At 33.7% G+C, this 67,493-nt stretch overlaps 5 protein-coding genes across 6 annotated transcripts in view; 1 reads left to right on the top strand and 4 right to left on the bottom strand.

Moving 5' to 3' along the window:
- Nucleotides 1-4,000: 4,000 nt before the first annotated feature.
- Nucleotides 4,001-13,804, bottom strand: LOC126725819 (protein-tyrosine sulfotransferase). Its single transcript, XM_050430789.1, has 13 exons — nucleotides 13,415-13,804; nucleotides 12,793-12,869; nucleotides 12,141-12,318; nucleotides 11,980-12,051; nucleotides 11,111-11,399; nucleotides 9,867-10,007; nucleotides 9,349-9,453; nucleotides 9,065-9,212; nucleotides 7,358-7,407; nucleotides 7,202-7,270; nucleotides 6,977-7,096; nucleotides 5,298-5,432; nucleotides 4,001-4,432 (listed from the first exon to the last, which is right to left on the bottom strand). The coding sequence occupies exons 2-13, from the start codon at nucleotides 12,854-12,856 to the stop codon at nucleotides 4,289-4,291; spliced, it is 1,515 nt and encodes a 504-aa protein (XP_050286746.1). The 5' UTR covers nucleotides 12,857-12,869; nucleotides 13,415-13,804; the 3' UTR covers nucleotides 4,001-4,288.
- Nucleotides 13,805-23,366: 9,562 nt separating this feature from the next.
- On the top strand, nucleotides 23,367-24,200 carry LOC126688624 (uncharacterized). Its single transcript, XM_050383423.1, has one exon. The coding sequence runs from the start codon at nucleotides 23,367-23,369 to the stop codon at nucleotides 24,198-24,200; it is 834 nt and encodes a 277-aa protein (XP_050239380.1).
- A 1,178-nt stretch (nucleotides 24,201-25,378) lies between these two features.
- Nucleotides 25,379-37,022, bottom strand: LOC126725814 (protein ENHANCED DISEASE RESISTANCE 2-like). Of its 2 annotated transcripts, XM_050430769.1 has the most exons (21): nucleotides 36,527-37,022; nucleotides 35,160-35,234; nucleotides 34,804-34,857; nucleotides 34,630-34,695; nucleotides 34,488-34,549; nucleotides 34,228-34,358; nucleotides 34,107-34,153; nucleotides 33,933-34,030; nucleotides 33,178-33,273; nucleotides 33,006-33,070; nucleotides 32,841-32,912; nucleotides 32,586-32,732; nucleotides 32,177-32,484; nucleotides 29,862-29,925; nucleotides 29,555-29,730; nucleotides 28,227-28,328; nucleotides 28,039-28,089; nucleotides 27,812-27,955; nucleotides 26,915-27,010; nucleotides 26,241-26,342; nucleotides 25,379-25,677 (listed from the first exon to the last, which is right to left on the bottom strand). In XM_050430769.1, the coding sequence occupies exons 1-21, from the start codon at nucleotides 36,677-36,679 to the stop codon at nucleotides 25,585-25,587; spliced, it is 2,202 nt and encodes a 733-aa protein (XP_050286726.1). In that variant the 5' UTR covers nucleotides 36,680-37,022; the 3' UTR covers nucleotides 25,379-25,584. The 2 variants fall into 2 exon arrangements, 1 of the variants encoding a protein (XP_050286726.1); XR_007655605.1 differs by lacking the exon at nucleotides 25,379-25,677 and having other exon boundaries at nucleotides 26,235-26,342; nucleotides 27,840-27,955.
- A 20,147-nt stretch (nucleotides 37,023-57,169) lies between these two features.
- Nucleotides 57,170-60,658, bottom strand: LOC126725812 (UDP-xylose transporter 1). Its single transcript, XM_050430759.1, has 9 exons — nucleotides 60,459-60,658; nucleotides 60,303-60,341; nucleotides 59,325-59,445; nucleotides 58,775-58,959; nucleotides 58,470-58,537; nucleotides 58,247-58,379; nucleotides 57,940-58,101; nucleotides 57,507-57,779; nucleotides 57,170-57,401 (listed from the first exon to the last, which is right to left on the bottom strand). Exons 3-9 carry the CDS (start codon nucleotides 59,443-59,445, stop codon nucleotides 57,312-57,314), a joined length of 1,032 nt encoding a protein of 343 aa, XP_050286716.1. The 5' UTR covers nucleotides 60,303-60,341; nucleotides 60,459-60,658; the 3' UTR covers nucleotides 57,170-57,311.
- Nucleotides 60,659-65,787: 5,129 nt separating this feature from the next.
- Nucleotides 65,788-67,493, bottom strand: part of LOC126725808 (uncharacterized) — a 6,762-nt gene continuing 5,056 nt past the window's right edge. The window contains exons 12-14 of the mRNA XM_050430744.1: nucleotides 66,673-66,747; nucleotides 66,367-66,402; nucleotides 65,788-66,135 (exon numbers count right to left, since the gene is read on the bottom strand). Coding sequence (XP_050286701.1) covers nucleotides 66,043-66,135; nucleotides 66,367-66,402; nucleotides 66,673-66,747 — 204 coding nt within the window. The 3' untranslated portion in view covers nucleotides 65,788-66,042. The remainder of the gene's footprint in view (nucleotides 66,136-66,366; nucleotides 66,403-66,672; nucleotides 66,748-67,493) is intronic.

Raw genomic sequence — 67,493 nt, 5'->3', positions numbered from 1 at the left:
ATACCCTAGGTGTGATTTTAATTTTTTTTTTTTAAATCTTTAGTTATTTTATAAAGAAAGTAAAAAAAAGAATACAATAGCAAATTATGATTAGTAGAGTATAAGGTAAAACACATAAGTAGTAAAGATAATACATCCCCACCCAAAAAAAGAAAAAGCATTAAAATCATACTTAAGATGGCTATATTGAAAGGAGATCATAGTTTTTGTTTTTTCCAAATATAAGATGTGAACATAATGATGTCAATGTGCAAAAAATCTTGATTTGATTTTCTAAAGTTTGTGAAAAAATCTATCATGCCTATTTTCCAAATTTGGATCATTAATTGCAAAAATATTTTCTACTTACATCACGTGGATAATAGAAATTCTATTGCTAAAGTTTTAATAAATTTAAAATGACATTTGAATTAAAATTTTAAACACCAAAAGAAAAACAAAAACAAAACAAAAAAAAAAACACCAAAAGTTTCTAAATTTTAAAAGAAATTTTATTAATTATTTCAAATTATTCCAATGTATACAATTACTTTTTTGTTTCACTACAAAAGTTTGAGTATCACATGTCCTGCTTATATTATGTGACTTAAAGTAAGTAGTGCACGTCATATGGCGTGCTTTCGTGATGCGGCACACTGTCAATATACTAAATTATTGAAAAGTTTACTCTAATTAAATCTTTATCTTCAATTAAAAAAAAAAAAAAAATCTCAACGCTATTTTGATTGAAACAAAATTTAAAAGTGTTGCATTATTTATTTTAATAATCTATGATAATTGTTTGTTTCGATAAAAACTATGTCTTACATGCACATAATTTAAAGTAATTTTTTTTTATTATCTATTTTATTTTTCAATTTTAATCATAGAATCAAATATATGTTATTTTCTTCTCAAAAAAAATGTTATTTAATTAATGTATGATTTTAAATTAACCCATATATCACACCGAACCAACAGTTTGAAAAGTTGTAAGATTTGTAGAAAAGGTGAACATGTGTTTTTCACATTATTTTTTCTTCTTATATAAATTCTTATAAATTCCTTTTATATAATGAGTGCATCATCAATAAATAATTAATATATGAAAATAAATGTATTTGCCCCATGAACACATGACAATTAATGGATAAGTTTGACATAAATGCAATGTTTTGATAAGATAGAAGGATGGGTTAAAAACAATGATAAAGATGGAAGGGTAAATGAAGACGATTCCCTTTCCTTTTCAAAAAAATGCGCTATATAACAAAAGCTTAAACTATTATTAATATATATAATAAATATCATACATGGACCTTGTAAAGGGTTCGACCATTCGAACTTATTAATTATAAGAAGTGGACAATAGTGGAAGAGGTGGGAGGTGGGGTTCAAACCATATACATTAAGTAATATTAAGAATGCTCATTACCACCGCACACCCTTGGTGCGATGGTCACTCTACAAGTATAAGTGCTTGTGGGGTGTGGGGGGCAAGGGCCGGGGTTCAAGTCTTCAGGAGGGAACTTCACACACATATACACTTAAATTAGGCTAGAGTAGAATTCTATCTTGTATAAAAAAAAAAATAATAAAAAAAAATAAAAAAGAAAAGAAAAAAAGAATGCTCATTGCCACTAAGCAGTCACTTAAAACCTCTAATCTTGTCAGGGTTGCTCTGCAAAGCACAAACACTCCACATGTAGTATTCCATATTCATTAATTGATTTGTGAATAAAAACTATTTAGAATTTAAAACACTAATTTCAAAAAATAAACAAATAAAAATTGAAGAATTATCCTTGAAGTTACCCGTATTTTGGAAAGAAATGGTGGCTGATTGAGTGGAGCTAGTTAGGCTTCATTCATGGGATGGGGGGGAAGTAGTCATAAATGGAGTGCACGAGTCAGAGGATGTGGGTCAGAATTGTTTTTAATGATCTTTAACGCGGCATGATTTGAGAGAGATCACCGACAATTGAGGAGGAGAGAGTTGATATCAAATAATTGTCTAAGACCGATCTAGTTGGACTTTCACATGTTCATACTAGTTTGCTTGGCCAGTATCTAATCTAATAATCAATCTTCCTTTCTTCCTTTTATTTAATTATAATTATTTGCGGGGACGAAAGAAAGATGCGACAACTGTGGATTGGATCCGGATTTACTCACAAAATATGAAGCTTACTCACTAAAAAAAAAAAATATATATATATATATATCTAAAATAAACACACACACACACCAATTGGTAGGAAAGTAGTGGACGTTTTGAATTTATCTTCTATTTCCTCTCTTTGTTCCATCTTCCATAGTAACTCTCTTTCCGAATATGGAGTACATGGCCTGCCTATTGATACTTGATTTAGTTATAAAATTGTAAAGAATTACCATTATTCATTAATATAAATTTTAAACTCTATTGAATTCAAGCGATAATACAGTAATAATGATAACTTTTGTAGTACTTATATTTGTGATTCAAATCTATATTATCCCCCCTTGCTATCTACTTAGGAAAAATAAAAATTTGTTTATACTAAAAACGTTTTTTTCCCCTGCAAAATTGACTTGTTTTGTTTGATTGTAATCTTGAAGTGATCCTAAAAACTTGTCATTAGGAATGCACTAAAAATCATTACAATGATGATGCTTATGATGGTGATGGCACTGGGTGGAGGTGGCCATGGTTGTGGTGGTAGTGGTCATGATGAAATATGGCATGCACAAGAAATTGTTACAAAGGTGATGCATAGGTGGTAAAATTAGTGGGTGGAATTGGCATTGGTTGTGGTGTGGTGGTGATGGCAATGGCGATGGTGGCATTACTGGTGGCAACAATGGTGGTGGTGGTGGCGATGATGATAATGGTAGCAACTATGAGGGCAACAATGATTGTGGCATAACAATAGTGACAATGATGGAGGGGAGGTGGAAAAAGATTTACATGTTTTTGAATTGTCATAATCACAAACATCATTAACGTAATTATCATAGTCTAAACCTTCGTTGATCATTAAAAAAAAAAAAAAAAAGGAGACATTTTATGTTGTTACTAAAACTAAAAATTATAAATAAAAAAATTATATTAAAAGAAATGTAGTATTGACATAGACCATAGTTAAAAGATTGTCTCATTTAAGAAAGTACCAATTTTCTAACAAGGGAAGGAGTGGCGTCAAAATTTGCTTTACTATTTCCGTTAAACACAAGAAAGCCAAACTATAGGCGCTAGATTTTAGTGCAAAGGCATTAGGTGACCCCTAGCAGTTACTAAAACATATCATAGTAATGCTATAGAGTATAGACCAAACAATCTTCAAAATGAATTTCAAAAAGTACCGAGTTGGTAGAATATTATCGATAGAATATTATTGATTCTCATATGGGCCAATTAATAACACTACTTCATTATCTACCATTAAAAACTTGTCATCTTAGACAATTGTGAAATTTGTTGCCAATTATGTTGTGACTCTAGATTTATTAAACAAGTAATGCTAAAGACAACACATTTCACATATACTTTTTTTTTCTTGAGAAAGATATTTCACATATACTGAATTGGTAATTTATTATTGTTGTAAGATTTGTTGCGAAATATATTGTGATTCTAGATTTATTGAAAACAAAAATGACAAACATAGCATCCTACGTGACTTGCACATTGGATAGGAAAGCAGGTGTCTTAAGAGTACAGAACTCCTCAATATACCTTGCTACTTGTCAAGCAGTTCATGAACCACGTCCTTCGACCTTACCTTGAGCAGTATTGTTAGGGGCATTTAGACTTTTGCTAGGTCCAATGGATGTGGCATCGATTAATTTGATCAGATTTCAAGATTTCAAAACTATAATAGGCATGTTGCCCCATATTAAAAGAACAAATAACAAGCTTATATTATGCTTTTAAGTCCAAGATGCTCGCATCAAAGCCTCATTTTAAAGATTAAAATATAGAAGTTAGTAACATTTGTAACATTCTAGCACGACCCTTAAAATAAAAAAGACACACATCTGCACAAAATTGATAATTAAAGACAAAAGTCCAACTGCACATGTGGCTTTTGGCCAATTTGATGTGAATGCAAATCTGATCAGTGCAATACATTTGCCATTGGTGAAAAACCATGTCATAAAACTTCAACCTTATGCAAAACAATTTGAGATCGATGGTTAAGCTTCCAACATGTGATGCATAAGCAATCAAACAGGGATAGACACTATTATGTTCACCATTATTCTATAAGATCCTCTCAATTTTTTTTAAAGCCTGCAATCCCTACAAATTGTCATTAAATAAGATTTATATCTTAACTTTTGATGTTCTTCTTCTTGCATTTACAAAAAGAACAAATAGACAAAAGAGTAAGATAATGGTCATGACTAACGGGAAGACTTTCCAAAACACACCGCCATATGAGTTGTTAAACATGCTCTCCCACATCTCCTGCAAGTAAAAATATTAAAGAATTAATTGACAAACATAAGCATGCCACTTAACAAAGGCAATGTGGCAGAAGTGGGTGAGTTTCTACTTGCGCCTCCCCCATTCACCACCACGGAGTTATCTAAATATTACCAGAGAAATAAAGTAAACAGATTCTTCAATCTGCAGCTGATTATAATGTCTATAAAAAGTACAAGGAAAATAGTTAAGGTACTCAAGATAAGGTTAGTACATGTGATTGGTGGTAACATTTTCTAGAATATTACAAGATCCACAAAATGGTTAGATCAACTAAGCATTCTTATTTCTCCCCCAATATAGAATAACAATCATCTTCTTTTTATCTTGTTTTATTTGGGCCTTCCTTTGTATACTGCTTTGTGTACTTGGGTTGCGCCACTTTGGGGCTTCTTCTTTTAATGAATTTTATTTCTTATAAAATAGATGGGACAATTATCAATCAGCCAAGGAAGAAGATTGACATAACATGACTCAAACTAAGGCGATGAGCTTGATAAGTAGAAACAACTACCATTTATCAGGTTGACATTGAAGACATCTGAACACTTCCAAACATGACTGACAAGAAGACTTCTACAATTAAATTCTTTTTGCTAATTAATTAATTAATTGATAAGTGGATGACAGGCCTTATAGGTGACGATGTGACCTCCACAATCTAAACCCTAATAAACTATTTCTCCAGACAATTATTCTTTCAGTTTCCATGCCCAATTTAACAGAGGATCAAATTGTGAAGGTGTGTAATTAACCAGTTGAAATAGGTACAAATGCCATAATATGGTATAACACACCCCACCAAGCAAAACATGGGTTCTAAGTGAAGCACTGGACAGAGACTTACAGCAGTAACAAGCTTCTCCATTGTATGTTTGTGTCGCTTTTCAAAAATTTCTTGAGCATACTTGTAGAGCTCCAAATCAAGGTGGTTAAGTGATCTTATCTGCTCCAGGAGCATTTCAGGAACCTGAAGACGTTCCTGTAAAATTTGAAGGGTAAAAAAGTTAGCAGTTTGAAAGGAGAGAAAAGTTTTAACTTTTAAACCCTGTGTAGAAAATAAAATCATTGTTTCATAGGGCACAGAGGCAATGCAAGGGGTAAGCCCTGAGACAGGGAGAGTACATACTAGCATTTAGAATTTGATATTCTCTCTCTCCAAATCAAATTTTTTGTAAATAGATTAATTGATTCATGAAATTCAATAAATAAATTTGCAAGCATATACAAATCTTACTACTTATTAAAAAAAAAGCATATATAAATCTTACTGATTTTAGAACACTAACACAGAGCAAGAAAGCAGATGTAACAAAACAGCAAAACCAACAAAAGTTTAGCATCACATAAATAGCTGGCATAAATCTAACTAATTAATGTAGAAGCACTGTAAAATTTGGATTGAGAAAGAGTAATGGGAAAAAGACCATTACATTTGAGCTGAAAAACTATCGAGAAAGAAGGATAGGAAAAAGACCATTATATTTGAGCTGAAAGTTTTTAAGAAAGAAGAATAGGACAAAGGCCATTGCATTTGAGCTGAAAACTAACATTAAACATAAAATCAACATAATGATTCTCTTCAAACAAAATTGATTACAAAATCACAAAATCATAGTGGCTGAAATTTGATTCCTGTTATATTGGCTTCTTGCCTGGTATGTATTAGTTTGTATCAGCCATTGGTTTAATACAATTCTTACTGATTCATAAAAAATAAATTAATTAATTAAAAAAAAAAAAGATTCCTGTTTAAGTTTGGGAACCTCTTATCTAATTTTTACTCTTAATTTGTTGCCGGGTAATTACATACCCCCCCCCCCCCCCCCCCAAAAACAACAAACACACACACAAAAGAAAAGGCAACATTTTGCCATCTCTCTTGAGCATAAAAATATGAACAAATAAATAAACACACATAAATTCAATAATATGAAATGGCATCTCACTTTTGCAAGGCAGACTCCATAACAGAAGTGATGCTTTTCTCTTATAAGCTCTATAACATTCTAGGACTAACAAAATGTTGTCAAGACCTTCATGATGTCACAAGAGGCGGGTTAAACCATCTAGTTGCATAATGCCCATGATATTAGAGCAAAATTCAACATAAAGTCCAAAGATAGTAAAGACTTGGTAGTGGTAGGAATTTACAACGACCATTGTGATCTACTTATAAGAGTAATTTCAGGGTTGGGTGGAGATTGGGGGGGAGGAGAAAGGGTGACCATCCAAACATAGTGTCCGTTTATTTATCTAATTATGTGTAAAAAGCAATCAGATCGAACAACACATAATGCAACCTAAATGACAAAAACTAAAAGATTAATAGTCCAAGTTCCAAGTCATTCAGTGATACAGAAACACTTCTCTTTTTTTTTGCTCTCAGCAATAAACAAGATCCCTTTTTCATAGTCTCAAACTAATCCAGTGTAGTAGCACAAAAATACAGAAATCTGAACAGAGTATTGTGTTGATGCTACATATAGTAGCATAGACACAGCATTGGTGAATTATCAAATATACCTCCTTCGAAAAGTTTGCAGGGGAAATTCTCTTCAAAGAAGAAGTGCGCCGAGCTGCTTGGGATTTCCTTAAACTAGAGATGCACCCTTCATAGGCTTCCATAAGGTCTTCCACAGTCATCTAATATGGTAAAGGAAAGGAAATAAGTAATATATAGGTATTTTCCCCCTAAAGAGGAGTCACCAATCACATCTTTATATGTGAATATTATGCAAAGTGGATTACATTTTCTTTCATTGCTTCACCATCTTCATTTGAAGCAAGGTGACCTGCATTTTGGTCAGAGCTGCTATTCTGTATGCAAGCAAAAATGGAGTAAGGAACCTACTTACAACAACCAAGATTTTCATTTATAAACAAGCAAGGTCTTCTGCTGCTAACCTGATGGTCATTGTTATCAGGATCAGAATCCAAGAACGAAGGGCTCTGTTCTGTAGCACAAGTAGATAAATTTTATTAAGGCTATACACACACACACACACACACTTGCAGAATAGCATATACATTTAAAAAAATAAAAAACGCAAAGTAATAATAATAATAATTAAAAAGAAAAAGAAGAACACTAGGGAGCCAGCCCATATCACTATCGGTCAACAAGCCATATGGGGAATGGAGGAAATGGGCTATACATAGTATCATTTAAATTTGATTAAGGCAGTACACATTATCATTCAAATCAACCAATCTAAGAAATGAACATACACATGTTGTCCTAAGTTTACTATATTACAATATACTCAACTTAGACATTTTTCATCCTAACTTTATAACTATATTAAAAGATAATAGCCACATTAATTGAAAAACAGAGAAGTTTTTAATTCAGACTGCACAAAAGCCCGAAACTTCCAATTTTCAAGGCTGAACTGGATTTTTGTAAAAGAATAAGAAAATCACTAATAGCATTAGCTTTTTATTCTCCTTTATTCTTTTTTCTTTGGTTCAGCAAGGTTGGTCGAAATAACAAAAATGCCCACCTGATCAGTGTAAAGTCTGCCTCAAGGTTCAAAATGAACGTAATGTATAAAAGAGACTAAAGACTACCATTACTAAACAAAAGTTAGTACAAGAATGAATCTCCCGATTTGTGCTAATCCAAAAGTGTTTGAATCCCATAGAAATTATTTACACTGGACAGAAGAAAACTGCAAGCAATGACTACTAGATATCTAAAGTTCCACAAACAAACTCCAAATTCAATGGACCAAGTGCATTGAATCCAAGAACATAGAGAAAATGTACTCTATATCATGTTAGAGCATCCAACCTAAATCTTAAGCTATTAGATGGAAAGTGGCATCCAACCAAAGAGAAAAGGGTCCCGCCAATAGTATCCAATCAGTGTGTGACGCTGCCAATCTCCATGTCTAAAATCATCAACAAGATTGAAAAAGATCTGTACATGTGTTGCAAGAGTTCTAATGGCAACAAACCAGAAGGCAAGTCAATCATCATGAAGGCATGACCAAAAGAAGAAAACAGAAGGTAATTTAAACCAAATAATACAAACTACTCAGCAGAAAATTAGTGCACACTCAACTACATAAATTTTTCAATACCAAAATATAACTCATAGCATACCACACAACAGGAATGACAGAACATGATAATGTCTGTAAAACCAACAAAAAATGGCAACTTGGATAAACTCATAATGCAGAACAAAAACACTAAATAAATACATTTTATTAAAAAATCCCAAACTATCCATAATGAAACTTCAAGGATTATAACAAGTAATTAAATTAAATGAGCTAAGGAAAGCACAATCATTGAACGAAATGCATGCAAGACTTTTAGTTAGGAAACATCTATGAGATTAATTTCAGCATCCTACTCTAACTTCTATTTATGTATATAAATAGAAGAATGGATCATTTGCGTCCAGACATCCAGCCTTCTTTCTCAAGCAGCACGATTAAAAAAACCATACTTTTCAAAATACCAACATCTTCAAAGAGACACAAATTAGCACTTCATTATGCTCCACAGAAAACAAACTGTGATACTCCAATTTGACTGTTTGAATTTGCCACTAAAAGCAGGAAAAAAGAAGATGTTATTCCACCGCATGACCACACTAACCTGATTTTTTGTTAGATACACTCTTCATACTGGTGTTTGATGCTCTCAGTTGGGAAATCACCTGTGCACCAACCACGTTTGCAAACATTGTAGCAGATTCTTTGTGTTCTTCAGTGAGACCAACATATAACATATTGTCCAATCTATTCTGCAAGATTTACAAGTATCTACCATGATGTGCAACCATTAAAGGGGGAGGGGGGGGGGGGGGGGTTGGGACAAAATCAGAGAAATAATATTATGACACGATATTATTCACAATTTTAAAATCCTATTTTTCTCACCTTCGCAACTTGAAGCACATGGTCACCAAGAATTTTATACTTTTGTACACAATGGCGCACCTCATGTGATTCTGCTAGATAAGAGTTGTTTGTCAATCCTGCAACCTGTTCGTTAAAACAGTCAGGCCAGATAAGCAAAGACACAGATATACAATTTTTTTAATTGATAATTACATATGCACCCATTGGTTCTTGAACCAATGACTTCAGCCTCCACCTTGCAAGGAGACAAACAAATTTCATAAATTCAGTTATTTATAGCCACAAGGGAGCCAACATCTACTGGGTACTTGACTAATTCCAGGCAGTTCACATCTATCGGTAGGAATGACATTTTTTCACACACAAAAACACCATACTTCATTACTTCTTCCTTTCATCTTCAGCATTCCCATTTTATTACATATCATAATTGGAAAACATCCCATCAATATATTATTCTTCCCACAACTTCAAAAAGAAGAAAAGAAAAAAGGAGAAGAGTTCCATGTTGTTTATAAGACCTTAGGCTGAAGTACCTGGAATGTGGCTCCATTGTGAATGATATCATGGGCTACAGGATCATTGATGTATTTATGTAATGGCATAACAATATCCTCAATGTCATATGAAAAATTGCTCTTAATGTCACGTGAGCCCTTTTGTATTCTAGCATCTCTCTGTGCAAAAGAATAAAACACGACACATATGTAAGAATAAGAAATACTACAAGCCATTCCAATATTGTAAGAATAATAAATAAATTGATAACTATGATGTAGTCCAATGGGACAATAGTACACTTATGAACATCTTGGATCACAACAGAAAATGTGTGCATGTCCAATCAATGTATTTAGAGAGAGAGAGAGAGAGAGAGAGAGAGAGAGAGAGAGAGAGGATTACCTTTGGTTGGTGGCAAAGTAAGTTAACACGGGAGTTTAATGTCAAATTAAACATCTATATACAAGGTATTTTTTATTTATAAGATCATTATACAAGGTAATTACTCAACAAAGTTTTTTCCTTTGCAATTTTGCTTTTTCATTAATATTAAAATATGAGCTAGGTATCATGGATTTACTAAGGCTTGTTTTGAGATTACGAATTCACATACCTTTGATCATCTAGATATTGTACAATGACTACGTTTAACTTACACTATGATACATGCATTGTGGGGATCCTCTTGTTATCAGACACCTCTTGAACTTATCTAGTCTAAAGAAGAGGCCCTTAACTATGCCACTTTGGCTCACACTACACTGTGAAGAGTATTCCAACTGCCTAACTCTCTCATCAGAAAAGCTTGCCCTGAAAAACCTATTACTTACATGCTCTAAATCATTATTGTCTACAGGTAAATCATTGCATGCTGCTTTCCTAAGAATGTGTTGGCATTCAAGGCAACAATATCTGTTTCCACTATCATTACAAGGGGCACAAACAAAAAGAAAAAGCCTTCACCTTGCTCTTACAAGGTTCTCAAGTTAAGTCATCTCACTCACATCAATAGAGGCCTTTAGGATGTAATAAGAATCATTAAATGGAAATAAAGAACATAAAGTAGTAAGAGTATAATTAGGGTAAAGAGAGATTTTTTAATTAAACACACAAATAGCTTTTGAACCCACGACCTCACCCTCCACCTTGCTCTTACAAGAGCAGAAGGTGCAGTTTGAGCTAGAGCTCATTGGAAAATTAAGTTAAGAGAGAAATCCAAGAATGGTGCTATCAGGAAAATAAAAGTAATGTGTATTAAGAAGAAGAAGAAAAAACTCGCCCGAGCAAAGAGGTCTTCTCTCATCCAGGGAACCAGATACTTCCATGGCCAAATATCCAGTGTGCTGACTCCCCTAGTCTCAGAACGCATGCGCGCAGACATTTGTATCAGGGAACTTAAGTTAGGATGCAACAAAAATCTAGCTGCCACCTCAATTGAAAATTCATAAGTACTGAAAACCCGATCAACTGGATTCCTAAGTATTGTCACCACAGAAGTTCTTTGATTTGGAAGCTTGGACATCATGCTATAGTCATCATGAGTAACCAAAAGCCTACATTTTGTCTTGCTGCACAGTACACATACACAGTAATACCAATTTGTAAGGATCTGTTTTTTTTTCACTTAAAATGCCAGCTTATGTATAGCTTTTAAAAACTTCACTTTTTTTAGGTACACGAAAATAAGCTCATCCATGCACACTCTGCACAAAATAGTTAATAACACTATTATAGTTTTATAGTACAGTTATTGGGTTGCTACTGTCAAGCTTATTTGTTTCCATTCCCATATATTTAGCACCAACATTAGTTAACTACATTTTGACCTACTCGAAGCACTTAAGCAATATGTTTAACGGCTCCATCTGCTAGCTAAAACAAAGAAAAATCATGTTCAATCAATTTATATTAAGATTTATTATATACTTAGTAAAGAGGCAGCCAAAAACTCTTTCTTGCCCATTAATTATCCTCTTCCACAGAGCCTCCACCACCTCTCTACAAGTCATTGTAAAAAAGAAAAAGAAAAAATCTTCCTCCACTTTTCTACATGTGACTGACCCCAATTAGTTTGTTAAGAATCCATAATTGACCTTAAAGTTTGGAACTAAGGCTTTGTTGCTGTATAGAGAGAGAGAGAGAGGGTACCTTGGATCAAACCGCAGCTTGTCGTAAGAACGGGGGCATTCAAGATTGTTAGAGTACAACTTTCTCAAGAAGCTGCAGATACAAAATACGGAAATTAATATACTTGTGAAAATGCTAGTGGGCAACCTTTAGGTAACAGTATCGTGCCTATCTGGAATTACCAATGGAAATATGTGCGGCCTCCTGTTCTTGGGACATGGAGAAAAAACAGCAAGTCCCGCAGTGTGTGCCGGTCTTCTTTGATTTCCTGATCAAGTGAGGAAAATGCCCACCTTTTTACAACTCTGTCACAGTGCCCAAAATCACTCTGGATAGAAGAGGCATTTACTAGTATTGAAACTGTGTAAATGTCAGGAAAACCAGTCACTAACAAGCAGAGCAGTGATGACCGAGTGAGAAAGAAAAACTATAGCATAAAAAAAGGGGAAAAAAATGAAATGGAAAGGATTCTAGTGATAAAAAGAAAAGCTTATAAATGGCACCCAGATTTTACAATCAAATTGAGTCCACTGATGCATAAACTTCATTTTCAAATTATAGTAATATAGCCACCTAAATCACCAATATCCACAAATTTAATTAAAAAAAAAAAAAAAAAAAAGAGAAGGAATCACAACTTGATTAATCTGCAATTCAAAACAGGGAAGAAAAGAAATCTAGGACCACCACAACAATAAGCACTTCTTAGTAGAAACATTATCAAGAGTAGCAAACACTATATGAAGAATATAAGGAGTTGGAATTAAAGAATGAAATAAGAAGCAAAATGTAAAAGAAAAGGAACAAGGGAATCGAATTGTAGGTGATACGTACCCAATCCAAGAAGCATCAACAGCAACAACATCAACTTTAGAGTAGGATGAACCATCCTCCTCATCCTACTCCAATCACTGCCAATCAAAACGCAAAAAGTCAAGCTAAAATCACACACTCCACAATGTCCACATAACAATAATCATTACAAACAGTTAATAAAAACCTTTGCACTTATAAATGAAAAAACTTGCATATAGGGAAAACTAAGGAGCAGTAACTTCAAAAATCAAAACTTCTCTTTAGACCCAACAAAAAAAGAACCATAATTATCTCATTTTGTTCCAATTTACACGCAAAGCACATTATAATAATCCTCAAAGTTGTTATTGAATTACATAAACAAAATGTTCCAACTTCCATTCAGTTCAGTTGAGTTCAGATAACTGATCAGAGCAAGATAGTACATTTTCTTAAAACAATCAAAAAGTCCCAACAATTAAAAAAAAGAAAAACACCAACCAGAAATGTTTGAATACATGAAATGGGAATTGGAAAGGTCAATATGAAGAAGTGGGTTCGATTAAATATAGTTGGAATTACAGAGTCCCAAAACAAAACAAAACAAAAAACAAAGACAAGGACAGAAATTCAAAGACATGGGATTGGACCTACGGCCTACCTGTACCGATAATCAGGATCTCGTGTTCATAAATAGCCCAAAACTATGTTGCCACTCCACCGTACACCCCTCGAGATCAATTGGACCCCACCCACCACTCCCTTTTTCGAAATTTTCTTTCTGGAAATTAGAGAAAGTATAAATTTTTTTCCATTTGAATTTTGCAAGGAAAAATTCCCGAGCTTTTTATTATTTTCTCGCTAGCCAAACAGTGAATATTGAGGTTGAAAATAGATTTTCTAGGCCTAGTTGTTTTCTGGGGAAGAGTGGGGTTTATATGGGGGTTGCTGTGTTGGTTATGGAAGTGGAAGCGGAATGGGATTTCCTCTTTGCTTTTCTAAGAAAATGCGCCATTATTAACATTAACAAACGGCACAGAGTTCAGACAAACATTGCTAATGTGGGTCCAACGCATTCGAAGAGACGAGGGGTAAATTAGTCAAACGAGAATCTTTATTCCTTATTTTTGGGTTTTCTTTTTCTTTTTTTGGGATTTTCTCCAAAATCTAATTCAAAATTGCTAATTAAGAGCACAGACGTCTAGGAGGAATTATTATTTACACAGGATGGATTGATGATTTGGACCATTTGGTCTTTGTTGATTAATGTAATGATTTTATTTATGTAAACGTACGTGTGAGCTTACTAATCAGCACAAAAAATAAAAAATAAAAATTATTAGATGATGTCACTTTTGAATAAATAAAGCATTTTATTGGTTGGAAAGTTAGGGAAGACCACGTTAGCAATCCTCTGGTGAACCTAATAATTTCTCCACATTTAGGGATGTTCAACAAACCACAAAAACAATAAAAATAGCATCAAAATCACCCGCAAAATAGCATAATTGCACCATACTGCAAGTAACAATGCACCGCACCGTATGGTGCAATGTAGACACAAACCGCACCGCACTCTTTCTATATATTAATATATTTATTTTTTTAATATTAAATATATTATTAATAGTTTAATAACCCTAATTTTCAAAAAAAAAAAAGTTTATTAACCCTAGCAAGTGTTGATTAGGAAAATCAACTCAAAATAAAAAAGAAAAACTAGCTCAATAGTTTAAAACTTGGCCTAAAACAAAGGGAAAAAAATTAGTTTTGGGTTGACTAGGAAAAACCCAAAATTTGAAAAATATACTAGTTTTAAATTGTTTAAATTGTATCTTATACACAACATCGCACATGTGACCGCAAAATGAGATGCAGTGCAGTTATGGTTTTGGCTAAACTCTTATCCGCATCGCACTGCACATGTCACCGTAAAAATGAGGTGTGATGCGGTTAAGGTTTTGACTAAATCGTACTACAAAGTGCAGTGCTAAAAATAGCCCAAAACTGCACCGCACTACAAACACCCCTACCCACATTTTTTATTGAAAAAAAAAAAAAAAAAAAAAAACTTACATAAGTTATTGTATAGGAGGAAAATAATCACATTTTAGCCTATTTTGTTCAAAATTCACCCACATCATATAAATTCATGATTGCTATATAGTGGAATTAAAGTGTTGTAAAAATATATGATTGCTACAATAACTGTATAAATCTATAGTGACACTATTCATTTTAGCATTTAGTGATAAAGGAAGAGAATGGGTGGGGGTGGTTGTGTGTAAAAAAAGATAAACAAAAAAAAAATTAAGAAAATTTGATATTTTAATGAAATGTAGTGTAAAATAAATAATCTAATCTGGGATGTTTTGAAAAGTTAATATGTAAATAGTAAAAGTAAGTTTTTGTACAAAAATAGACAGAAATTTTTACACGAGTTAATTCAAATGTTTTCAATGTATATCTCATAAAACTAAAATTTTTAACTTTTTGTTGACTTCTTCTAGTCTTGACAACTAAAACTTTTAAAAGCCTCCATTTTATATGTAATTGCTCTAATGTTTTTTAGTTTAATTTAAATTATAGATTTCCCATAAAATCTCTTACATGTACATTTTTCCATTGTCACGTCATTTATAATAAAAAAAATGTAGAATATATAATTCAAGAGAAGTGTTATGTCCATAATATTTTCACAAACACTTTAACAACGAATTGTAAGTCGTAGGGGGTAAGTTGTTATTGAATTTAATTTAAACCTACCACTAAAATTTTTTTCCCCACCAATAACAACTGTAACAACCTAACTCTTATGATTTATTGTGAAAGTGTTGTAAAATGTTGTGAACATAACATTTTTCATAGTTCATTATACAAATAAGAAAATACTAACAAATGCGTTTAGGAAAATGGTTAATAATTCATTTAAAGAATGTTTTTATAAAAAAAGAAAAAAAAAGGCAATTAATGTTAATTGTAATGATTCCATCATTAATGATACATAGCTTTTAATATCTATCATAATTATCAAATTTAGAGATAAAATAGAAATTATTGAAATTTATTGATCTTATCTGACCATTAAATACACTTCAATGATATTTAATGGACACTTCAATAAAATAGTACAATTTAAAGATATTGAAACCTTTTTATTTAATAATGGTTTGTTGATACCCAAAAATTTAAAAGGTAAGCCCAATGCAAAGAAACCAAATCATAATGGTTTGGTTTCTTTAAAAAATATACTAGTTTCAAACTATTTAAATCGTATCTTATACACAGTAATACACATGTGACTGTAAAAATGAGGTGCGGTGCGATTATGGTTTTTGTTAAACTCTAAACCGCACTGCACTGTACATGTGATCGCAAAAATGAGGTACGATGCAATTATGATTTTGGCTAAATTGCACCGCAAAGTGCAGTGCTAAAAATGGCCTAAAACCGCACCGTACTACAAACACCCCTACTCACATCTTTTATTCCAAAAAAAAAAAAAAAAAAATGAACTCACATAAGTTATTGTATAGTAGAAAAATAATCACATTTTAGCCTATTTAGTTTGAAATTCACCCACATCATATGATTGCTATATAGTGGAATTACAGTGTTGTAAAAATATATGATTGCTACAATAACTGTATAAATCTATAGTGACACTATTCATTTTAGCATTTACCCTATGTTCGGTTGGGGTGATTTTAGGGAGGGTGGAAAATAAAGGAGAGAAAAGTGGAGAGAAAATGATGTTTTTGGTTGTTTGGTTGAGAGTGGAAAAGAGAAAAGATTTTGGTGGGGTCCACAAGTTTTCTCTCCTCTCCCTTCAAAATACAATCTCTCCAAATTTGAGAGAAAATTAGAGTGAAAAGTGGGACAAAATTTCCCCCACCTCTTTTAACATTTCTAGCTCTTTTTTTTTTTTTTTTTTTTTGTTCTTTGGTTTTGTCAAGACGTGGTGGGCTCTTCTTCTTTTCCTTTTTTTTTTTTTTTTTAAAAAAAATTTTAATTATATTTTAAGAAAACACTTTTGGATGATTTCTTATGCTATTTTTTGAAATGTCCACTTTCATCTATACACAATTTTTTTTAAAAAAGTATAATGTATTACTTTTTGTTTTATTTAATAGGAATATGATGGTAAATTTATACAAACCTTATTTTCAACCAAATTAAAAAGTTTTCCATACCTCCACTTTTCCACTCTCTTAACCAAACACAAATGAGGAAAACTAAAAACTTTTCTATCCTCCCACTTTTCTATCCTTCCTCTATTTTCTATCCTCTCACATTTCCATCCTTCTAGCTCTTTTTTTTTTTTTTTTTTTTTTTTTTTTGGTTTTGTCAAGACGTGGTGGGCTCTTCTTCTTTTCCTTTTTTTTTTTTTTTTTAAAAAAAAATTTTAATTATATTTTAAGAAAACACTTTTGGATGATTTCTTATGCTATTTTTTGAAATGTCCACTTTCATCTATACACAATTTTTTTAAAAAAAGTATAATGTATTACTTTTTGTTTTATTTAATAGGAATATGATGGTAAATTTATACAAACCTTATTTTCAACCAAATTAAAAAGTTTTCCATACCTCCACTTTTCCACTCTCTTAACCAAACACAAATGAGGAAAACTAAAAACTTTTCTATCCTCCCACTTTTCTATCCTTCCTCTATTTTCTATCCTCTCACATTTCCATCCTTCTAACCAAATGGACCCTTAGTGATAAAGGAAGAGAGTGAGTGGCGGTGGTTGTGTGTAAAGAAAGAGAAACAATTAAAAAAAATTAAGAAAAATTGATATTTTAATGAAATGTAGTGTAAAATAAATAATCTAATCTAAGGTGTTTTGAAAAGTTAATATGTAAATAGTAAAAGTATGTTCTTGTGAAAAGATAGACATAAATTTTTACACGAGTTAATTCAAATGTTTTCAATTTATATCTCATAAAATTGAAATTTTAAACTTTTTGGTGACTTCTCTATTGTTGACAACTATAACTTTTAAAAGCCCACATTTTATATGTAATTGCTCTAATATTTTTTAGTTTAATTTAAATTATAGATTTCCCATAAAATCTCTTACATGTACACTTTCCATTGTCACATACTTTAAAAAAAAAAAAAAGTAGAATATATAATTCAAGAGAAGTGTTATGTCCACAACATTTTCACAACACTTTTACAATATATCGTAAGTCGTAGGAGGTAAGTTGTTATTGAATTTAATTTAAACCTATCACTAATTTTTTTTCCCCACCAATAACAACCATAACAACCTGCCTCTTATGATTTATTGTGAAAATGTTATGAACATAACATTTTTCATAGTTCATTATAATAGGGAAATGCTAACAAATTCCCTTAGGGCAATGATTAATAATCTATTTAAAAAATATTTTTATGGGAAAAAAAATAATTAATGATAATTGTAATGATTCCATCATTAATGATACATAGCTTTTAATATTTATTATAATTATCAAATAGAAAATATTGAAATTTATTGATCTTATCTCACGTAGAGCGGTAGAGGTCCCATTATAAGGGAAAACAGTAGGATTGAGGAAAGAATGAGAGAGTGGTAATCTTAGGAAGAAAGCAAAATGCGTGAATGAGAACTGTGGGAGAGCTGGAGAGTAGATAAAAAAAAAAAAAAAAAAAAGAGTGAATGATATTTAAACATGATTAAAATAATAAGGCCACAAATATAATATTGTTTTTTATAAATAACTATGAGCTGCAGTACACAGCCAAAAGTAGCTATGCAATGTAGCTGAGAAGCCAAAATATTTGGTTTTGGTTTCACCAATGCAGTCTCATTTTTGTAATTAGTGATGTTAAAAATAGTAATATGGCTTTTTAGTACTACCCATAATAATGCTCTGAGACTAGTATAAAAGGAAGAGGAAGTCAGCCATGCAAACAAGAAGAAGCGAGTAATACTCAGAGAAAGAGCACTCTCATTCGAAAGAAATAATAGAAAGTTAGGCTAAGGTCTTTAGAAAGAAACATTGTAGGAATAAGAATTCCAATTTGTAAAAACACTTGGGGGCTCCACATTGATCTGAGGTCTCAGATCTCACAAGTCATGTAAAGTCTTAAGACGGACCTACTTAAGTTTGTGAAGTTTAGAGTGTCTACTTTCATGTAAGATATTGGGTTTGTTTATGCACATATTGGTCTAGCAAATGGATTCCATTTGATTGCGGTGGAACTGAGTCCAATTCCCACTTAATTCAGCATCCCTTAGCCGCCAATAGACCCATTGCTCAATATTGAGCTTGGGCCTAAGGAACTATTTTAAAAAAGGGCCCCACATGGCCTAAAAGGGAAATTTGGTACCGTGAAACAAACGTGAGAGGGAGGGAACATATTTCCATAATATCTAATATATTCAAAATGAATTACAATAAGCGGACCACCACAATAGTGAGACAAGATTAGTTTATTTACATTTTACAGGTCTCTTGGCAGTCCTTAGGAGTCAGGGACGAAATAATGAAGTCAGTTAAAAAACTCACCAAAACCCGAAGTGACAAGAGATGTCATGCGTTACCACTGACCAGTATTATTTATTGGAATGGAACACAAATTATATTTTTCCTATGCATAGTCTTATATTTCGGTATTTGTGGCCGTCAAATTGACAAAGTCATAAAAATTGATGAAGTTTACAAACTACGAAACTTGTAAACTTGAACCTTGAGTTGTCGATACAGGACCAGGCGAGACTTTCATGGCACAAGAGGCAAAAAAGACTTTCGCTTGTGAATTCTCATTGTGTGTGTGGGTGGGATGCTCATGCTTTTCTTTCGTAATGAGATGACCAAAGTGTCCTCCACACAATGGCCCCCTTGTGGACTGTTTTATATCTTTTTTTATTGCTGTATGTAGTGCAACACTGGTGTCTCTTTCACTGTTGGACATTGTAGAATGTGGGGGGTTTTCAGTTTTTTATGGCCGGGGTGGCCTGTCCATAACTCTTAAGACATACCTTAAATCTGTGTTATTGCTTATTGCTCTTGCTTTATTAATACTTTTTCTAAGAAAAAAAAAAAATGAAAAAAGTTTAGTACAGCCCAAAGCTACATAGATTGTACCCACTACCCACTTCGTATGGCCTAAATTGAAGTGATTTAGATAAAAATTACCATCATTTTAATATATCAAATTATTAAGAAAATTTCATGTTTAATTAACTTAAAACACATTTATTCACTTAGGTTACATTTGGAAAAGTGTTAATGTGATTTCAAAATGTGTTCTCTTTTGTCAAAGGCCTTGTAGCTAAATTGGCACCTCCCATGTACAAAGTGCTTGGGGGTCTAGGGGGGAAAAGGTTTGAGCTGCGGGGTTAGCAGCATGTTGTAATTATTTCTCAAAAAAAAAAAAAAAAAAAGTGTTCTATCTTTATGATTTGTTTCAAATTGACACTTATATACAATTTGATACTAAACTAGCTTTTGTTGCCCACTCGTGCAAATAACCGGTTTGACTTGTGTGTTTGAAGTATTTTTATTTTTATTTTTTGTTGAAAATTGCCAAAAGTTCAATTATACGTAGAAAAAAAAAAACTAAAAGAAAATAAAATAAAAAGAAAAGGCTAATCCAAACTCTATTGGTTGTAGGGCGAGGAGCTGAGTTGCTCTCATAAATCTTGGGAAGAATTCTCCTTAATTATACTTAGTATTTGATTGTTGAATTGAAATGGCCCATGATCATATTAAAATAGGCTGTGAAGCCCACAAGGCACAAGCTAAAACCCAAGTTCGGATATAAAATAAGAACTCACTTACCATCATGTTGGTAGCATTCACAATTTCCTTGCAAATAGCATATGTAAGCAAATTTTAGCATTAAAGTACTAAAAGGTCCCGGTATTTGGCCTTGTATTGGTCTGGTATCCTAAAAAAATTTGCAATATTGTTACAGTATCATCTCAAATTTGCAATGGTACTATAGCAACATTCTAAATTCAAAAATTATTATTTTATTCTACCTACAAAAATCAGCCTTCTCTCTCCACTGTCTCATTTTCTCTCTCTCTTCAGAATATATTATTTTATTGTATATATATATATTATTTTAATGTGTAGTGTGGGGTCAGAGAATTTATGACCCCGGCCTACTTTATATTAAGGCCCAAGGCCCCCGAGTCGAGGAGAGATATTGCCGAGGACGCACAATGAAAGTCCAAAACGGCCTAAGGATATGGCCGAAGATAATCTTGTTCTCGGCATCCCATAGTGCCCCTAAAAGAAAGGGCGAGCACAGTGCAGGAGTGGCCCAAGTAAAAGGCTGCCAAATACTGCAATAAAGAACTTTGCGTCTGACAGGTCCATGCTCTTTAACTTTTACAATCACCCCCAACCACTCTAGGTATGGGCTGATAGGACAAGTATTAACCCCAGAAAATTGAGTTTACACATGGACGTTGGAGGGAGGGTAAATGCTAGTATAAAAAGGAAAGAGAAGCAATTCAGAAAGGGGGGGGGGGGGGGGGGGACAAATCGTCTCCCAGACCATGAAGCCCTAAAAAAGGAGAATAAAAAGAACATGAAACTCCTCGGATGAGGTCTAAGGACCGAAGCCATTCAGGACGTATCGGAAAAAAGTCTTGTTAGACACGTCAGGTTCACCCTTGTGCAAATTGCTATGGAAACCATGACGAACTATTGTCCGGTGACCAAGGCCTAGCCTTTCAGCCCACGCTTTACAAATTTTATTATTTGGACCTTTAGCGTACGAACCCAAGACCAATTTGGGATCGTTACAAATTGAGTCCTTACATGTAGTATGGTAAAATAAAAATTGGATGTTGAGTGTATTGTAAAATGATATTGTATAATTGATAAATAGTTTTTTGAGATGGTAAAATAGAATATGATAGAATTATTGGATGGAAATGCTTACACTCCAATACCGTCAAATTTCATTAAAATTAAATGCTACTTGATAGCATCCCAACTGTCAACTAAACTTTGTAGTCCAGATTTTTAGAAAGGTATGGTTGTCCCCTGATCCCATCTTATGTATATTGGGGTTGACTTGAGGTATAAGCAAGACAAAGTGGCTTGAAACATTTTTTTAACTTTTTTTTTTTCTTTCAAAATTTTAAAATAAAAAAAAATCCGATTAATTATTGAAAAATATTTTCCATATTATATATATAATGGTATTGTATAATTGATAAAATAGTTTTTTGAAATAATAAAATAGAATATGATGGAATTATCAGATGGGAATGCTTACACTCCAATACCGTCAAATTTTATTAAAATTAAATGCTACTTGGCTTCCCAACTGTCTTTTTTTTTTAGAAATAATTACAACATGCTGCTAACCCCGCAGCTCGAACCCTTTCCCCCCAAACCCCCAAGCACTTTGTGCATGGGGAGGTGCCAATTCAGCTACAAGGCCTTTAGCGATAGCTTCCCAACTGTCAACTAAACTCTATAGTCCAGATTTTTAGAAAGGTATGGTTGTCTCCCTATCCCATCTTATGTATATTAGGGTTGACTTGAGGTATGATCACGACAAAATGGCTTGAAACATTTTTTTTAACTTTTTTTTTTCTTTCAAAATTTTAAAATTAAAAAAAATCCGATTAATTATTGAAAAACATTTTCCATATTATATATATATATATATAATGGTATTGTATAATTGATAAAATAGTTTTTTGAAATAATAAAATAGAAAATGATGGAATTATCAGATGAGAATGCTTACACTCCAATACCATCAAATTTCATTAAAATTAAATGCTACTTGATAGCTTCCCAATTGTCAACTAAACTCTGTAATCCAAATTTTTAGAAAGGTATGGTTGTCCCCCTATCCAATCTTATGTATATTGGGGTTAACTTGAGGTATGAGCAAGAAAAAATGGCTTGAAACATTTTTTTAACTTTTTTTTTTTCAAAATTTTAAAATTAAAAAAAAAATCCGATTAATTATTGAAAAACATTTTCCATATTATATATATAATGGTATTGTATAATTGATAAAATAGTTTTTTAAAATAATAAAATAGAATATGATGGAATTATCAGATGGGAATGCTTACACTCCAATACCGTCAAATTTCATTAAAATTAAATGCTACTTGATAGCTTCCCAACTGTCAATTGGCCTCTGTAGTCCAAATTTTTAGAAAGGTATGGTTGTCCCCCCTATCCCATCTTATGTATATTGGGGTTGACCTGAGGTATGAGTAGGACAAAATGGCTTGAAACATTTTTTTAACTTTTTTTTTTCTCTCAAAATTTTAAAACTAAAAAAAAAATCCGATTAATTATTGAAAAACATTTTCCATATATATATATAATGATATTGTATAATTGATAAAATAGTTTTTTGAAATAATAAAATAGAATATGATGGAATTATCAGATGGGAATACTTACACTCTAATACCGTCAAAGTGATTGAGACCAATGAGGAGGGGGAATGCTCTAGGGGAGATGCAAGAGCACCATTGTGGAAAGGAATGTGGAATCTAAAGATCCCATCAAAAATCAGGATCTTTGCTTGGCGTGCGTGTATGAATGCTTTGCCAACTAGGATGAACTTACATCGAAGAGGAATAAAAATAGATGTGTTGTGTCCAATGTGTGAACAGGAGGCTGAGTCTATTGCACACTCCCTGCTGCTATGCAATTCTGCTAGGCAAGTTTGGAATAAATGGGAGGGCTGCCCAGTGAATTTGGATGATAATTGCTGGGATTTTTCTGAAGCCGCGATGAGAATCCTCAATGCTGGAACTGCCCGAGACTTGGAGCTCTTTATTGTTGTTGCTTGGTCCATCTGGTATAACAGGAACCAAAAGTGTTTTGAAGACAAGTTCCACTCACCCAACCAGGTTTGGCACCACGCGAAGAGGATGATCTCTGAACATAAAGAAGCTGCTGCCTTACTCAATGGGAGACATGCCCTTGAAGGATCAAGATGGATGGCCCCCCCACTAGATTTCCACAAAATTAACGTGGATGGTGCATCGTCGGATGATGGCAGAAGGTCAAGCATAGGGGTGGTTATCAGGAATTGTAAGGGAGAAGCAGTGGCAGCCCTTAGCAAAGTGCTCCCTGGACAGTACACGAGTCTTGAAACTGAGTTTATAGCATTACAAGAGGGAGTTCTGCTGGCTAGAGAACTAAAGCTACCACATGTCATCATTGAATCTGATTCTCTCATTGCTATCCAAAGCCTACAAGCTCTTAATATTGAAGGTGGTGTTGGTCATCTATGCCAAGGTATATTAAACCTTATGGACTCCTTCAAAAGCTGGAATTTTAAGCACTTGAAAAGGGACTACAACAAGGTTGCACATGATCTTGCTCAATATGCTAGACAAAATGGTATGAGTCAGGTTTGGAAAGGAGTCTCACCTCCTATGGTGCAGCACCTCATCACTCTAGATTGTGTTGCAGCATCTCATATGTAGCTAGAGCTGAGCCTTATTTGTACTACTTCCTTGTTGTACTCCAATTTCGGTTATGAATGAATTTCAGCTTTTCATCAAAAAAAAAAAAAAAAAAAAATACTGTCAAATTTCATTAAAATTAAATGCTACTTGTTAGCTTCCCAACTGTCAATTGAACTCTGTAGTCCAAATTTTTAGAAAGGTATGGTTGTCCCCCTATCCCATCTTATGTATATTGGGGTTGGCCCCAAGTATGAGTAGGACAAAATGGCTTGAAACATTTTTTTAACTTTTTTTTTTCTCTCAAAATTTTAAAATTAAAAAAAAAAAATCCGATTAATTATTGAAAAACATTTTCCATATTATATATATATATATATATATATTTAACTGAAGATGACCGAAAGACTTTAATTGAATAAATTTAAAACGTGATTTTCAGGTAAATTATCAATAAGAGATTTGGAGTTCAATCTCCACTTATACAAAAAACCGATTAATATTTTGGTCTTTTTCCATACCATTAAAGGGAGAAATAATACAAAGTGCAATTACAAAAGTGCATAAGGAATGTGCCATGGACTGGATGGACAGTACCAGGCTTGCAGACTATTGTTTCATGAACCAGAATGGTCTGCATTGTGATGTTTTTTGGGTTCCTCGTGTAATTGTAAAAGACATTTGGTCTGTAGCTAAAGTGGCAACACACTTGCCACTGCACTCTTGCTATTGTTTTCCAGTTGGTTATGCACTTTTGTGATTGATATTTTGGTCTGATAATAAAAAACTATCATGAGGAAATTTTAAAACGCACATTTAGTTGAAAAACACGTCAGACACAGCAACATGTACCGCCTTGGGTCTGAAACTATCAAGGATGATTCATTCTTACCTAGTATGTCATTCAGTCAACTTGTGCCTTTCACCCTTATTTCAAATCTGTGCATGCTATTTTTTTTTTAATTAGATACTTTCATTATTAAAAACAATGAATTTATCGTTACAATTAGTTTACAAGTGCTAGTATAGCACAGCAATTTTCATTTCAACAAGTTTATTGCTCAAAGAAATATAGAATAACTATATATATTTTATAAGTAATAAAGAATTTAAATGTAGCCAAGCGAGAAAAAAAATAAAAAAATAAAAACCAGGACAACATGCTTGATCTAAACAAATCATATATCTAAATCAAAGAATAAGCACCAACAAGAAATTGCATCTTTTTGCAAAGGTTGATTATCAACGTTAATGATATTTACATCACAACAACCTGGTGCCAAATTCATTTCTATTGAATATAAGAATGACTGCAATTTTGCAGAACCAGACATCCTGAATTTCCCATTATCTACTCTATAACCCCCAACATTTGGTTGGGTTTTGAGGAAGTATTAGGAACTAATTATGGTTTCACTAATACTGCTTTGGAGGCATCAAGATGGTTAAAACGGCAGGTTCCTAGAAGATACTCTGGGAGCTCCTCTGGTGTATTCGCCTGTGCATAACAAATTGGCATTTAGGCTTTGTAATGAAAATGTGTGATCGTCAAGAAAGGCAATCGCTAAAGAAGCATAATATTTTAATAGTAAAGCTTTCATTTCTAACTTTTTTTTTTTATTGGGTGTTGAGGTTTACCCATATGGTAGAGAGATATCAGTTTCTTCAAACTGAATCACGACTTAAAAATGCAAGGAATTGTGGAATCAGCAGAAATTATGTTCAATAGTATGTAAATTTTCTGCTTTGCAAGATTTCTTTTTTTTTTTTGAAATCGCTTTGCAAGATTTGAATCTAAGACCTAACATCTCCCCTGCTTGAGATATCCTTGGAACGAAGTGAGATGAGGAGATTTGAATCTAAGATCTAACCTCCCTCCGCTCAAGGTATCCTTGGAAAGAAGTGAGACAAGGGGAGAGAAGGGAAAGAATGAGTATATTCCATTGATCCCTTCCCCACTTCTATTCTATTTCCCTATCCAAACTAGGGAAATATAAAGTAAATAAATAAATGTTATACCCAATGCACAAAACTCTCACTTAAAAAATAAAAAAGTATTACCTCTATCAAGAATGCCAACTCCATAACGAGATTGTTAAGGTATCCGAGAACAAGACCAGACACACCCCTTGCAACTGTTGAAGACCCAACATTGACCCCAAGCTGCATTGATTGTCATTTAGCAGAATTAGCTTATGTGATAAATAACCACCCACATGACATACAATTTTATTTTCAATGTCAGGATGCATATCCCTGACTTTGGCACAGTCCTTTCTACTTGTGTCTCTACTCTGTTCTGTTACCAAATCTTAATTCATCATACCAAGGCACAGAGGAGTGTGTATAACCACTCACATGACATGACCTACAATTTTATTTTCAATGTCAGGATGCATATCCCTGACTTTGGCAGAGTCTGTTTACTTGTGTCTCTACTCTGTTCTGTTACCAGATCTTAATTTATCATACCAAGGCACAGAGGAGTGTGTCTAAACTCTCTGAATAGCAGGGAAACCTTTCCAATAGATGTTGAGAGGCACCTATGCCAATCCAATGAATACAAAAGTAATCGAATTTGGGCTACAGGAGGACGAAGCCTGAGTTGTGTGTGTATGCTTGCATGTGTTTGAGTGTGTGTACATGTGTGTGCAAACACGCGCTCGCATTTTACAAGAGGACAAAGCCCAGACTACACAACACAAATAAAGGAACAACAGTTCTTGTAAACTTACCTCCAAATAGTTCTTCCCGTGGAAATAATTAATTTCAAGGGCTTGGCCAAGAAGGCATGCTTTCTTTCCTACACTCTGCTGAACTATCCATGAACCCTGACAAAAGAAAATGCGAACCCACATAAACCATACACTATACACTGATGATAAATGATGTTCATGGAGCATTGTACAGGTAACAAGGTCACTTCAGGTCCAAGGAGGGAAAAAAAGGAAGTGCATGTAATACATTTTGCAGATTGCAGGGGCTATTTTGGTTATACAAGTCAACCCAATACACACACATACATATATATTGACATTAAAACAAATAGAACATCTGTATGCATGAGCCTTATGGGGAAAAAATGAGGCAAATGCCAGAATCTCAGATCTCAGATCATATGGGAAACTTAAACTGTTAAAAACAGAGATCTCAGGAGACATATCTGGGAATTGAGAGGGTCGATGTATTTCAACAAATAAAGCAATACTTTGAACTTAAAAGATATGAAGATGCATGTACAAACAGGGAAAAAAAAATATAGTTTTAACCTTTTGCCCTTGGTTTCTACTTAAGCAGCAATCAAGCCAATGATTAAAGCACAAAGCTAAAAAGATAAAATGTTTCAATTTAGCAGAGAAAAAAAAACTTTTCCAAGAGAAAGGGCCAAATGTCACAGGTGCGGGGAGAGAATGATAAAACATAAAATGAATTCATAATCATCCATGAATATGTGGAGAAGCACCAATGAGAAATACACACTGACTTGTTTAGCTCAATGAAGTATAAAAAAAAAAGTTTGTCTGCTTTTATGTATCCTTGAATGAAAAAAAGGGGAATAAGACTACTGTTATGCTCTGTGATATTGTTGTTTCTAATCCCACAGGACTATGACAAACATTTTAGGTACTAACCTTAGATATATATGGTATGAGTTTAAACCTTGAATTTCTATATGCATCATCTCCATTGACAAAACGCTCTAGCAAGGGTGCATTTGCCATAGGAGTATTCATCATATAATACATAGCAAGGTTATATGCTGTTGAGCCTGGGATCTGGTCACAGAAAATAATCTGATTAGTGTTAATCCACAAGATAAAAACGAGTAATATAGATATAGACAAAAGCTTGAATTGACCTGCATGTTTACAATGAAGAAGAACTCTGGCCCACCCTGTGCTGCATATTTCTGCACCACAGATCTTGTAAAGTTTATTTGCAATCACAAAGATCATCGTGAAAATGCAATGAGTGCAATTAATTAAACATGTGATCAAGGGCTACGAATTGAAACTAAGAAGAAATAATAACAAACTAAATATCAACCTGAACAACACTCCCAGGACGGCCTGCAAGATCATCTTCTCGCTTGTCAGATTTCAGCCAATCTGCAGCAACCATTTGCATCAAGGTGCTCTTTGCCTTAACCTAGAAAGTAAACAACAAATGAATAGAGAACTTAAATAAGAATCACCAATTGAGACTACAATGCCACCTATTTTGGAGTTTTATTATTTGGACAAGTAAGATGTTTAAGAGGAACAAACTAAAACAATTTTAATGGAGTGCACAGGATTAAGAACTCTACAGAAACTAAATCTCATGGTTTAAATACTGTCGCTATTAGTGCTTATGAGGCATTTTTTTTAGGGTGTTTGGTTGGGGGTGAAATAAGAAGGAAAGAACAAAAATGAGAGAAAATAGGAAAGAAATTTGGGGGGGGGGGGGTGGAGGTGTGTTTGGTTGGAAGTGAAAAGGAGGAGAGAAAATGGTGGGGCCCGGCAGTTTTCTCTCCGGGCCCAAAAATCAATCTCCTCAAATTGGGGAGAAAACATGGAAGAAAATGGGGAGCCAGAGGTTTGGATGAAATTGCCCAGCACATTCAAATTTTTATTAACGTTGATTTGTCTTTTTCCTCTTTGCTTTTTCATCTTTTCAGATCTTACCATTCATTTAAATTTTTTTTTTTAATGTGCTCATCCTTTGCTGTTTTTGTCTTTTTTGATATTATCATTTTTTCCTTTTTTTTTTTTTGGTGTTCATTTCTTTTCTCAACAGTTTTTTTTTTCTTTTTTCTTTTTTTGATTTTTTGAGAGGGTTATTGAACTTCTTGTGCTTTTTTTTTTTTTTGGCTGCATGATGTGTTCATTCATACATAATTTTCTAATAAAAATATAATGTGTTATTTTTTGCTTTATCTAATAGAGACATAATAGTAAATTTATACGAACTCTACTTTCTATCCTCTTATATTTCTTTTCAACCAAACAAAAAAGTTTTCTATCCCTCCACTTTTCCATCTCCCCAACCAAACACTTCTGATAGAAAACTAAAATTTTTTCTATCCTCTCACTTTTCCATCTCCTCACCAATTTTCTATCATCCTACTTTTCCACCCCTCCAACCAAACAGACCCTTAAAGTATGAATTTTATTACTATAGAAATTATAACAATCCATTAGCATAAACCAGTTTTCATCACAGAGCATATGCAGTTTAGCATTCCAAAATCATGCAATTCTATGCATGATTGCAAATCAATTTGTTATCCTTTAATTGGTGAGCATGGCAAACATCTTACTGAACATACAAGCAAAACTGTTTTCTAGACACTGTGTTCAGCTTCATTATTACTAAAATTTTGTTATGCATACCTTCTTATGGTCTTCCAGATAATTCTCTCCACGAATTAGGAAAGCCGAAGGATCCGCTTGTGTCCAACTGCAAGCTAATGTACAAGTTGGATCTTTTGGAAGGGTTGTCCCATAGCAGCAAGGGATACAGTCTTCCCTTGCCATCTCTTGTAAGTCCACATAGCCCCTTTTTTGAACTGCAGCACATAATCTCCAGCCATCATCAAATAATACAAAAAAGAAAATGCCTAAAACCGCTAGAGGAGAAAAGATATGCAAACGAATTCATATGCTAAATTGTACATACTGATCACCAAATCTTGAATACCTGCAAGATCATGCAATCTTTTCACAAGACCAGCAGCAGTGGATAATTTTGGTTGACGTGTATCCTGTAACTCTCAATGCCAAAGGAACCAAGTGAGAAAGCCAAAACACCAATTCATGCAAAGTTTAAACTCATTTCTAAAAGCAGAGTACCAAATACAAATATAAGAGTAACTACTATAAAAAATCAAAGGCCTAAATGAATGAGAATCTTTGCATAGAGATTTATGTGCACAAGAAGAAATGGGGCAAATCAAAGTAGCGAAAAATGATATCCACATACGACAACAACAAAGCCTTAGTCCTAAAATTTTGAGGTCAGCTATGCATCCTCAACAAAGAAGTTAGGGTTGGTCACATGTATTCTTTTCCTGCATTCTATTCTATTTGAAGTCATACTCTTTGTTACTTAATTGGTATGTCCTTTTTATTACATCTAATGTTATTTTTGGTCTTCCTCTACCATTTTTCGTTCCCTCAACTTGGATCAACTCACGCTTTCTTTCCAGTGTATTAATCGCCCTCCTCTCCTTTGAACATGACCAAACCATCTCAAGCAACTCTCCCTCATCTTTTCATCAATATAGCTACCCCTATCTTTAAGCAGATGTCATCATTTTGAATCTTGTCTTTTCATGTATTTCCACTTAGCCATCTCAACAATCGCATTTTAGCTATACTCAGAAACAGTTTTCTTCTTAACAACCTAACATTTGGTACCATAGAACATAGCTAGTCATATAGTAGTCTTATAAAAGTTTACCTTTTAACTTAATAAGTATTCTACGATCACACAATACTCCTAATACGCTTCTCCACTTCATCCACCGTGCTCTTATTCTATGATTCATATCCTCTTCAATCTCTCCATCTTTATAAATTACTGATCCAAGATATCAAAAGCTTAGCATCTCTTGACCATGAAGAATTAATACCCACATGCTAGCCTAAATTAGAACTGAAGATAAATATGAAGTTATGGTGGTAAGAATGCTTATAATTAAGATCCAATTACCAACACAAAATGCTTAATGATATAAATCTATGCATGTACATTTACATAGTTATATACATATGAAAATAAAAATAGCAGCAAAAACCACTCAATTACCAATAATCCTTTACTACAATGTCAACCATGTTTTGTGAACACCTAGAAGGTATACAAAAGTTAAAAGACAATGAAGTCACCCTACTATTATAGTTTAGACTTTAGACCAATAGGCTCTTTGAGAGCATCCACAGCAGTGGTGCTACTTTTTTAGCTATTTGGCATCACAAAAAGTTACTTTATCTATTTTACATACTCACTTTACAAAACATCCAGCATCAGTGGATCTATTTTAGCTTTCAACACAATAAAATAATATAAACATCATAATAAAATAATATATCTACTACATTATTTTATTAATTTCTTTCTTTCTCTCTATCTCAGTGCCGTGCCTCTCCACTCTCCACTCTCACTTCTCACTTCTCTCCCTTCGTTTCCCAGCAAGTCTTGTTGCCAAAAAATAGTGTGAACGCATAGAGAGGCTTGGTGGTGGAGTTCCAAGTTGTAAGCTTGTTTGCTTTAGGCTTTGAACGCCAAGAGAGGTTCCAAATCTGGGTTTTTCGAAGCTTGCGAGAAAAGGAAATGCAGGATGAGAAGCAAAAAAGTGAAAGGTAGAAGAACATACAGACTTGGGTTTGCCATTGTCGTCTGCAAGTTCAGAGTGAGAGAGCTTGTAAAATAGTAAAATAATAAAAAGTAGTGTGAACGCACCAATAATTTTTTTTTTTAACCTTTCAGCTACAGTGCACAGCCAAAAATAGCTATGCACTGTAGCTGTGGAGCCAAAAAATATAGCTTGGCTCCACTATTGCAGGGTACATTTAGATATTTAGTGGTGCTAAAAATAGCTATATAGCTATTTAGCACCAATATTGCTAGTGCTTTGAGAAAGGCATTTGTGCCTTCTGTGGCTTCTTCCCATGATCTCACCACTGACTCAAACACATAATTTCAACATCATCCAAAACACAAAGTTATACAGAGACACACATGATCCCTAAGAAGATGTGACCATTGCAGAATGAACTTCTCTCTTAAGTCTAGGTTCACATATTACAAATTTAAATCACTATGCCTTCTGAAAAACAGGTATGCTAGTGCTTCTATCACTTTCACCTAACACTTAACCAAAACTCAAGAGCATTATTCAAACACAAGTTACACTAGAAGATTTCATCATAACAGAAGGCCCCAGCTCTAAATTCCCTTTACTAGTTACATAAGCAACAAGAACAATGTTGAAACAAATTGTATGGTTGTACCTGGGAGTAGGTATCAGGGCCAAAATCAGGAGACCAGCTATTTTCAGATTGATCATAATCTAATGGTTCTGGTACATCAAAAAATTCATCAGCAACATCATTCAAGCTAACTAGGCTTGCATGTTCGGAAGGTGTTTTCTCCATTTCTTCAGCTTTATTTTCCCTGGTCTTCCCATACCCCCTCGGTGTATGAAATTCAACCATGCTATCCCCTTCAATCTGATTCAACCTAATGTTTCTTGTCAACTCTCCTGATGATAAATCAAGGGTATCATTTCCAAGTTTTGCTTTAAACATCTCTCGTAATGCTGCATATAGAAAGGGGGAAAAATCGATAAGAATCAAATTATCTGAAACAACCATAGATACATAATATACATGAAAAATTCCATCTACAGTTGAAAGCTACCAGCTATTCTCCCAAGCATACGGATGGTAATAGATCGGGCTGAAGAAGGTCGTAGATAAGATTTCCAGAATTTCCAATCAACAGCAGTCATGTGCTTCACAACTGATTGTGTTCCTTGGTTCACAGGTGATATAACATATCCTCCACCTGTAGAGAGTGCAGACTGTGAACTCCATATATTGAGATACCATATGACAAAATAAAATCAACGAGGAGTAAGAATGTTGTTCAATCTAATTTTTAAGCATACATTACTTTTAAGGCAGGCACGGACATAGCCCTTCTGAGGTGGACACTTCTTGTGAAACACGGAATGGTAGAGAATAACTGTGACAGGATAAATCACAGGAAGTCATCTTCTCATTCATATTGAAATGTTGATAATACTATATTCACAAATTCGCTCCAAAATATTATTACCGTATGTTCCATCATCTTCCCTTCTCCAATAACGTCTTAGTAACAGATCTCTTCGCTTCATTCCCCTGCATGGAATGATATGTCAATGACAGAGATTACTGCCAAAAAATATAAGGGACTCTTAAACTACTGGCTAAAAACACATCATTAACATCAAAGGTAATGATCTAACCAAGGTAACCAATCGCTATATAACTGCTTGTGAATAATATCAGTATGACCATCAAGGTGCTCAACCACACTGCCCTTGTAGAAACAGAAGTCCCATCTACAAGCAAATTTGTAACAAACAAGCTTGATATATGATATGTTGAATTAAAGATAACTACATAATACTAGTGGTAATTGAATGCATAACAATGGGAAACTATAAAATCATTTATGAAAAGGGCACCTGACAGTCAGATTTTAGATCTATTCATCTTCAATTGCAATTGGATAGCAGGCTTCCCAAAACAAATGTGTCACTTCTGTGACTGAAAATTAGTGTGGTAGGAATAATCTAGGTTAATCAGAGTTTTAGATAGTTTAGGGATTGTGTTGGAGGATTGACATTATATGTCTGTAATTTACATAATCTGCAGAGTATGAGCTCTCACTAATGGCCTTTGCACTAGGAATGGTCACTAACCACATGATTTTCTATTCCTCTATTTTCTTTTCTTGTTGTTTTGGCAACCATGACTATTACAAAAGTTTTAATAAAATAAATGTTTTTTTTTTTGGAGGGGGGAGGGGTGTTTGAGCAAGAAATAAAGGATCCATAAAGTAATGGTACTCAAAAGCTTGACAGTGCTATATATCCTAAGATCAAATTTCTTCAAGCATATGGGTTTTTGCTTTAATATTGAATTGAAGCCATGGATAATATGAATTTTAAAGAAATATGAAGCTTCAACATAAGAAGAGATGGGATATTCCACTTACTCTGATCTTAGGGGACCAAGAGACATAAGTGTCTGGAAAATGGCTTCTGAAGGTCCATCAACCACACCCACAGCCATTATAGCAGGATGATCATCCCACTGCTGACAAAAGGAACATTTTTAACAACAAAAATGTCTTTTTTAACCAATGAGTGGTGAATAGAAGCCTACTGACCTTCACATGGGAATCCCTATCTTTAGCTTCTTTAAATAGCCGGAGACCTGAAAAAATACCCAAGATCATAAACATGCAACTGCAGCTAATTACAACAGCATATTGTAAATTTTATTCTTACCATTCTGACAACCAATTATTGTCCAAGGTGAAGGAGCAATAACATCCGAAGTCACAGGATCCGTTTGCGTGGAAGAACAAAGAGTCCAGTTAATGGAACTAGAGTGGTTTACCCATCTAGAACCACTGAATCTGCATCCATGAAAGAATTTCTAAGTACCAAAAAATTGATCAATTACAAGATTAGATGGACAGGACTGAACAAGAGCAAGAAGTTATGCTTTTTTTAACAAGAAATCTGGGATAAAAGAGTTATTATACCTGAAGGGCAGCCATCTGCTCTTGGAACAACCCACAAGATTATCTTCCTCATCAGGACCACCCTATATAAATGCAGTCTTTAGTCTCTTATCTTAAGCATAATTTTCCTACAAAAGATTTGAAAAATTGAGCAATTTAAAACCTTTAAAGCTGCTTCCTGAAAGAAATGAATCCACCTTGCCACTTCTTCAGGACTGCTTGCTCCCAACTATAATATTTAGAATCATAACTTAAGCATGAAAATTATATTTAAAAACCACCATTTTTTTTTTACAAAACAGTTACCATACTTTCTAGTGATAATTAATTACCAGACCTTAAGTTGATCATTGTCATTTGAAGTATTATAAAGCGTGAATATGAAGAGTACCTGCAAGCCAAAGGTGATGCAATTACAAACAAATCACAGCCACAAGCTAATCAGAAATTATAAGCTAAAAGATATAGGGTCATATTAACAGATGCCCTTAGGGCATTGTTAATAGACCATTTTAGGAAAGTTTTAATACCACTTTCATGGGAAATATAAAAAGTTGTCAAAAGTTAGTTATTTTTTCCTTTTCCCATAAAAAATTTCAAAAAATAGTTCCTAAACCAATACCCTTAGGGCATTTGTTAACTTTTCCCAAAGATATATCACCAAAAAGCAAAAACACTACATAACATTCATACTTTTCTATGAATGCTCTCCCTTCCGTTGTCCATGACCCGAATGCAGGAATCTATAATAGCACTTCTAACAGGATCCTGAGAGAAAAACAAAATAAAGGCTTTTACATTTAGTTCTTCTACAAGATAACATTGTAAAGAATGTCAACCAAACAGAAAGGGAAGACATAGATACGATAACATTCCCATTTGAAGATGTAGACAAGCCAAACTATAACTAAAGGATCCCAATTCAGTTTTGCATGCACATTCTAGTTATCCTGATTTTTGAACTACATAAGCAAAGACAAATATTGATCATATTTCATTTTCCTGACAGCAAGATGTACACCAAATAACAATAGTGGGAAAAAAAATTGGAATGTTAAAAAGTTAAAAAAGAAAAAATTGATAGGGAGAGTTTTTAGCCAACAATCTGCACAGATTTGTACAAGTAGAATTCAAACAGCCAAATTTTAGTAGAGCATATTTAAAATCAGCGAGCCCTTCACTTCGAAAGGATGTTAGTGAGAAAGGCACACAATGGGGAAAAAACGGCAAAATCCAGTGACAAAGGTAGCACGTGTATGTTCTACCACGCATAAACAATTGGCTTGGGTAATTGAAATAATTTCTTAAAGGCTTATTTTCTTCTTCTTCCTTTTTCTTTTTTTGAGGGAAAAAATGAACCCTTTTTCCCTATAGAAAATTTTAAAAGAAAAAAAATTACCAAATTCCAAAGACTGGGATATCATCATCAAGCTTCATGGAATAATATCCAATTATGCAAGTGAAGATTTAAGGGCATAAAAAATCCACAATAAATTTTACAAGTGGAGCCAGAGTGAAATTAGTGTTTTAATCCTCTACCACTTCAACCAAGCTAAACTTAAGCCCATTGCGCTCAAACAGTGCAACAAAAAAGTTTATGATATAACAAAACATATTCAAAATCAAGTTTATGCTAATGTAATTGTTACGAAAATTTAAATGGAAGTAGCATACTCCACTTGAAGTAAAGTAGGAAAAAAAAAGTGCATATATCACCATACATATACCCATATAATGAAAGAACCTAAATAACTCTTCATTATAATTGAGTGAGTGTGTGTTACACAATCCACTTCTCTCAAATACTAATAGATTAATTAACAAAATTCAATCAAAATAGATAATCTCTTATTCATTGCATATGCTATACACTCAATCTATATTATATTATGCTTTATCCATCATCAACCAGCATTCAAATAAAGCAATTTCCAACACCTAAAATTCACAAAACAAAGCACATAATCCACTCAAACATTAAACCCAGCAAGCAGCAAAAAGAAAATAAAAAAAAAATGGAAATTTTAAGAGAAAAAGAAAAAGTAAGTGCATGGATGGACCTGATTGTTGGAAATGGGAACAGATTTGAAGCTTTTGAGATGGTGATCTTCGAGAATGAAGTAGCGTTTGCGAGAGTACTGTAATCCAATCCGATTGGAGCGTATGAGATATAGCCACCCTTCCATTTTTTCTTCACTTTCTGACGTACCCATCTCACTAAAACACTCGAAAAAACTCAAACCCAATTCTTCTTTTTCAACAACAAACAAAACCCACTTCTTCAATTTTCCCAATATTATTATTATTTTCTTTTTAGTTATTGTTATTTGTTACAAATTCAAATCCATGCAAGATGATTGAGAAGCCAAGAACAAAAACAGAGAGAAGAGGATCATGAGAATAGAGATGATGAGGAGGTGACCCTCTGAGTCTGAGTCTGAACGATACAAAGCCTCAGCTATTATAGGCGTTGTTCAGAGAATCATTGGGTGTGGCACCTCTTTGGAATTGCAGGTACAACTCTCTCTCTTGCTTTCTCTCTCCTCTTTCCCTCCCTCTGTTCCTCTCTTGGAAAGCAACTGAAAATTGTTAGTATATATGAGACAAGAAAGTGCCAGGTAAACAAATACTATACCAATTTACTTTTTTGCCCCTATCTTCTCAACCAATTTGGATTTTGGAAATTAATTTAGGGTCCGTATCGAGAAGGCGTTTTTAAGATATTTGTTAATAAATCATTTTAAAAAATTTTTAACACTATATTCATGCGTAATACTTCCTAATTCTGTCAAAAAAAATCCGTTATTTTTTTTTCCATAAAAAATTTCTAAAAATGTTACCGAAACCAATGCCTTAATCTTAGGGGTACAATCATTAACTTTTCTTATTAATTTAATCAACTTTTTTTTTGGCACCTTACTTGGAGACAAAACCTTTTTGTGGGTCTTCTTTAACTTTTTTTTAAAAAAAATATATAAATAAAAACTTTTTGGGTCTAAATTGGTTTGAAATTGACCATGGTGATTCACATGTATTTATGAGTTTGGAATAAATTTAATTAATTTTTGCTGATTGTTTATACTGAAAATGAGTTAAAAGGTTTTAAAAGTTGCACAAAAACAAAATAAACTACATGTTATATGAAAAAGTTGATGACAATCAGAGTAAATGAAAAAAGAGCCAAAACAGAATTTTGTAACTCAATTGATTCTTTCAGATCTTTTTAATAGAGAGATTAAATACCCCCCAAGTATCAAATTATTATTAAAAGAAGGGGAAATGTTAACAGATGCCTTAAGGGCAATGATTTAGGAATTATTTTTAGAAATATTTTTATGGAAAAATGATAAAACAATTAATTTTTTTGAAAGTTTTTAATATTTTTCATGAAAGTGATGTTAAAACTTACCTAATATGATTTATTAACAAATGCTCTTAAGGCATCCATTAACATTTCCCTATTAACAATTGTCTTAAGAGCAACCATTAACATGACAAATATATAAATAGTATTAGTAGTTACTAATTAGCCTCTATTAATGGATGTCCTTAAGGCAATTGTTAACAAATCATTTTAAAAAAGTTTTAACACGACTTTTATGGAAAATAGAAAAAACTATCAAAACATTAATTGCATTTTTTTTTTCTTTTCTCATAAAATTTTTCCTAAAATGATTTATTAATAAATATCATTAGGGCATCTGTTAACATTTCTCTATTAACAATTGCCTTAAAAACAAATGTTAACAGGACCTACTAGTAGTTTCTAAATAGCCTTGATTTTTTGAACCAAAATTTAAGAAGTAATTAAGTATGGAACCCACTACCGCACACGCTTAGTGCGATGGTCATTTCACAAGTATAAGTGCTTGTGAGGCGTGGGGGGAAAGAGGCGGGATTCAAATCTCCAGGAGGGAGTTTCACACACATATACACTTAAATTAGGTTAGAGTAGAATTTATATTTTGTATCATTAAAAAAAAAAAAAAAAAAAAAAAAAAAACTAAGTCTGGAGCCCAATGATTGAATGATAAATTTAGGAATTATTTTAAGAAACATTTTATTGAGAGAATGATAAAACAATAAATGTTGTTAACAGTTTTTTATATTTTTCATGAAAATGGTTTCAAAATTTTATTTTTATGATTTATTAACAATTGTCTTAAGGTAATTTGTTAACATGATCACCCATAGAAAAAGACAAAAATAAAATAGTACCGGTAGTTACTAATTAGCCATGACTTTTTGGACCAAAATTTAAGCAGTTAAGTTTGGAGCCAAATGATGCTAACGCTGAGCTGAATACTTATTATTATTATTATTAGATGGGAACAAGCAACACAAACAGAATGAGTAGATGCACCTGTTATATTTATGAGTTAAAGAAGACTAAAAGATAACGGATAAGGATCATGTTAACGAGTGTTCTTAGGACACTCATTAATAATTTATTTTAAGAAATTTTTGACATTATTTTTATGAGAAATGAAAAAAGTTATCAAAATATTAATTATTTTTTTTCTTTTCTCATAAAAACTTTTTTTAATTGGATTGTTAATGATTACCTTAAACGCACTTGCTAGCATTTCCAACAGATAATTCATTGAAAAAGACAAAAATAAAATAAAACATTACTGGTAGTTGCTAGTTAGCCTTGAATTTATGGACCAAAATTTAAGCAATAATTAAGATTGGAGCCCAATGATACTTAATGCTGAGCTGAATATTTATTACTAGATGGAAAAACACACAGAGTGAGCAGAGGGAGCAGTAGATGCATCTGTTGTATTTATGGGTGAAGAGTGCCGACTGGCGACTAAAAGATGATGGATAATTCGTTTTGTTGTCAGGTTATCAATGACCCTACAAGCACAAATTAAAAGTTCAATAAATGCTCAGTTATGATATTTAATTCACATTAAAATTTATATATATATATATATATATATATACATACATATACATGTTAATAATTTATGGGTCATGCTAACGAGTGTCCTTAGGGTACTGGTTAAGAATTCAGTTAAAAAAAATTTTTATGGGAAAAGAAAAAACAATTAATATTTTGATTTTTTTTTCATTTCCCAAAAAAGTGATGTCAAAACTTTTTTTAATTAGATTCTTAACCAGTGTTCTAAGATCACTTGTTAGTATTGCCCATAATTTACTGGCTTACATGCTCAAATTCATTATTGTTGTGTGCTCTCTTTTTTAGATATGTGTATATGATTTAATTTTATTTTTTGAAAAACATATATAATAATAAAGTATTAAATGCATTTTAACTACCACTTTTAGAGTATTCATTAACAAAATCCTCCAATTTTTATGAAAAAATATTTTTAACCATATGATTTACAGATGAAATAAATGAAATCACATAGTTTCAAAAGCAACAAATTAAATCAAGAGTCTTATAGTTATAGCTCAACTTACTCATGTTTCTAACCGAGACATTGTTACCTTTCCAAACCTTATTATTATGGGTTTGGGGCATTTGTTAATGAGTCATTTTAAAAAAGTTTTGATATCACTCTTATAAAAAATATAAAAATCTGTCAAATTTTTTTTTTCTTTTCCTGTAAAAAATTTATAAAAATATTTCTTAAATCAATGTCTTTAGGAGTTAGGATATCTATTAACTTTTTCCTATTATTGTTATTATTTTTAAAAATCCAAAGTTCTTCAAATCATATTATTTAATTTGTTACTTTTCAATGTACATGATTAATTTATTACACCTTTATTTATTTTGAGGATCTATTACATCTTTAATACATGGGAATCAAATGTATATAGGAAAGGATGATGGTTATTATCCCATAATGATAATCATACTATATAAATAAATAAAAAAATTTAGTCATAATATGCTGTGATGAATTGTTATGTAAAGAGTGTTAAACCTTATTAAAACACACAAACACAAAAGTAGTATATAAAGTTTTTTAAACAAGCCTAAAAAAAATGATGTTTATCCCACATTGGTTGTGTGTGCTAGGGTTTTAGTCCTTATAACCCCAGGCTACTACTGCAGAAGTTAGACCCTTTTATAGTAATACTTTGATTATGTAATATATTATAAGTCTGTTTAAAAAACTCTATATACTACTTTTGTGTTCATGTGTTCTAATAAACATTACTATTTCCTAAAAAAAAAAAAAAAGTAATCGGCATTTTCTTAAAAAAAAAAGTTCTTTTTTTCTTCAAAACTTTCAACCACAGACTAATTACTGTTTGTGATAGGTGGGCCATAGTAGGGTAAATCGCCGACCCAGGGAATATTTTCAAAGTGCTGTTGCCTGGACTTGAATTAGGGAGCTCCTAGTCAAACCCAAGACAGCCACTTTGAGACTGAGTGTCCAACCATCCAGCCAACCCCACTAGGTTTAAAAGGACATGTCCATTTATTTGTTCAATTGCTTAATATAAATAGTAAATTCTTATGGTACAACTATCAAATTTGTTACCTCTGTTAAACAAGAATTTAGAGGGATAAATACTACTCCACTTTTTCTTTTTCTTTGTTTTTAAATATAGATAAAAGGTAGACTCCTGTTAATTGATATGAGAACTTTTTTTTTTATATGTAAAGAGCAAAAGCACTTTTTTTTTTGATAATTTGTTTTGAGAAAATGGGAAATTTAAATCTTAGACTTTTCCATTAGAAATTTCAAAAAAATGCGAATTGATCTAAAAAATCATTGGCAACTAACGCACTTTTATGATTTTATCTATGGGGCTCAATAGTTTGTGGGCTCGGCCCGCTCGCTTATGGGGAGTCCACAGGCCCCAAACTGAAGGAGGCCAGGGCCCAAGCTCAAAAATAGTAAGCCCAGAGTGGCCCGAAGATACAGCCGAGGACAATTTAGTCCTCAGCAGACCCAAAGCCTCATTGATGAAAGTGGCATACAAGCAAACTTAAAAGATCAGAAAATATCTCGGGGAAATAGTCCTTAATACCCTTCATTGATATGACATTGCACCTGACAGAACCGGATTCTTAGGCTTTATTGACCATCTTCAACCATTTCGGGATTAGACTGACGGGACAAATATCTGTCCTGGAAAAGTCGACCCTACACGTGGACGAAGGACAACGAACGTAGGCTAGTATAAAAGAAAACGTAAGGTAACGAAGAGGGAGATCCCCCATCTCACTTCCTGGGGAAAAACTCCAGGGATGAGAATGACCGGACAATATAAGTACTCCACCACAAAAAACCCACCGCCGGGTAAACGGAAAAAGGCATTAGTGCTGCTCGGACATGATCCGAGGAGTCCAAACCTTCGGGATACAAAGTTGTAGGGCTTGGATGTCTAGGCTAAAGCCTTTTCTTATCTGAATTTTCCTAAAGTCCGGTTTGGACCAACGCCCCGTGACCAGACGCCAGCCTTTTAAGCCCACTCTCTACAAATCTTATTGTGAGGGATCCTTCACGTGCGAGCCCAACGTCTTTGTTGGGCCGTTTGAGGTTCGTGTCCCTACAATTGGCGTCGTCTGTGGGAAGGCCTGCGTGTTGGCACGGGTGGCGCATGAGTCAGCTCTCTAGCAAGCAGAGATTCACGAGTCTTTCCCATCTCCGGCGACGTGCAGTTGTTGCTCCGCCATAAGCTTCTGCTAGGCGCTACGCCTTGCACTGCTAACGGCGCGGGCAGCTCTAGGGGCTTCCGGCCTCAAGCCAACTCTCCCCTCCCTGGCCTAGGGGCTGACCTTCAAAAAATAAATAAGTATAGAGAAAAAAGTACAAAAAAGAAATCTTACAAGTTTTGGACAGAACCAAGGCCTTGCATGGTCCTCGGACCCAAGCCTGTGGGGAAACCAAGTACAAAAAAGAAATCTTACAAGTTTTGGACAGAACCAAGGCCTTGCATGGTCCTCGGACCCAAGCCTATGGGGAAACCAAGTACAAAAAAGAAATCTTACAAGTTTTGGACAGAATCAAGGCCTTGCATGGTCCTCGGGCCCAAGCCTGTGGGGAAACCAAGTACAAAAAAGAAATCTTACAAGTTTTGGACAGAACCAAGGCCTTGCATGGTCCTCGGACCCAAGCCTGTGGGGAAACCAAGTACAAAAAAGAAATCTTACAAGTTTTGGACAGAACCAAGGCCTGGCATGGTCCTCGGACCCAAGCTTGTGGGGAAACCAAGTACAAAAAAGAAATCTTACAAGTTTTGGACAGAACCAAGGCCTTGCATGGTCCTCGGACCCAAGCCTGTGGGGAAACCAAGTACAAAAAAGAAATCTTACAAGTTTTGGACAGAACCAAGGCCTTGCATGGTCCTCGGACCCAAGCCTGTGGGGAAACCAAGTACAAAAAAGAAATCTTACAAGTTTTGGACAGAACCAAGGCCTTGCATGGTCCTCGGACCCAAGCCTGTGGGGAAACCAAGTACAAAAAAGAAATCTTACAAGTTTTGGACAGAACCAAGGCCTTACATGGTCCTCAGACCCAAGCCTGTGGGGAAACCAAGTACAAAAAAGAAATCTTACAAGTTTTGGACAGAACCAAGGCCTTGCATGGTCCTCGGACCCAAGCCTATGGGGAAACCGAGTACAAAAAAGAAGTCTTACAAGTTTTGGACAGAACCAAGGCCTTGCATGGTCCTCGGACCCAAGCCTGTGGGGAAACCAAGTACAAAAAAAGAAGAAATCTTACAAGTTTTGGACAGAACCAAGGCCTTGTATGGTCCTCGGACCCAAGCCTATGGGGAAACCAAGTACACAAAATAAAAACCATAAGTTTTGGACGGAACTAAGGCCTTGTATGGTCCTCGGACCCAAGCCTATGGGGAAACTAAGTACACAAAATAAAAACCATAAGTTTTGGACGGAACCTAGGCCTTGTATGGTCCTCGGACTCAAGCCTATGGGGAAACCAAGTACACAAAAGCACCATCGGAGTTCCCTACTTCCCAGTCGATTGCTCGGATGGATTATTGAGAGATTATCAGCCTTGGACGGTATTCACGCGCTTATCACAGAATATTCAACTGTTATCCCGGTTAGTTTCCTAAGTTTGATTTACTATGAATTATCGATATAATGCCTGGTAGTATTGATAAATTGGAGTTAGTTAGATTATGTTTCAAGCTATTTTGCTATAAATATTCTTGAAGAAACACACACATGGGGCACACCCATTCACAAAGTAGTGTTGTCAAAGGAACAGTATCCAAAACAAGTAAAGAAATTTCCATTTTTACTAAAACAAAGAAATAGTACAGCGTACAATGAAAAGCTGGAATCAGTTTGTGTCAAAGCTCACTACATAACCCAAAAAGAAAGGAAGATACAAGAGAATAAAATAAAGCTGAGGAAGTAGATCAGAGGAGAGGTTGGCTACAGCTCCAAGACCTTGTTCTTCCTCAATGCTTTCACATGCCCACAACTTAAACAGCAAAAGAGACCCAACTTGAGCCTGACACCGCTGAAGGAAAGGTGCAGGGAGTTGGAAGTTGAGGGGCTTTCTCTAAATATTTGCCTGCCACAAGGCAAAGGCGCTGATGGCGGAGAACCTTTCTTCTGACACACCAAAATTCTGGCATGAACAGAACCTGCTTCGGATTTTGACTAAAAGAGGGAGAGACACCCTTTTTCCTCGGTCGAAATGGAGTATTCCCCTGAATTTATGCTTCCTGTGCCCATACCTTACTATTTTGAGTCTCATGAGGACACGGCGCTTCTGTGACGGAGAGATTTTTTCCTTCCCAACCTTCGTCTCAAACACGTTATGTTAGGAGAGGATAGCACTGAAGGTAGGAATTGTGATTTGGGAGGAAACTGAAGGAGCTGTGTGTATATAAAGCAACTCTTTCTCTCTCATATTTATTTGAAAAGACAAGGTGGTGGCAGCCAACTCACGCAGCGTCCCAAGGAACGCTACAGACAAAATGGCTTTGGCCCAACTTCCAACGTCAACTGCAACCACAAGATTAAAGGAGCCTCGCAAAGGCGCACCTCGAACACTGGGACATCAGAAAGTGCCGCGTGGCCAGAGATTGCATAAATGCCTCTTAATTCGTGGGCCTAGTGAATTCGCGGCCCAGGCCCGTTCTGCATAAGGGCCCAGGGACTATGGCCCACGCCGAGGAATAGCCGCTGCCGAGGGCAACCTCTGCTCGGCGCCTCGTGATATACCTGAAGAAAGGGAGAAATTGAATTCAAAAAGTTTTGGACAGAACCAAGGCATTGCATGGTCCTCGGACTCAAGCCTATGGGAAAACCAAGTACTCTAAATAAGTTTTGGACAGAACCAAGGCATTGCATGGTCCTCGGACTCAAGCCTATAGGGAAACCAAGTACTCTAAATAAGTTTTGGACAGAGCCAAGGCATTGCATGGTCCTCGGACTCAAGCCTATGGGGAAACCAAGTACTCGGACGGGAAAGTTCTCGGCCCAAATACTGAAAAATGTTAAGGCCAGTATGTTAAGATGGCAAAATGACCCCCTATTCAATAGCCTAAGGAAACTGTTCGTTTTGCGGATGACATGTCCTCGGATGGTTATTCCTTACACCGTATCGAATACTTAGTCCCCACCTCGGCTAATTTTAAGGTAAGTCTCGTTCCTCACCGGTTGGATCGTTATGTCGAATAATAATTTTGTTAAAGTTGTTGTGGCGTCTTTTTATTAGCGAGTATTTTGGCCTTAGTTATCATTGATTCAAATGCTATACTATTGTACCGAGCAGTGCTTGCAAATTTATTAAAACATATAAACATAACATACGAAATAGAATAACAATAACTTTTATTAATATGAAAAATTATTACAACGTACAAGGAAGGGCTTAAACAAGCCTATACAAAAAATGAACTGCCGAAGCAGTAATAACATCCGTAATACAGATCAGTAAACGGTCAGGTGTCTTTTAAACTCGCCTTCAAAGTCTCTCCAATCTCTGCCTCAGTACTGCTCATATCAGGAGAAGAACCTTATATAGAAAAGATGAAGGAGAAGGAAGAAGAATTGGAACACATGGAAGCACTTCAGCAAGCTCTTGTCGCTGAGGAGTGCAAAGGAAAAAGAAGATGGAGGACATGAGTAGGAAGGAGGAGAAGAAGAGGGAAGAAATGAAAAAAAAAGAAAGGAGCAAAAGAGGGAGAAGGGGAATCAAAGGATGGCGCCAGTGAACAAAGAGAGGAAGAAGCAAGGGCATTTAGTCCCTGCCTCAATCCTAACTCTTAGCACACTGGAGCCATATTAGGTATGCTCATGAGAGAGCGGGTGGAGATGATAATGGAGGTTTTCGACTCAGTCACACCGAAAGTGGGATGTGACGAGTCCCTGCTTCGGATTTTGGCTAAAAGAATGGGGAGGCAAATCTTGAGTCTCCGCCATCCTTGCCCCGACCGATCCATCTCAAGTTTTGTTAGGACATGGCGTTTCTGGGAGAGGAAGGGTTTATTCATGGCTGACTACTATGGTGGATGTATTGTTGGATAGGGAATAACCAGATGGAAGAAGTGAACTCTGAGAAGGGCCTGAGGGATTCAGATATGAGAAAATCGCCTTTTGTCTCCTCTCTTTATATAGGGAACGAAGAAAAGGGTATATACCACGTTCAGATCCCCAGGGAAATCTATAAAGAAGAACGCGCCGTTTCGTTCTCCCACGCCATTAGTAACCGTTAGATCTGGGAGGTCTCGTAAATGGGAAGATATTAAAAGCACGCTTCAGATAACCAAACGGCATAATGACAACGTGCGCAAATTGAGGGAAACGTCTTGTAGACCGGCGCATTCCTCGGGGAGGTGAAGAGTCGCCAACGTTGATCAAGGGCTGAATTGAATGAACCGCAATAAAGGCTTGATATTACCAAAACCCACATTTCCAACCAAGACGTTGGACAGCAGGGTTTTGAGGGGCTAATGTGGGGCACAATAGTTTGTGGGCTCGGCCCGCTCGCTTATGGGGAGTCCACAGGCCCCAAACTGAAGGAGGCCAGGGCCCAAGCTCAAAAATAGTAAGCCCAGAGTGGCTCGAAGATACAGCTGAGGACAATTTAGTCATCGGCAGACCCAAAGCCTCATTGATGAAAGTGGCATACAAGCAAACTTAAAAGATCAGAAAATATCTCGGGGAAATAGTCCTTAATACCCTTCATTGATATGACATTGCACCTGACAGAACCGGATTCTTAGGCTTTATTGACCATCTCCAACCATTTCGGGATTAGACTGACGGGACAAATATCTGTCCTGGAAAAGTCGACCCTACACGTGGACGAAGGACAACGAACGTAGGCTAGTATAAAAGAAAACGTAAGGTAACGAAGAGGGAGATCCCCCATCTCACTTCCTGGGGAAAAACTCCAGGGATGAGAATGACCGGACAATATAAGTACTCCACCACAAAAAACCCATCGCCGGGTAAACGGAAAAAGGCATTAGTGCTGCTTGGACATGATCCGAGGAGTCCAAACCTTCGGGATACAAAGTTGTAGGGCTTGGATGTCTAGGCTGAAGCATTTTCTTATCTGAATTTCCCTAAAGTCCGGTTTGGACCAACGCCCCGTGACCAGACGCCAGCCTTTTAAGCCCACTCTCTACAAATCTTATTGTGAGGGATCCTTCACGTGCGAGCCCAACGTCTTTGTTGGGCCGTTTGAGGATCGTGTCCCTACATTATCTTTAGAGTCTGGACCAACAACTACTGAAATAATTGTGTAATAAAAATGTCACATACAAAGGGGACATTATGGTAAAGTCCAAATTTACATAAGACAACCATAACTTTCTTTTGGATAAATTACATTTTAATATTTATATATATTTTTGTGTGGTTGAAAATTAAACCTTATATCAAATTAAACTTTGAAGTTTAAAATTGCTACATTTTTTGTGTACTTAAAAAAAAATTACTTCAAATTAAAATTTATAGTTCATTAGTTTCAAATTGAACTCTAACTTTTAAATCATACCAATTTAAACATTGAATTTTTCAATTTTGATTTTAAGATTTTTTTTTTTTTTTTTGATGGTTGATTTTAAGATTTGATTTTGGAGTTTGACTGAAGGTTTAAATTGATAGGATTTCAAAAGTTTATGGTTTTGATTTGAAACAAACACAATTATAAGGCTTAATTTGTAATAGTTATAAATGTCATGATTTAATTCAAAACCACCATTAAACTATATATGGTTTTATTTTATCTTTTTCTTTTGCAATGAAGCCATTATCTAAATATTTAAGTGAGATATAAGGAGATTCTCAAATAAAAAGTGAGATCTAAGGAGGTATTTTAGTTAAAAATAAGGATTATTATCCTAAATAATAGAGGGTTAGTTACTAATAAATTTATATTTGGTAATCCATTAATGTTGTAGAGGATTCCCTTGGTAAGTCGACTAGCATAAGCTGAGTCCTATAGTGGAAGAAGACTGTGAGGGTCATGGATAGGCTGACAACACACACGTGACACATGTAATGAAAGAAGAATGTTAATTCTATAAAGAAAAAAAAAGGAAGAAGAAGAATGTTAATTTTATTAGATAGTACAATATTAGTATCATAATGGTGCGAAGCAAGGTTTTTTTTTTTTTTTTTTGAGAAATGAAGCAAGGTTGATTATAATGGTCGAACTGCGAAGCAAGGTTTTAATAAAGAATCATATATCCAATCAAAAAAAAAAATCATATATAAATAAATTGAAATATTTTAGTAGTGAAATGAAAATAGAATAATAAAATAAAATGTTTTAGTAGTATAATGAAAATAGAAAAATAAAATAAATTGTATTTTAAACAAATTAGTATTTTAAAATTATTTAGTAATTGAATTTCACTTGAAGTAAACTATATTAATAATTTAAATGTATTTAAAATGTCATGTGGCAAAATTATCCTATAACTTGGGTGCTTACATTGAGTCACATAATACAAATATTACATGTAAATCAACACCATTTTTCGATGGTTAATCCTCCAACCACTTTTGCCTTGGAGGTTTCTTGGCATGAAACGTGTGATTAGTGTAGACTCTTAAGGTTCATTTGGATGGAGGGGGGAAGGAAGGAGAGTTGAGAGGAGTAAATTAGAGTTGGCTGAAAATAAGCTAATTTTGGGCCAAAAATCTACTCTACTCCCCTTCTCTTCCCGTCAATCTAAACAGACCTTTAAGTGATGTGAGTGCTTTAGTGAACCAATTTATTATTTTTCCATTTTTTTAGGAGTCACCACCAACCATTAGTTTTTAAAGTGTGATTATCACCAATATTGTCTATCCATTTTTATTTCCTATTAACTAAATGTTGCCTTAAGGTTTTCTAAGCTAAAAGGGGTAGGCAAAATGTTTTGAACCAAAGACATTGACTCAGAAGTTCTATTACGTGTGGTGAAAATGTTAGGCAACTCACAATGCCTATTTTAAGATAATACCTTATTTTGAAATTACTCATAATTTATATTATTTGAAAAATACCTCTTGTACTTAGTAATTGGATTTAAAGAATCGTGTGAAGTTTAAGTACACAAAGTGTATATACATACATAACTAGATTGTAATTGATTTGGCTCATTTTAAGGAAAAAGAATTTTGTATCAAATGTTACCACATCATCCATATTAAAACCCAATAAATGAGAGACATGTGTGTAAAAATAACTACCTATTAACACAAGTCTTTCATTTGTTAGTTGGGTAGTTATTTTTTGTTGATATGTTTCACACTTATTGGATTTTGATACTGCTGACATAGTATCATTCGATACCAAATACCTTTTCCATTTTAAGGCCTATCTTGTTGAAAAAACTTAAACCAATAATACTCTCTGATGAGGAATGATTTTGCAAGGATTAACAGAGACTAACTTCGTTATTTTGTTCGAGGCATTACCAGTCATGCGTGTTCGCTTGTCCAACCATTAGGTCATTCTTCATTGGTGCTCAGGCTAGAGTGTAAGTCCACTCGACCAACTTCGTCTTACTTACTCGACCAACTCCATCTTACTTACTCGACAGACAACTTAATCATTTGATAGATATGTTTTCACCTTTCTGCATCCATACAAATAGGGAACTCTTGCGCATCATGTCTCGAGATCTTCCTACGAATTGATATCTTCTGAACATGGGAAGAGAACTCCAAGAATCTAGCTACCATAAACTCCAATCCTCCCATTACGCTTCCTATAATTAAAGTAACTAAAATCATAGGAACGTGGTCAACTCTACAAGAAATTGTTAGGTTCACTGGAGGACTGATGAAGTGGTATTCCTTAGTCCTCACAACTATTAAAATGCAGTCGTCTATGCAAATGTGACACCACCTAATTATTATTATTTTTTCTTATGCTGATTAGAAAACTGACTCACACACTTGCATCGGTGGTATCATTTCATTGATTAGGATGACCACTTCAGCAGTCTTCTCAGTGGATCTAATAATTTCTCCAACTTTACACCACTATATAAACACCTGACATACTTCATTCCAAGGTACAAGTGAAAAACCCTAACTCTTACACTTTAGAAGTTCATTGCATTGTGTTTGGCCGTTTTTCTTCATAGTTATTAATATACTTCTATCACATTCAGTCCAAAAAAAAAAAAAAAAGTACAATGGAATTATTGTGAGGTTCTAACTTGATTGTCAAAGGATCCTTGGCCAGCACCACACTTGTGTGCTCCAAAGGTCCATTCTTCCTTGCAAATCTTCCAAATCTTCTCGTTTGGATGATTAGCTCACTGATTTTCTTGACTTCAACACTCTCTTTTTTAATCCTTAAAAGTGGATTTTGGCACCTTTCATGCTTGTGCTGATTCTAGTGGGAAGGGAAGGAAGGAATTAGGTCGAACCTAAGATGTGGGATGCGGGGAGGGATTGGTGCCATTAGGTTAGAAGTGCATTGACCATTTCATATTGTTTTTATTTTTTAACTAACCTTTGATGCTTGTGCTACTACCAAAGTTTTTGACACTTAAATAAATGCGAAATACCCAGCAAGGTGTTCAATCAATTATGGTCGTTTTATTTTGTACTTGTTTAATTGGCTTCTGATTTTAAAACTGTGTGATTTTATCGAGCAATCAACTCCGAAGTTCATTAGCTAATGTCAATTTGTGTCTCTTAGCTGGCATGTTGACAAAACAATTATTAATTCTTCATACACAACTATTTTTTTTTTTTTTGGGTTGATAATTCGTACAAAACTATCAAATTGCGTGCTTAACTAGTTTTTATTTTTTAATATCACATACGATATGATCACTAACAATGTCCCATGCGGGCCATGTGGCCCAATTCTAAGCAATGATGTCATGTGACATAGCTGAGAGCCAGAGACACCAACGAACTTTAAGTTTAGGAACATGTTGTTAATTTAGTGCACGCAATGACTTCAAAACTGTCACATTAATCTTAATTTTTTTGGGTTTAAATTATAAAATTAATCAACCAGTATTAAATTAGATCAATTCGAATCTCATACGCTACAATATTGAGTCTTTTGACGAAGTCCAAATTCAAGAGAATTAGACAAATTTTATGGGGAGCAATCTTGACTAAGATCTTAGAAGTATACCAGCCAATTATGATGAAAACCTAGGAATATTCTTAAATCTTGCAAAGTGCACCATATTATATATATGGTTCTCAAACGTTATGGTATTATATCCAAGTTATACCTTCTGGGTCATTTTATTTAGAATTATTAAATGCTGCATCAAAATAAAAAAATGTTTGGTGCAATGCGACAATGACATAAATGTGTGAAATCTAATTCTAATCTAACTTTTCCTAGGTTTTCCAAAAAAAAAAAACCTAACTTTTCCTCCAAAAAAAACAAAATTCTAACCTAACTAGCTAACTTTTTTGAGTAAAGAAAATCTAAATCTAGCTGTGCCTAACACGTTACTTGCAATTAAAGACTGCTGATGCTAATTACACCAAAAATTTTGGGCAAAATGATAAGTTAATTTAGACTCTTTTTTTTTTTTTTTTTTTGACCTTAAGGTGTTTAACTGTTAAGAGTGAATTTTTCAAAATTTTATTTATAATATTTATTATATGTTAGTTCGTTTAAAGCCAGGGCATGCAATTTAACTAATTTTAAGTTGGCTTTGGTTAAAGAGAACAACATCAATATCGTGCGGGATAAATAAACAACAGAGATAAATAAAGTACAATATAATGACGCATGAAAAAACCAATAAAAAACTATTCAAAAGCAAAAATCAATGCTGGGACTGCACCACCGACCCTAGAATAGATGGCATTGGCAAAACAGATCCACTAATTGAATTGAAGTTTTTGCAAATAGAATAACCCTACTGTAGTTTGTTACCATTAATAGAACTTATTGACGTTATCTAATGCAGTTTCGAATCCACAGACTCTTCAATAGTAAACTTTTTTGCGCATGATCCTCCAACCCATGTCTTCAGGCATCCGATCCACTTGAATTGATGGTACATATAGGGTATTAAATGCAATCAGTAGCTCTCCAAAAATCTTTCTATGGGGTTTTATTTTATAGTTTAGCTCTGGTTGCATGAAACTCTAAAGATTTTATGGGCTGAATAGGTTGAATTTGTAAATATGGCCGACACACAGTTTGACTTATCGAAATTAATGCCTTGATCGATCAAAAATATTAAGCATCGATATCCAAAGCTATTGAGAGCTACTGAACAAGCAGAAAGTTGAATATGATCTACAGAACTTGAGTAATTGTTGACCACAAAAACTTACTTCCATGACACATTTTTGTTCCGGTTTGCCGACCTATATTATAAACTCAACATTATACATTTTAATTAAAAAAATAAAAAAATTATGTAATAAATAAAATAGAGAAAGGTATTTTCATAGATGAATAGGAGTTTCCATAGACGACTGCTGATGCTAAATTGCTAATTGCACCTAATTTTTTGAAGGCAAAATGTTAGTTATAATATTTACTATGTATATCATTAGAAAAAACAATATCAAAATTCATAGAACAAATAAATAGAAAGAGGTATTTTCGTAGACAATTAAGAAGGATTATGCCCCTTCTAAAGTAATAGATTATAAACAAAATACCAAATCATAAGCAATAGGACATATGACTTGGTCAAAGAGCTACTAGGGGGCACACAAAGCCCCCTGAGGGGGCGCCCAATAATATTATTTATTTTTATATATACTTTATTTTTATGAATTTCCTTTATGCCTTTATATATATTTTTATTTTTAGGTACTTTTCTTATATCATAACTAATTGGTTATTATAATTTCGTACTTCTCAAAATTCATTGAACAAATATTTCCTATTTTATTAATATTTTTTAAGCATCAAGATTTATAAATGAAAAATTAAAAATGAAAAATGAAAAATGAAAAATTAAAAATGAAAAATGAAAAATGAAAAATGAAAAATGAAAAATTAAAGAATATAATTGTTTCCTTTCGAAAGTGATAAAACAAATTGATAATAGGATCTCAAATTCTTATGTAATAATTATTATTCGTCATAATAGTTTTTGTAAAACAATTAAATATGAGGATAATTTCCTACCGAACTCCATATTGTGATGTTATATTTATTGAAATTTCAGGGCAAATATGTTCATGATATTTTTTAAAGCTGTTACAATTTGAACATTTAATATAAATTAACCAAAATAACATAAATTTACATAAGTTGTATTTGGGTTCAATCTTGCTACCAAAATTTATAGTGAATTGTGAATAGAATTTTGATTTTAAAATATCATTTAAAAAAAAATTATTTTAGAAAAAAAAGTTGCAAATTTCATTCAAAAAAAAAAAAAAAAATCAAATTGGTTTGAATTACAATGTTGAGGTGTGGAGAAACATCCTCTATCCACACCGCCTAAGAAATGCTTAACATGCCTAGTAATGTTATAAACACAGCAGAATAGGTGACTCACGTGTGAGAAAATAATATACTTTTTTTTTGATAAGTAAGAAAATACCTAAAGAAGCTAGAGAGATCTTCTCATCGGCAATCAAAGGAGAATTAAGTGGCCAAATGAAGCTAGAGAGATCTTCTCAGCTTTTAAAGAATTCATAATTATCTATGAGTCACCCTCCAAGGCTGCCTTAATAACTTGAACTTCAAAGGAGAGTTTGAGTGCTTTTGCCGTTGTGCGTTATTGCTTCAATCACTGTAATCGAATCAATTAATATTTAGAAGATTGACTTTTTTTTTTCTTTTAAAATTTTTTATATACTAATGTATATGTGTGCGTTAATTATGAATTTTATCCTCCTTGAAATAAATCCACACTCCCCGACTACAGGCACAAAAAGCCTAATTCTTATTGTGACTTCACATAGAAACCATTTGCCTAGCAGACTCTTGTAAAAGCTCTCTCTTTAAGGATTATCACATAAAATTAACAACTAGTGGACAGGGCAGGCTCAAGGTACTGTGGGGCCTAAGGCAACAACTTTAAGTGAGGTTTATTCTTATATTTTGAATATTAATACAATATTTATTTAACTTTTGGTATTTTTTTTTCATTTAAAATCTATTTTTTTAGAAAAAAATTACAAATTAAAATGAACCCATCGCATTACTCAATGACTATACAACTAAAATAAACACTATTTATTGAATGAAATAACCAAATACTAAAAAATTATGATTGAAAAGTTTAATAAAGCTATATAGTTGATATTTCTAAATAGAATTTGAGTATAAATTTATTTACTAGTGTAAGATTAATGAGTTCTTTTAACATTTATGTGTGAGAGATTAAAGGATTGACTCATTCGATGAAAATATTTTTCTTTAACTGGTTTTCTTTGATAAAAAAATAACTACTTTTTGTTTATTAGTGAATATTTAGGGCTTAATTAATACTTCTATTGGTACAGAATATCTCTATTGGTAAAAATTTAGGGATCTTTTTTCATTGGGGGCCTTAAGTGGTTGCCTATTTGGCTCACCCATTGAGTCGACACTGCTAGTGGAGGTTATAAGCTTGAAGCTACAACTCACGAGCCTAATTCAACCAACCAGACAGTCAACCACTCTTAATTTGGAAGAAAATGAATTTCATTCCTTCCTCTATCTGTCCCTCACACTTTTTTATATAAGAAAATCACAATGGGTCAGATTATAATTAAAGGCATGTAGATCATTAGTCAATTTTGACAAAATAATTTAGGAGGAAATAGTATAAAAATCTCCTTGGCAAACATTCATGACAGGGGCGGAGCTAAGGGGGGTCGAGAGAGGGCAAATGCCCCCCCTGACCTTCCCCCAAACTCTTTTAATATAGCAGCCCAATGCTTATTCCCCCCCCCCCCCCCCCCCCCCACCCCACTACTAGATTTTTAGATTAGTTTGATATTTTTAACTAAGAGTCAAGAGATAAGTGTCACAATTTTTTTTGATAAGAAAAGATAAGTTTTACATATTATTTGAAAGGAAAAAAAAAAAAAAACTAATAACTTAATTATGGACTCACGATAGTTTTTTTCTTTCTTTCTTTTCTAATTATTATTAGAAGTCTTACGGAACTTTTTGTGTTTTAATTTAATTGAAAATAAATAATTTTAAGGGAATCTCAGCTAGCTAATCCATGGGTTTTATGGGTCAACAAGTTGCTATTGCTGCAAAGTTTCAAAAGTTGGGATAAATACTTTGTTTTAAAGTCATGAAACAGGGGAGTTTCACGCTAGCTCCCTTGACTCTCTAAACTTTTGAATTTAAAGTGTCTAGAGGAAATCCTAACTAGTTTTTAAAATGTGCTTAAAGTTGCATCATTTTCAAAGGTGTTTTATAACTTTTGTTAGTTCTAAGTAACCAAAGTCATTTATAGCCAAGGTTTGTTTTGACGTTTTTGCAATTATAATTGAAAATCATGAACACGATTTCAGCTGTGTTTCATTTACATAATATGTAACTATCGCTATTCTTTTTAATCTTGCCCCCCCTAAACTAAAATCCTAGCTCCGCCACTGATTCATGATAAACATGATTATTATTATTTTTGTTGTGACATTATGTATGATGATATATTATTTTTTTTGGGAGAGGATGATAAAGTTTATTACAAGTTCTGAATTTGTTCTGGTTAACCATTTTATTTTCTCTCTTTGTTCTTCCTTCAATATTATTTTAAGGGCATGTGACACAGAAAAGCTTATGAAAATAAGGCCCATGAGCTCGAAAATTAGCCCATCCCTTGAAGCCTCTTGAGTAGGCTGTCTAGTTGAGTTAAACTTTGATCTTGGATTGGGCCGAATTTATAGAGGATCAGGCTTACAAAAGCCTTCAGCAACTTTTAGGTTGTTGATAAGATGGGTTAGGTTTCGGGTGTTTTTCAATCCAACCCAACTTTTTAGGTTGGCAAATCTCCAATTCAACTCAACTCGTGATTGTTCTTAAAACCAAACTAACCCAACCCTTAAATTGAGCGGAAGTTTTATGTTTATAATATTTTCATAATACCTTTACAATAAATCATAAATGGTAAGTTGTTATTGATTCTAATTTAAACCTACCACAAAAGTTGTTTTTTTACTTACCAATAACAATTCATAATTTGTTATGAAAGTATTGTGAAAATTTTGTAGACATAACATTTCTTCAAATTAACTCATTGGAATTGGACCGTTTTGTCAAGCCTAATAGAAAATTGAGTTTTTGTTCAATTATTTAACAACATTTCAATAAATGATTATAACTTACATAATTGAGCATTATATTTTAGTTTTATCAAAATTAAATCTCAAACACCCAAAATATATCAAAGTAATAAAATTTCAATAATGTCTAAAAATCCAAAAACCTAAATAACAAATCTAAAATACATATATATTTTAAAGTTTTTAATATTGTGGGTTGGTTCGGGTTATGTGGGTGAAAATTTTGTCAACTCAAACCTAACCTAAGTTTTCCAAAAAATTACAACCCAACCCATCAACCCACAAAAACCAACAAGAGGCATTGGGTTTTGTTGGGTTTGATGAGTTGGTGGAGTGAATGCATACTGTAGTTTTTGGGAAGGATTCCTGTATGTATTTGTTGAATCTTAACCCACTTTAATTTCTAGGAAGGATTTCCATGCTTTTGTTGTATCTTGATTTTTTTTTTTGGATATAATAGTTTATAGACAAAAATACAATTTACATATTTTTAAATTTGGTCAATTGTCATTTTAGTCTATGAAGTTTACTTATTTTTGTCAACATTAAGGCTGCTAGGATACCTAAATGGTTGTGTTAAGTCATGCATTATAAATATATATTTTGTAAAATCTATGTAACAAGTTATATTTCATTATTATTAAGATAAAGTTATTGATATTTACAAATGGATTGAGAATTGCAAATGATGCCAACCTAATTGGGATGTAAACAATTTTTAGTGATGCAACTCTTCTCACCAAAATATAAATAATGAATACACCAATAAATTTATTTATTCCAATCAATAAAAGTTATCAATGGTTTTTAATTACTTCCATAGATTAGGATTGATTAATATAATTAATTCGTAAATTTAACTTTAAAAGGTCAATTTTTTCATTTAACCAATTGAGGGTAACTTGCAAATAAGGTGACCATTAAACTCAACATCCAAATGAATGATAGGGTGCAATTTGCAAGGTTTGTTAAAATTGCGATGGTGATTGTAAGTTTCATAGTTTGAGGCGCAAAGTGCAAGTATCCCACATATTAGGCTGGATTTCAGCAATTTATTAAAAAAAAAAAAAAAATCATTTGGGAATTATCCAAATAAAAAAAAGAAAGGGAATTTATTTAACGAATTAATATCATTTACACTCATCAAAATGTCTTTGAATTTATGAGCGGAAAAAATGTCCTGAATCTGGAAAGAACACAAAAATACATGAAACCTTTATCACAAAGTCTTTCACTTAAACAACAGAGTCCTTAGTTGATTTCTTAGCTTCATGACTCTCCTTATCTGGATGACCCAAAAGCTGTGTAGTATCTTTATCTTTAATCTGGAAATTGAGAAAAAGAAAGAGTCAGACCAATTTTTCTTTTCCTATTCTTGTGAAAAACTTTCTAATATACTATGAAAAAGAGAGAGGGAGAAGAGTAGTAACCTGAGACACCAACGATAGATCAGGGGATTGTTTCTTTTTACTCTCCTGGGTGCAAAAGAATGAATATAGTCCCATGCCGCAAATTGCTATTAGGATTCCAATAATGTTTCTTTCTGTGAAGGGGTCATGGAGTAGTGTATAGCCAAAGCCAAGAATGAGGCATGTCTTGAGGTGGCCTAGCACTTGATATGTAACTGGTGATGTCTTGCCAATAACTAGAAACGTGCTGAAGTTCACAGATACGGCAATTAGGCATGAAAGTACGATGAATCCCTGCACATGTTCAAATCCATTCTATCATCACAAAATCTTTATGGTGATTTTGTCAATTATGTATGGAAATAGTAATGTGCATGCCATACTATATTGTATTTATTATATCTATAGGCATGCATGAAGAAAGGAAAAGAAAGGGCAGTAATGAGTAATGTACCAAAACTAAAGGAGAATATTTGAAGGCAAAGACATTTTGCTTGGTGAGGAACTGATCAACCAGAGGGCCTGAGACGAAAAGAATTGCAGCCTGAAATGGAGCTGACTGGTAGAGCAGCTGAGTAGAAGAGACATTGAGCCTCTTTTGTATTGTGTTTGTGAGCTGAATAGATTATTAGGTTAAGAAATACCATTTAATTCAATTCAGAGAGCCAATTAAGCATGTGTCAACATATATATATTTATTCTGTAAACCAATAAAAAAAAAAAATCCATTGAACTAGAAAATAGTGGGAGCAAAAGGATACAATTTGACCAACACAGGTAGTTACAATTGCTAAAAGAGAGAGAATTGTTCCAACTAAATTGAGCTGAAGATCAGTCACAGAGGCAATGCCAACTCCTACTAGTAAGAGGAAAAGAGCGAACTTTATCTTCCGGCTGCAAATTAAGAATGGGAAAAGTTACAGTGAGATTGGAGAAATCCTGTGCGAGAATAGTAAGAGGTCTCTGAAGTCTAATATGGGTTACCTGAATTGCTTGTTCAAGAAAAGAGTTTCCAATAATACAGTGAATGGTATAATTGCAAGTTTTGTCATCTGCCACAACAGGGAAAAATAAAAAACAAAAACAAAAAACGTGAGTGCACAGATATTTTATACAATAGGGTCTTGATTATATTAGCACTATAAGATGTGAACATCCTGAAAGCAACTAGGATTATCCATCTTGTAATTTTAGTTTTAGATGTAACTTTATTCATTAGTGATCTTCTAATCAGGGAAAAAAATGCTATGTCATTTTGTGAGGTTCTAAATATAAAAATTGAAATCAACCTGGTAGAATCCAATGGAGTTGAAACCCAGGCTCAAGTTGAGAAGTCCAATTGAAACCCCATTTAGGATGCCAAAGAGCATTACAGTCTTTGTGTCAATGGACTTGGACTCAAAAAAATTCAAGCGTTGCGCCGTGTGAAGGGTGCAGAATGTCACCATAAGATGCCAACTAGTGAGTGTAGTAGCTGCACCAAGGAAAAAAGATAGGAAAACTAAGGGGAGACGAAAAGGAGCAAATTGTGAAAGAAATAAGACATGCACTGTTTAAAATAGGTGAGAGAGAAGAATTAGTATATAGGAAACACTTTTGATAGGTGCAAGAGAAAGCATGGAAATAAAAGAATTTAGTAATTGTCAGAGCTTTTGAAGTCATTAGGCATACTCTTGTGTGTGAAACCATTTCTTAAATTTTAAATTACAATCTCATATAAAATTAAATAAAAAAAAAAAGCAAATACTACTTAAAAATAAGGCTATCTCTATATATACTATATGCTTAAATAAATAATCCCTTAAAGGAATTATAGCAGGAGAGGGATGGACTAGTTACCAAAAGGGAAGCCCAGATTGCTCATCAAAGCTTTGTTGCAGATGACAATGGAGACAGATGAAGCCACTGATAGGAACAGTGCGCCAACAACACCCAACTGGAAGCTCGTCATTTCTCCCATCTTTGACAAAATGATGAAAAGATTGAAAGACAGAATATATTTGTCAAAAGTCAAAACCAGCCATTATCAATTTCAATTAAACTCTTCAACGACACTAGTTGCTTAGAATTTTAACAATATGAAAGGTTAAGCGACCCCTGTATTGTGAAAAACTGTCATGTTTCCGGTGCATGTTTCTTCTCCCTCACATGAGGGCGGACCCCGCCCTCATGTGAGGGAGAAGAAACATGCACCGGAAACAAAATATTACTTCTCATGTATTGTATATATTTTTTTTTTCAACGACCCAAAAAACAAAGTTTGACAATATGAAATGATAGTTAATTTTATTAGTGAGTAGTTTAGTAATGCTCAATTCTATCGATGTCATTAATCTTTTTGGTTGGCCAATGGTGAGATGGCTACTAATCATAATTGGTGTCAGATTGGAAGGCAAAACTAGCTACCACTAAACAAGTAAACATTTTAGAGACACTAATAATTTTCATTGACTAGGAATAACAGACAGGGAAATGGCTGTTATATATTGTGTAGTCGCGGACTATATTCCTTCATTCTCATTAAGGGGTGGGTCCCTATGAGAGAAGAAGTATAGTCTGGAACTGCACAATAATTTTCCCCTGGGAAATGTACTTTTGGCATGATTGAAACAAAAGGAATCCAGACTAGAAATGCTTGAACACAAAGCAAATGAAGGCACTGATACAACTTTTTGTACGATAGGCAATGATCAATGAATAAACTAAACAAGTCTCTTGCATGTTCAGATGCAGCCATTAGAGTTTTAACTGGTGTAATCTTAATGGAGCTTAGAACTGCTTGTCTAGAATGACATATAAAGGAGAATACAAATGTACCTTTACAAGTGATAAGAAAGTCTTGGAGTGTTAGGAGCCCTGAAAACAAATTGAACCAAATAAAAGAAGGAACCAACTAATTAAATCAATCACAACACAAACACACACACAAAATCTTGCACATATATATAAGAATGAGCTTCACAATTCACAAACCTTAGAACTTAGAAAATGTACAAATGGATTTACAAGGTATAAGGGCTCCTACAACTCCAAGCAATGGTGGTGGCTCCGGCGAATTTTCTTGAAATCAGAGCTGGGAAATGAAGAATGATGAGAGAATTGGTTGGGAGAGGCCTGAGCTTAAAGAGAGAGTCTCATGGCTTGTATGACAATGCAGTTGATGAGCCCTTTTTATTTTGGATGTTTTTCTTTTGGTTGGTGCCCAACGCCGTTGGTTTAGTTTAGAGACTGCCTAGCTAGTTTTTGTTTTCACGTGGATAGCTTCCAGAAGACAGTTAACGGCTATTACAAGCAAGCAGACGGTCAATTTTAATTGACTGTTAAGATGATAAGACTAGTGATCAGAATGACAAAAACGCCATTAGTAATAGTATTTCAAGGTTTCTTAAAAAGAAAAAAAAAAAAAAACAAAACGTATTTCAAGGGATTTTGTGTACTGTTTATTGTATTGTTTGAAACTTTTTTTTTTTTTTTTTTTTTAAGAGAGTTTCAACTTATAGCATTCGCTCATCAAATTAAAACATTAATTGGTTTTTGTTGTAGACAATGATTGAATTTCAGATCTCTTACTATTAGAGACTTTACTAATTGAGCTAATTTAAAAACAATGAGCAATGAACTCAATAATAGAATTGGTAGCTTAAAAAAATAAAGAAGAATAGATTTTTTTTAATGAATAAAAATAAAATTCTTCAAAGCAATTACATATATTATTATTAGAGGTTTCTTTTGGTTAGATTATATTCCAATATGTCTAGACTTGACAATAGGGGAAAAGGAAGAGTAACATGTGAAAACTTCATTTTTTATTTGGGGCCCCGTGGGCCCGCCGCCCCCCGGGGGGGGGGGAGGGGGAAGGGTGGTTTGAATAGTGAAAAAACCTCGATTGTCTCTCCATTAAAATTTCAATTTATGAGTATTATATACAACTAGATTGTAATTTGTGCTAATGCACAAAAATATTCAATATTAGTGATGATGCCATAATTTTACTTAAGTTAGTGAAGTCTTTACCTAGGGTTTTGTGTTAAATATTTTGAATGAGTTACTTGCTACCAAAGTTAAGAATTCTTAATTATATTAAATTTATCAATTTACATTTTGTTTATTTTTTATGACATGTAAATGCAGAACACAACCTGTAATAGACTAAATTTTTGTCATGTGTCACCCTTTTTTTGATGGTTATTCTACAAGTACAAAGTTCTTATGGGATGAGGAGGGTAAGGGTCGGGATTCAAGTTTTCAAGAAGGAGTTTTACATACATATACACTTAGATTAGATTAGAGTATAATTTTTATTTTGTTTTAAAAAAATTTTTCCACTTCAATAAAGTTTTGTTTTATGTAAAGTATTATTATTATTATTTTTTGAGTTTGGCTTATATCCAATACTTTTTAAAAAGAAATCTCATTTTGTTTTAGTGAGAGACTGTCACATCACTCACTAATTAAATAAAATGTAGAGATTAAAGCCTACTACCATTTGCCATTGTATATTTAATATAAAAGGACATGTCCAGTTAAAAAAGTACTCGAGGTAAGCCAAACCCAATTTTTTTGAGGGTTTGACTTACTTCTAGTACTTTTTTAATTGGAATTTCTTTTTGTTTTAATGAGAAATTGCCACATCACTCACTAACTAAATAAAATATGGAGATTAAAAACCACTGTTACTTGTTATTGTATATTTAAAACCAAAAGAGATGTCCAGTTAAAAAAATACTGGAGGTAAGTCTAATAATTAATGCACCACATATGACTATTAATAAATGAACATAAATGCATTTACAACAATAATTCATAGTATTGAATTAATACTTTTACTATGTTAAAGTATTAATTAGTTTTCCATAAAAAGTATTAATTACTTACCATTTATTAATGATCAATATATGGTGCACAAAACATTAATTGTTTTTTTTTTCTTTTCCCATAAATTTTTTTTTTTTTAAAATGGATTGTTAACTAATGCCCTAAGGGCATTCGTTAGCATTTCCCTTCTAAAATTTATACTTGAAATAATCAAATTGAAATATAGCAATCTTACCTAAGTTTTTTCAATTGAAACAATCAATTGTAACAAAAGACACAAGCAAATTTAATAACACGCAATTAAGAATAAAAAAAAAAATTGTACACTTAAGTTAATTGAAATAATTTAATATTTTTGAATTCACTCAAACGATACATCCATATCCTTAATTATAACAATCTTTACAATTTATATTTCCTCTCTTTTTCAATGAATTAATTTAATTGAAATAATGAATATTATACATTAGTCATGAAGATAATTTCTTATAAAATATTTCAAAACGAACTTATATAGCGGCATTACCTCCAAAAATTTCATTTTGGTAGCAAGTGAATTAGCCTTCAGTCAAAATGATAGGAAGGTTTTGGTTGAATTAAGGTAACACATATTGTCATGGTACATCACCTTAATTTTATGGAGTATATTAGTACCCAAAAAAAAAAAGTCTCTATGTTTTTTGTTTTACAGAAGGGTGTTCTAGTCCAATTGGGTACTCAAAATTTCAAAGCTAATTTTACTACCAGCACGTTTGCATCCATAGCTTTCAGGGAATATTAAATAAGACTTAGCACACAAGCCAGGAAGGTGAGGGGAGCATTTCTTTTATGAAGGAGGTATCTCCCAATTCAAGCAAAAAGCTTGCCACCCTCAAACTCAATTAGTGTTTGGTGAACAAACTTGTGTCTCACTCCTCTTAATTAAGAAAAAAGCCATTTTCTTGTCCTCTCTTTCTCTTTTTCCCTCCTCTTTTAGAATCACCCACCAGTCATAATAATGGAGAAAACTCTTCTCACATTAAAATGTTTTTTTTTTTTTTTTTTTTAATGGTACATTAAAATGCTCCTTGAAGCTTGCTCAAAGTCGGCACCAAATTTCATAAAGAAAACATGTTAATAAACACGAAATATGAAAAGCCATGGCTTTGTTTCATGTGTACAATATAATTGTTTGAAAACTACATTCTTTTATCCTTCTTAAAGAAAGCCTAAGTCAGTAGAGAAATGTTATATCCATACCATTTTCACAACACTTTTATAACAAATCTTATGCGATAAGTTGTTATTACTATTATTGGTAGACAAAAAAGTAATTTTAGTGGTGAGTTCAAATTAAAACCGTAACAACTTATTAAATAGAATTTGTTGTAAAAATATTGTGAATATAAGACTTTTCTTTATACCACATGGACAGTTTTTCAAGTAAGTTTAGAGGAAAGTTAATCTAATCATTACATGGCAACTTACAAAAAATTATATGCGTGTATTTTTAATCACATGATTTATTTAATAATCATGTGACTTATTTAACAGATTTAATGAGTCATATAATTTAATACAGATAAATGGTTTTATGAATAGTTGTGTAATGAGTTGTAGAAATTTCGTCAATGGAGGAAAATTTGTCCAGAGCATATCCTCATGATAGCATAAGCTAGGCCAATGTGAGCAACAGTTATAAGGACAAACAGTAATCGACCACACATTGGACCATAGTAATGATACCAGAAATTCAAATTTTTTTAACTAACTTGGTAAATTAAACATGGAAGAGTTACTTCCATAGTGCAATCCAATCATTGGCAAGGGGAAACAAAAAGATATATTATCCAAAATTTGAAAGAAAGTTAATGTAATTTATCCAAAGAAAATGAAGAAGAAGAATACTTCTTCTCCATGGGTAATTCAAGTTTCTTTAAACTTGCCGTATTTGTATTTTGTTTTGCAGGGGTCGTTGTTGCTTTAGCCCGGGCTAATCGATCCCCCAATCGACATGCCAAATGGGTATATTTCTTTCACCAATAATTTAGTGGTGAAAGCAAAAATGGAAAGGTTTTGTCTGTCCCTTTTTATTTAAAAAAGCTATATAACGCATGCACTCCGCTTTTCTAAATAATTATAGACCTTGACTACACATTTAAAAGTGCATTAGTGTCTAAACTCCAACCCCTTTGACAACGATTTCTTACCCGGCTAGAAGACCAGAAGTCTATTTTTTCTTTAAAAAATTTGATGCTCTTGTTAGTCATGAAAATGTTGAGTTTCTTACCAATGACAATTCAATTGGTGATTTGGTAATTAGTACCTTAACCCAAAAGCTAGAATAAGAAGCCTAGTCTAGAACTTGGGAAAAAAATGGAGATAAAATATTTATAAAATTTTAATGGCTTATTTCAATGGATCATTCCTTTGTGACTTGTGGGATTTTTTTAAAAACTAACTACAAAACCCAAACAATATCATTAGTTAGCAAACGTTTCAAACTAATTTCGTTTATAACAATTCGAGCTCAGTGGACTCGATTTAGGAAAAACTGAGGTGGAGAAAACATGGAAATCGAGTTCAACGAACTCGGTTTCCATGTACAGAAACCGAGTTCAACGAACTCGATTTCCATGTATGGAAAACGAGTTCATTGAACTCGTTTTCCATACATGGAAACGATCACACCCACAAGAAATTGATTTGCCAACAACAAGCTGATAAGGTCCATCTTCTGCAGACGCAGCCAAACCAACAACAAGAGCACGATCTGATGGCAAGGTCCATCTTCTGCAAACGCAGCCAAACCCAACAACAAGAGCACGATCTGATGGCACTAGTTTTCCATCTTCCAATCTTTCGAGTCCAATGAAAACGAGTTCAATGAACTCGTTGGAAATACATGGAAATCGAGTTCATTGAACTCGTTTTCCATACATGGAAATCGAGTTCACTGAACTCGATTTCTGTACATGGAAACCGAGTTCGTTGAACTCGATTTCCATGTTTTCTCCACATCAGTTTTTCCTAAATCGAGTCCACTGAACTCGAATTGTTATAAACGAAATTAGTTTGAAACGTTTGCTAACTAATGATATTGTTTGGGTTTTGTAGTTAGTTTTTTAAAAAATCCTGACTTGTGTTGTGTAAGATAAACCTTTTTAACTCTCTGCATTATGTGGTAGTTGAGATGATTGACGTTTCAAAACTATACCAACAATTCTGATGGTGGCTTCATACTTTAGTCCCCGCTACATCAGGGGCAAACCCATCAAAATCACATTGAGATTGCGGCATTATATATGTGTAGACCTTTTACTGTAAGATCTCTAATGGTTCCTAAATTTCGTACAAAATGTAAGTTTGATAAAATCTATAATAGAGGAACCCACCAGCACTGCCTAACAGCCTAACATACCACAAACTACTGTAAAAAGAAGGCAAAGCCATATTGGAAAAGATAAATCAGGGAGGAAGAAATAATCATATTTTGTGTTGATCCATATACGAAAAGAATGTAAATTTTTATTTTCTTATATAACTACGGCTGTCTATAAAATACAGAAGATCCGGGCTTCAGAAAAATGAGCCTACCATCTTGAGCAAAAAAAAAGAAAAAGAAAAAGAATAAAATCGCATGAACAGAAGAACTGAGCTCGTAAACAACACCCAAGGCAACCCAAAAAATAAAAAAGAGAAAAAAAAAACATGTACAAAAGAAGAACAAAAAAAGAACATGGAAAGGCGGTGTTCGTCAAAGTTACTCCTTCCCATACTGAGCAAGATACGCCTTATCTGCATTGGTGAGACGAGACTGGAACTCAGCCCACTCATTTTTACACCTAGCTCTCACCTGCAACAGGAAACCACCAGGCAAGAATAATTAAAACCTGGTTGACAAACTTTTATTATTGGTTTCTCAAAATAATAATTAAAAAAAAGGTAAGAAAATCAAACCGGGTATTTAAAGGCAGTTTTAGCTAATAAAAACAAGAAGCTACAAGTAATGGACTAATGGGCTTTATATAAAGTACAATATTTAGTTCAAAACAATGCGGTACATAATAATGATAAATACACATACCCCTTCCCACGGAGCTTTCCCATCCTCGGACTGCCCCTGAAGTTAACAGATAATTTAAAGTATAAGAATATGATTCATAAGCTAAATTTAAAGCTCCCTCATGGAAAATTTTCCTCAGTCTATTATATTTGGCACCAAAAACATCAAACTGTCTTCCATATTTGTGCACAAACTTAAAAGCACATGCGTGCACTCACCCTCATTCTGGCACAGAGATAGAGAGAAGGAGAGAGAGCTTCTAAGAAGCATCATGCACACAACTAAACACAAATGAAAAAAATTCTAGCGAACTTATTGATGACTAACCTGGCTCCCTAGAGAAGGTATTACTTGATGAACAATCCACTGTGAATCAACCACACCAATTTTTTCATGTGCAGGCTGCAAATACAAAACATAACCGATTAGGATGCACCAAGAAAAGGTGTTCCTGATCTAACATAAGGAACTTCTATAAACCTACCTGACTGATTCCACATTGAACAAAAGACCACAATTTCATTTGAAAAATAAGAAGGACCCCTGCTTTACATGATCCACATTTTCCTTTCGATTGGTCACTTTACAGAATCCATAGATACTAGTCCAGTAGTCCTTACTGAATTATGTTTATAATGAAAAGACATAAAGTGCTAAGCACACATACTAACAGAAAGATTTTTAACGAGTCCCTAAATGATCTTTCCATTATAGGATTTAACTGTGTGTCATCCCATTTGATAAAACAGGCCATGCTTGTACTTTGATTGTTTAATTGTTTATACTGAATGCCATTGGTTTGGCATGCATCTTCATATTACTTAATATCCACACAAATGCGAGCCAACATGATCATTGCACCTAAACCTCATTGTCTTATATTATGGTGAAATTTTGAAATCCCCCAAGAAATTTATATATAAAATATGCTTTGAAATGCCAATGAGCTCTAGCTCAAATGGTGCCTCCTTCCCTTGTAAGAGCAAAATGAAGGGTGAGGGCGTGTGCTCAAGACATATTGGGTGCACATGTAATTACCAATAAAGAAAAAAAAATATTATGCTTTGAAATCCATAAAATTGCTTTTCAAGTGTTGATATAAGCATTTTCTTTTCCTTCGATCCTTTTTCTGATAGATAAATGGGAGA

Source organism: Quercus robur, chromosome 1 (assembly GCF_932294415.1).
Source record: "Quercus robur chromosome 1, dhQueRobu3.1, whole genome shotgun sequence".
In the NCBI taxonomy this organism is placed as follows: Eukaryota; Viridiplantae; Streptophyta; class Magnoliopsida; order Fagales; family Fagaceae; genus Quercus; species Quercus robur.
Note: the sequence above shows the minus strand (reverse complement) of the source record. Positions and strands in the feature narration are given on the sequence as shown.

What these genes read in the sequence shown, in the direction of transcription:
- LOC126725819 (XM_050430789.1), bottom strand. Translation starts at nt 12,856, where the DNA reads ATGAGGAGGATGGTTCATCCTACTCTAAAGTTGATGTTGTTGCTGTTG. An exon ending in TGTATCTAACAAAAAATCAG is followed by an intron (nt 7,408 to 9,064) that starts GTTAGTGTGGTC and finishes CTTGTGCTACAG; the next exon opens with AACAGAGCCCTTCGTTCTTG. An exon ending in CTGCAAACTTTTCGAAGGAG is followed by an intron (nt 5,433 to 6,976) that starts GTATATTTGATA and finishes CAAATTTTACAG; the next exon opens with GAACGTCTTCAGGTTCCTGA.
- LOC126688624 (XM_050383423.1), top strand. Translation starts at nt 23,367, where the DNA reads ATGTGTGAACAGGAGGCTGAGTCTATTGCACACTCCCTGCTGCTATGC.
- LOC126725814 (XM_050430769.1), bottom strand. Translation starts at nt 36,679, where the DNA reads ATGGGTACGTCAGAAAGTGAAGAAAAAATGGAAGGGTGGCTATATCTC. An exon ending in GCCCTGATACCTACTCCCAG is followed by an intron (nt 29,926 to 32,176) that starts GTACAACCATAC and finishes TGAGAGTTACAG; the next exon opens with GATACACGTCAACCAAAATT. An exon ending in TCTTCATTGTAAACATGCAG is followed by an intron (nt 27,956 to 28,038) that starts GTCAATTCAAGC and finishes TTCTGTGACCAG; the next exon opens with ATCCCAGGCTCAACAGCATA.
- LOC126725812 (XM_050430759.1), bottom strand. Translation starts at nt 59,445, where the DNA reads ATGGGAGAAATGACGAGCTTCCAGTTGGGTGTTGTTGGCGCACTGTTC. An exon ending in TTCTTGAACAAGCAATTCAG is followed by an intron (nt 58,380 to 58,469) that starts GTAACCCATATT and finishes CTTAATTTGCAG; the next exon opens with CCGGAAGATAAAGTTCGCTC. An exon ending in CTACCTGTGTTGGTCAAATT is followed by an intron (nt 58,102 to 58,246) that starts GTATCCTTTTGC and finishes TAATCTATTCAG; the next exon opens with CTCACAAACACAATACAAAA.